The 71,494-nt window shown below is 42.1% G+C and overlaps 3 protein-coding genes across 9 annotated transcripts in view; 2 read left to right on the top strand and 1 right to left on the bottom strand.

Moving 5' to 3' along the window:
• The window catches only part of LOC140502748 (uncharacterized), a 13,157-nt gene extending 3,112 nt beyond the window's left edge, over positions 1 to 10,045 (top strand). Inside the window, exons 2-3 of one of the 2 annotated variants that reach the window (XM_072606720.1) lie at positions 3,105 to 3,184; positions 4,239 to 10,045. In XM_072606720.1, coding sequence (XP_072462821.1) covers positions 4,280 to 5,755 — 1,476 coding nt within the window. In that variant the 5' untranslated portion in view covers positions 3,105 to 3,184; positions 4,239 to 4,279 and the 3' untranslated portion in view covers positions 5,756 to 10,045. The remainder of the gene's footprint in view (positions 1 to 3,104; positions 3,185 to 4,238) is intronic. The other variant, XM_072606719.1, reaches the window with a different exon arrangement.
• A 16,937-nt stretch (positions 10,046 to 26,982) lies between these two features.
• On the bottom strand, positions 26,983 to 50,766 carry LOC140502737 (uncharacterized). Of its 5 annotated transcripts, none has more exons than XR_011966554.1 (6): positions 44,400 to 45,422; positions 42,986 to 43,537; positions 42,562 to 42,688; positions 42,332 to 42,427; positions 31,512 to 33,551; positions 26,983 to 30,822 (listed from the first exon to the last, which is right to left on the bottom strand). XR_011966554.1 is itself a non-coding variant. In XM_072606687.1 (6 exons), exons 3-6 carry the CDS (start codon positions 43,022 to 43,024, stop codon positions 31,723 to 31,725), a joined length of 2,091 nt encoding a protein of 696 aa, XP_072462788.1. In that variant the 5' UTR covers positions 43,025 to 43,537; positions 44,400 to 44,574; positions 46,971 to 50,766; the 3' UTR covers positions 26,983 to 31,722. The 5 variants fall into 5 exon arrangements, 4 of the variants coding, with proteins under 4 accessions (XP_072462788.1, XP_072462789.1, XP_072462790.1 ...); XM_072606687.1 differs by adding an exon at positions 46,971 to 50,766 and having other exon boundaries at positions 26,983 to 33,551; positions 44,400 to 44,574; XM_072606688.1 differs by lacking the exon at positions 44,400 to 45,422 and adding an exon at positions 46,971 to 50,766 and having other exon boundaries at positions 26,983 to 33,551.
• Positions 50,767 to 51,238: 472 nt separating this feature from the next.
• Positions 51,239 to 64,640, top strand: LOC140502741 (uncharacterized). 2 transcript variants are annotated; one of them, XM_072606707.1, is made up of 5 exons: positions 51,245 to 51,692; positions 52,187 to 52,294; positions 52,741 to 52,867; positions 53,306 to 53,401; positions 57,571 to 64,640. In XM_072606707.1, the coding sequence occupies exons 2-5, from the start codon at positions 52,277 to 52,279 to the stop codon at positions 59,133 to 59,135; spliced, it is 1,806 nt and encodes a 601-aa protein (XP_072462808.1). In that variant the 5' UTR covers positions 51,245 to 51,692; positions 52,187 to 52,276; the 3' UTR covers positions 59,136 to 64,640. The 2 variants fall into 2 exon arrangements, with proteins under 2 accessions (XP_072462809.1, XP_072462808.1); XM_072606708.1 differs by lacking the exon at positions 52,741 to 52,867 and having other exon boundaries at positions 51,239 to 51,692.
• Positions 64,641 to 71,494: the final 6,854 nt, after the last annotated feature.

Below are 71,494 nucleotides of genomic sequence, written 5' to 3'. Positions count from 1 at the left end.
TTTCCTTTGGGGCATTTAAAGAATTTCGTTCCTTAAACAGGAAATTTGATACATGCTTTCTGTCGTTCCATCACAGTCACTTCTACATCCTGCACTCCAGATCTGAACCTTCCTTTGTGACCAAGGAAACAAGCCCAAATAACCATTATCCTAGCTGTACATAGCAGTATCTACACTGAACCTCATTGTCTTCCTCTGCCCTGTGAGGGAGAAGATGGACTTCTTTTCATTTACTCTGTTGGAGTGCTCCTTATTCTCTTGGTTCTGCTTGTTTCAGTCTGCATCAGTTCATGAAGATCATCCCCTGCTTCTCTTAAATTCCTTCTTTTCCTCATTTCTAACAGCACTGTAATTTTCCACTCTATTTATTTACCATGGTTCTTTCAGCCCTTCTCCAGTGGATGAGCAGGCACCCACTTGTTTTCAGTTCTTTGCTGCCACAGAGATTGTAGCTATGAATGTTCTGGTCTCTGTAGACCTTTGTTTCCACGTGACTTGCTGGGGAGGGAGGGAGATTGCTGGGTCTTTGGGTATCCATGATCTGTCATTTTTCTGGCATAATTTGAAATTAAAATCCAAAACAAAAGAAGCTAGTTCACAGCTTTATTGGCAGTGCATCCCTTCCGGTTCCTGTCTTCCCACAAACCCTCCAACAGTGACTGTTCTGTCTTTGACCATCTTGATTGGTTTGCAGAATGGCAGGTAAAAACTCAGAGTTGTTTTAGCTTTCATTTCTCTTATTAGTGATTTAAAGCCTCTAGTCAAGTACAGTTTGCAATTCTTTGGAAAATTCCTCATGCTTTTTGGCCACATGCTTCTTGGGGGAAAGGATGGGGGAGGGGGTCTATTTATATCCTTAATTTTATTTTCCCTGATTTTACTCATGCAAACATGGATGTTGGAAGTAATCAAAATTGTCTTTGATTTTATGACCTCAGAATTCATTGTTAAAGGTTTCCCATCCATCCTGGACTGACTTCTCCTGTGGAATTTTGATCCATTCTTCCTCTGACCCCTTTGAGCTGCTTTCCTCAGAACTATGATTCATGTCAGTCTGTGCCTGGCCATCTCTCCTTCTACATCCCAAACTCTGGAATTCTGAGATTTTTTTCAGAATTCCAGGAATTCAGAGTCAGGCTCTGTAGATGAAAAATCTCTTTCTGCTCATTCCCCACTTCCCTCTCCTTCACCTCTAGCGAATACCTGAGGTTGAGTCCTACTTTGGGTCCTCACTAGTTATTAATTATTTAACAATTCTCAACTTCAGTTTCCACATCTGTAAAATGGGTATAATAATAGCACCTATCTCTCAGGGTTGTTGTGAGGATCAAATGAGATGTGAACACCATATATGTAAAGCATCTTGTAAACCTCAAGGTACTATATAAAGGCTAGCTATTATTATTGATGATCACTATGACCATCCCTGCTCCTTTCCCTGTCCCTCACTCTCCCCTGCCATCTGCCCTCTGAAGCCCCCAGACTAATCCTAAACTGCCCTTCTCCTTCCACCTCTGCCCACAGAAGATACAGCACCCTGAGCACCTTCTTCAATACTGGATGCAATTTCTTTCCTCCCCATCAGTCATGGTCCCTGGAGGGGAAGTAGACTTCTCCTGACCCACCCCTTTCTGCCGTTCCTCAGCAGCCTCAAGTCCTTCCAGATTCACTCCATTCACATGTAAAATTGTACCCAAATCCTGGTGGCAGTTCACTCTCCTTTTGTTTTCAAAAAGTTCAGTTCTTGGCTCATAGTTTTCAAGCCCCTGCTCTACACAGACACCAGTCTCCTCAGTTCTCACGACCTGCACCTTCCTTCTGCGGCAGTGCGTTGACTTTGTCATCACCCACAACCCCTTCCTCTTCCTTTTTACGCTATGACATTCCTTTGGCCCTGCTTTCTTTTTCCCACTTTAAAACCCTTAGAACAGAACCGGTCTATCCCTAGGGGCTTTCTTTGTCTTATTTGAAAGACATTTGTTCTGCCCTGATTAGAGTATTAGCACTACAGCATTATATGGTACCTCAAATACATTTGCTTCCATGTGCCAGGCACAGTGCTAAGCACTCTTCCAAATATTCTTTTCATTTGCTCCTCACCAAAACCCCAACTTTCTCTTGACTGCCCCTCAGCTCTGGGCTCCTCATCAGAAATGCTTGAAAATCCTTTATTCCATCAAAGCTGTATTTTTTTTCTATAGGATTATACTCAGCTTTGAAGGATAAATTATTCTTGGTCATAACCTGTCTCTTGCTTCTGGAATATTGTATTTCCTGCTCTCCTTTTTGTTATAGTGGATGCTGCCTAGTCTTATGTGAGGTGGACCCTTGGAACTGGAACTGCTTCTTTCTGGAAGCTTGCTTTATGGAGGGTCTTTTGCTTGTGGAGCTGTCAGAATGTGATAGGTGGGTTCTTTCCATTTTCACTTTTCCCTCATCTGGTTCTAATAGATCTGGGCAGTTTTCATTTATGATTTCTTGAAATATAGTGTTCAGGCTTTTTTGATTGATCGTGATTTCAGGAATTCTAATGCTTCTTAAATTATCTTTCTGACCTGTTTCCCAGGCCAATCATTTTTTAACTCATATATCCTATTTTTATAATTTTTTAATTTTATTCTAATATTTCTTCCTGCTATGTGGTTTCTGATTGGTTTGTTCTAGTTTTTATATTGGATTAGGTTGATCACTTTCTTTTCTGAGATAATTTATCTCTCCATATTTCTGTCCTCAGGAGTCTTAATCTTCACCCTCCTGCTTCATTTTTCTAAGTATTCAGGTTATCCAGGGATTTTTAATCTGGGATTCAGGAACATGTGTGTGTGTGTGTGTGTGTGTTTTTAATATGTTGACCACTGTCTCAACATGCTTAATTTCCTTTGTGATCTTATGTATTTAAAAACATTATTTGAGGAAGGATCTATATGTTTCACTCAATTGTCAAAGAGGTGCATGATACCCAAAAGTGAACACTTCCCAATGTAATACTTGTAGAAAATTCATTTTTTAAAAATTGAGTCTCTAACTATATTTGTTATAGAGTTTTATTTATAATAATTTTTTATACTGGTTGGGGTTTTCTTTGATTTTTTTCACCTTTCTAGGTTTAATTCCTGAACTGGGGCTTTGTGTCAGGGCCAGGCACAAAGGAGGTTGGAAGAACAAATTTCCCAGGAGTAAGGAGGTGATGATTTCTCTGTATTTTGCCCTGTAATTTAGGAAGGATGTTGCTAAATTGGAGAGGGTTCAAAGGATGGCAAGCAGTATAGTGAAAATCACTGAGCTGAAGAAACTAGGGACATTTAACTGTGGAGAGGAGATGACTCAGGAGCCAAGGTGGCTGGGCTCCATATTGCAAGGGAGGTATTTGTTGAGTGTGACACCAGAGAGCAGAGTGCGGACCAGTGACTAGACACTGTAGAGATGCACATTTAGGCTTGTGAGAGGTTGCCTTTAGTCTGGTTTCAGGGAGTGTCTATTCCGGGCTTGGTAGCTGCTTGTTTGGTGAATTGTCAGGAAGATCTTCCTTTTTGGCAAGGAGTTGGACTCAGTGGCTTCTGAGATTCTGTCCAATTCTGTGGTTCTATATTTCTGTTTCTGTAAGCCCTGGGAGTTCAGAAGTGAAGAGTTCATTCCCCCTAGTAATCTTCTGTGACTTCATCTCTGAAAGGAGGGAGTTAGACCAGGTGAGTTCCGAGGTCTTTTATATCCCTAACATTCTATGAAATGACCCATTTGATTTCTCTGGTCATAATCTTCATTTTTTAGGGTGAGCTGATAGTGTCCTCCATGTACTTTGCATCCATTTATTCTGGTTCAGTCCTTTAAAAGGGCCTGTTTCTAGAGGACTCTGGGGGATAGTGGAAAAAGCACCATAAATCAGAGTCAAAGACTTGATTCCCCCTCTAGCTTTGACACATCAATATCACCTTGAACGAGTCACTGAATCAAAGCAAGCTTCAGTTTCCTCTTTTGGAGAAATGTGAACACTGAAGGTCTAGTGAGTTTGGAGTGAAAGCTTCCTGTCAGCATCCAAGCATCTACAAGTACAAGTACAAGGTGGTGTCTGTACATAATGTGGTCCTGACTGCCATAACACTATTAATAATAATAATGTTTCCTTGTGATTTGTCCTTCCTGTAAAGTCTGACAATTGTTCTTCCTAAGGGAGGAGACAAGGTAGAATTGCACTCAATGGGGAGATGGGATGTTTATATTTTTAAAACTTTTTCTTTCAGGTTGGAAGCGTGGGTCTGACCCAGAAGAGTCAATTCCACACATGGAAACCTGGGAATGTAAAGCCAGGTTACAGAGGCAGGAGCACAATAAAGAGAAACATTTGAGACTAGATCTAAGAAAACATCATCGAATCAGCTCAAAGAAGGTATTTTCTAAAGCTAATAAATGTGGGAAACTCATCAGTTATAATTCAGACTTTACTAAGTATCAACAAGTTCACATTGCGAAGAAACCTTGTGAATGTAATAAATGTGGCAAGAGCTTCCAATGGAGTTCTCTTTGTACTAAACACCAGCGAATATATACTGGAGAAAAACCCTACGGATATAATAAATGTGAAAGGTCCTTCCACTCGAGCAGAAGACTTACTGAATGTCAGAGGATTCATAGTGGAGAAAAATATTATGAATGTCATGTATGTGGGAAAACTTTCTGCCAGTTCCCAGAATTTACTCAGCATCGAGCAGTTCATAGAGGAGAGAATCCCTTTGAATGCGCTGAATGTGGGAAGACCTTCAGCCGGAGTTCACAACTTATTGTACATCAGAGACTTCATGCTGGAGAGAAACTATATGAATGTAATGACTGTGGGAAGGCCTTCCATTGGTGTTCACGGCTTATTCAGCATCAGAGAATACACAATGGAGAGAAACCTTTTGAATGTAATGAATGTGGGAAGGCTTTTCGTCAGAGGACACAACTTACCGTACATCAGAGAATTCACACTGGAGAGAAGCCTTATGAATGTAAAGAATGTGGGAAGGCCTTCCACCGGAGCACAGGACTCACACAACACCAGAAAATTCATACAGGAGAGAAACCTTATGAATGCAATGAGTGTAGGAAGACCTTCTGCCGGAGCTCACAGCTTAATCAACACCAGAGAATTCACACTGGAGAGAAACTTCATGAATGTAGTGAATGTGGGAAAGCCTTCTGCCGCAGGTCACAACTTACACAACATCAGATAATTCACACTGGAGAGAAACCATATGAATGCAGTGAGTGTGGGAAGGCTTTCCACCAGATTTCACAACTTAATCGGCATAAAGTAATTCATACAGGAGAGAAGCCTTTTGAGTGTAATCAGTGTGGGAAGGCCTTCCACAGAAGCACAGGGCTTACACAACATCAAAGAATTCATACTGGATGGAAACCTTTTGAATGTAGTGACTGTGGGAAGGCCTTCCACAGAAGCACTGGACTAATACAACACCAGAGAATTCATACTGGAGAGAAACCGTACGAATGTAAGGTATGTGGGAAAACCTTCCGCAGGAGCTCGCAACTTACTCAGCACAAGGTAATTCATACTGGAGAGAAACCTTATGAATGTAATGACTGTGGGAAGGCCTTCTGCTGGAGCTCACAGCTTACTCGACACCAGAAAATTCATGCTGGAGAGAAACCTTCAGAACATAGCATGTGTGAGAAAGCCTGCCACAAAGAGAAAGTACTTACTCAACACCACAAGATGCATACTGGAGAGAAGCCTTGTAAAGTTAAGTCCTTATGAATATGATGGAAGTGAGAAGGGTTTCAGACAGTAACACTATTGAAAACTAGATAAGTCAAACTAAAGCAGAACCCTGTAGATGAAGTGGATCCATGCCTAGTTTCCCTCTGTGGCCACTCTAAACTTTTTGCACTCTCCTGAAGTCCCAAGCCACTTTCCTTGTCCTGTCTCACACTTTATAGCAGACACTGTTGTACATTCTTAAATAACTGAGAAAGTTGTAGAAATATGGAAGGAACTTCCTGTATTTACTCCATTCGTCACAAATGCCCAGAATTCTGAATACTTTCTCTTTCCTGTTACCGTGACAAGTGTAGCCTCCTCCCTCTTCTTTCCAAAGGCTGATTTCTTTGCCTGTGCCTTGATGCCACCAGTTCCATTTTTAGTCCAGGGCATTACTTTGGCAGTCATCCCTGTTTTGCTTTGCATTTCAAACTTCTCCCATTGGCTCTTTCTGAGCTTTATGTTCAGGTCTCCCAATTTCCCAAAACCAAAAAAACCTCTAACCATCCATTCACTAACCCATGTCTCTTTTTCATTGTCAGACCTCTTAAGAATTCTTCTGATTTCCAATAATAAAAACTGGCATTTACAAAGCACTTGAAATTTTACAACAACATTAACATATTTTAGTTGAGCCTCACAAAAATCCTATGAAGAAATGATGGGAGGCATTATGATCCCTTTTAGAAGCTATTTTAAATTTTTATTTATTTTTAGTTTTCAACATTCACTTCCATGAGATATTGAGTTCTAAAGTTTCTCCCCATCTCTCCCCTCCCCCACCCCAAGATGGCATGTCATTTGATATAGGCTCTACATATACATTCATATTGAACCTATTTTCACGAGTCATGTTGTAAAGAAGAATTAGAACCAATGGGAGAAAGCATTAGAAAGAAGAAACAAAAAGAAAAGGCAAACAATATGCTTCTGTCTTCATTCAGGCTCCGGAGTTCTTTTTCTGGATGGGGATGGCATTTTCCATCATGAGTCCTTTGGAGTTATCTTGGGTATGATCCCTTTTGTAGATGGAGAAAAGGGTGACTTGGGTTTAAGTGACTTATAAATAGGCACACAGGTACTCTCACTGCCCATCATTCTGCAGTCTGGTCTCTCTTCTATGTAGGATTTGATGCAGCTGATCTTCCTTTCCCTCTGATTACTTTGTGCCTTCCTTTTTTCCTAAATGCCCTACTCTTATGGCTAATAATTACAACTTGAATTTAAATGATGCCTTTAAGGTTTTCAGAATGCTTTCCACCCAATTCCCAATAATTCCAAGTAATAGTTGTCCCATTTTAGAGACCAGGAAACTGAGAGGGTTACTTGCCTTTTGAGCCAGTAGTTACTGAGAGTCTGATGTGGACTGCACATCCAGGGATCCTTACTTCAAAGCCAACAATCTTTCCCCTACACCATGTTGATTTTCTTCCTGTATCTGTACCTGCTGATTCATTTTCGCACCCCCTTAAATAGCATATTCCTCCACCAGTCCCCGATTAGAACCTAAGATTTTATGCTGCCCTGATGAATGGCTCTGTAGTCTTTCTTTCTTCATTTTCCATACCCAGAGGAGGTGGGTAGTATCCCTGTCAGCTAGGACTCATGGAATACCCTAGGCATGGTTATCCATGTTAGCAGCAAAGGTGAGGAACCTCTGGAAAGCCACGACACAGTAACACAGGCCATACCAAAATGGCTTCCTCTTGCCTCTAGCACAGTCTGCCCTCTTCTGGTCTTTTACAACTCTTTACAGCCTGGCTCCAAATGACCTTTCCCACTTCACATATTGTTCTCTCCACATTCTATGGTCATGTCAATAGGCATTCATTGAGCACTTACTCTGTGCCAGGCACTGGGCTAAGTGCTGGGGATACAAAGAGAGGCAAAAACATGATCTGTATCCTCAAAGAGCCTGCACTCTCCAAAGGGGGAGACATCATGCAAACAGCTACATGTATACAAGACCTAAAAAGCCTAAGGGGCACTGGGTCAGGTCTCTGACAGAATGTGAGATCTGAAGGAAGACAGGAAATCCAGGAGGTGGAGGTAAAGAAAAGCATTTCAGACAGGGGAGACAGCCACTGAACAGGCATTTTCTGATTCAAATCCTGTGGTCCAGCCAGACTGGTCTCTTTGCTGTCCTTTAGACACAACACTCCACTTTGTTTCTCATTACTTTGGCACTCACTGGCAATCATGCTTGTAATGCACTTACCTCAGAGTCCCTTCCTTTTGTGCAGACTCAGCTTCAGTGCCACATTCTATGTTGAGCCTTTCCTGGTCTTCCCAATTATTAGTGCCGCTGCTCCCAAAACTATATTATATTTGTGCTTATTCTGAATACTCTTCTGTCTCAATGGAGACAGAAAAGGAGCTTATGCTCCTTGAGGGAAAGGATTGATTAATTTTCATATCCCTAGAACCTAGCACAATGTTGGTCACATAAATGCTTGAATAATAACGATAGTTGGAATTACATAGTGCCTTAAGGCAGCCAGTGTGCTTTATGGACATGTTCTCAATAGACCACTTCCAATTATTCCTATTAAGGAAATCTTATCTGAATAAAATCATCGAAATGTTAACAGAGGGGCCAAGAGAACGAAGGAAACAAACAAACTCAGAGCCTGGATATGTGTATTACAATGGTCCAGAGAGATACTGAGGGCTAAGGGTGGTAGGATGGTCAGAGAAGTCAGGACAGATGTGAATAGGGAGGGCTTGGTAACTGGTCAGAGATGGGAAAGGTCAGATCCTAGATAGGGTGATATTCTGGCTTGTTTTAAGAAAGAAAAGAAAAGGAATCCATTAGGGGAAAAACAAGGAAGATGGCTGAATAATTTATTATTTTTTATAACTGGGATACATCAGAAGACATAGAAGTAGAATAAAGTACAGACATTAAAAAAGTAGACTCTAGAAAAACAGTAACATGAACAAGGAACTAGGGACCAGGAGAAGGAAAGGTGGAGGTGATTATTAAAGAAAACAGTAGAATTGGAGATGGAAATCACAAGCAGAGCAAACATAAAATTTCAAAGGGCTGATTAGAAAGTGGTGAGATTAAAAGGAGAAAGAAAAGCAAAATCCGGTGGTCTGGGGTGAGTGAAGAGAATGTAGAGGAGGAAGATCGGACAAATTCTAGATTTTTCTTGCCGATCTCATTCTCCCTAAAATTTCCCCCCAATGCCTGCCCACAAATGGTTGTTCCCCACTCTCCCTGGGAGAACAAAGAAGGTTTTATAATTGAATACGATCGCCAAGCATTTACTGTGTACTATGTGCTGAGCCTGGTGCTAGTGACTGAGGGTAAAAGACAAAAATCAAAGTCCCTTCAAGAGGAGGGAAGTCACCCCCCAAAATCATAACCAAATAGAATAAACAGCTATAAAATGGAGAAGAATAAGAGAAGAGATGAGCAGAATTCAACAATATGTTTGCAAGAAACATGTTTAAAACATTGACAGCAAGAATGAAGAGTGGAGTAGAATTCTTCAGGTATATTTTGAAAAGCAGAGGTGACAATCTTTTCAACCAAGGCAGGAGTAAAAATAGATATGGTTAAGAAGATAAAAGCAGGGGAAACTTCATTATGTTTAAAGGCAACATACCATCTTTGTACTTAAAGGAAAGCTAATTAAACTGCTGGGAGAAATAGTAAAACAGTAGTTGCTGAGAGACTTTAATGTGTCCATTTCAAATGTAGAGTAACCTAGCATAAAAAAAATTGAGGAGTTGAGAATTTTAGGAAAGTTTGTCATGATAAGCCAGCAATTATTGAAAGGAAATTTTAAGGAATATACATATTTCTTAGCTTTATATTAGCAGCTTTATAAAAACTCATCATGTAATGGGCACTAAAAATAATTACAGAAAAGCAGAAATAATAAATAATCATTAACTGACCACAACATAATCAAAAACATAATAATAAATCACACTTTAACAGACTAATTAAAACCCTAAAGAATAATTGGGTCAAAAAGCAAATCATAGGAACAACAAATAAATTTATCAAAATTAGACAATATTCCAAAACTTTTGATATGCAGGCAAAACATTCCTGAGGGAGGAAATGCATAGCTCTAAACGCTAATGAATTGTTCATCCAATTCACAGTAGAAAGGCAACAGATGAACACAAAAATAGAGTCTGAAAAATCAAAGAAAATAAAACAAAACAAAAAAAAAATTGATAAAAGTTGATAAAACTAGGAGTTGAATTTTAAAGAAAATAATAAAATAGACCATTAACAATTTAATTTAAAAAAAAAAGAATGGAAAACCAAATATGAAAAAGAAGCCCAACAGATCAAGAGGAATGTAAATGAAATGTAGGAATATTTGTAAACAAACCCTTCATAATTAACAGAACAAGAAATAGATAACAGCATATTCTCAGGAGCAAACAGAATTAGCCATTAATAAATTCCCAAAGAAAAACTCCAGCACCAGGTAAACTTACAAGGGAATCTGGTCAAATATTCAAAGAACAGTTAACTTTAATGTTACATAAATTAATTGCAAAAATAGAGAATGAAGGTACCCTGTTGAACTTTTATGAAACAAAATATGTTCCTCATATCCCAACCAGGAAAAAATGAAGAGGAGAAACAGTAAAAAATAATTAAAATGGCATAATTTTATCAGTGGATGCAGAAAAGCCCTTGACTTATTTGGCTGTACTCATTTTTGTGTGAAAAATAATTTTAAAGTACAGCAGTAAAAAACCCTTTCTGTACCATGGTAGACAGACTCTAAAACTAAGAACTAACATTTTAAATGAAAGAACACTGGAGGTCTTTTCAGTAATAAGTAAAACAGAGATGTCCATTGTCACCATTCATATGTAATATTCTAGAAATGGTAGTTATAGCAATACAACAAGAAAAAGAAATTTAAGGGAAAGTATGGAAGAGGTAAATTAACAGTGATCCCCTTTTGTAGATGATATGGTTTGTGTAGAAAATCTTTGAGATTCCATAAAAAAATTAATTGAATAACTTCAGTGAAGTAGCAGGATATATCACCAGCCTTTCTGTATATTAGTAACAAAACAGGAGAAGATGAGAAAAAATTTCATTTAAAATAATTGTGAGTACACACACACACACACACACACACAGACACACACAGACACACACCTCAAAAGTCCTGGTGCAGCTAGAAGCTATTAAAACATAAGCATCTGGGGGAAAGAGAAAAGGCTACACGTAGAAGGTGGTGTATGAGCTGACTTCGAAGGAAACCAGGGATTCCAAAGAGGCAGAAGTAAGGAGGGAGAACATTCTAAGCATGGGGAACAGATTTAGTGCTATAACAAATCAAACTACCACTTTATAGAATTAGACTAATAACATAATTCATCTGGAAGGACAAAGGGTTAAAAATCTTAAGGAATATGATGAAAAAAAGTAAAACTGAAAGGAGCCCAGCACTGCCAGATCTCAACCTGGCAATGTTGTATGACATTTATATATGTCTTATACGTACAAGACTATAACCAAATATTCACCAGGTTAGAAAATAGAAAGGTTGACAATGGAACAGAAAAATGACCTTAAAGCAATCCAATTTAGCACAAGGGTGACAACTACTGACAATTCCAGAGAAACCAGAGTGTACTTTACGAGTAAATGGGTTGAAAACATCTCATACCATGAATTAAGTAAAAAAGGTCACATTACCTCCTCTCCCCCCAAATTAGGACAGAGGAGATTCCTTTTACAACTATGACTAGTGGGAGAATCCTTAACTAAGCAAGGTGATCAAAGATGGTAAAATGTACATTTTTCATTACACAAAAATGGAAAAACATTTGCAAAACAAAATGAATGGATTTAGAATTTGAAGAAAAATAATTAGGAAAAAACCTCTATAAGGAATATCTGACAAAGGTTAGACATCAAAGATATTTAGGGAACTGTGTATAAGAACAAGAGCCACTCCCAAAGAAATGGTCAAAGGATATGAAGAGACAGTTTTCAAACAAAGAAATGAAAGCTATCAGCTATATGAAGAAATGTCACTGAACCAAGTCATTGAAGTAAAAGAAACACAAGTTAAAGTAGCTCAGATGTGTCCCATCCCCACATTGATCAGATTGGCAAAGATGAAAATGACAATTGTTGCAGGGGCTGTAGGAAAATGGGCATACTTAAGAACTAGTGCTGTAGTTATAAAATGATCCAACCGTTCTGGAAGACAGCTTCAAACTGAAACCAAAATGTCACTAAACTGGGCATGTCATTTGACCCAACATCAGCACCCTACCTGCATGTGCCCCCAAAGCAGTAAAAATCAAAGCACAAGAACATATATACAAGAATATTTTTAGCAACAGTTGTTGACATAACAAGGACTAGTAGCAAAGTACGTGACCATCTACTCTAGAACGACTAAACAAATTATATGTGAATGTAATGGAATTTCATTGAATCATAAAAGATGAATATGAAGAATTCAGAGAAGCTTCAGAAGATTTGTATTGACTGATCCAGTGAGATGAATAGAAAATAGAACAACGTGCACATCTTTGCATATCAGTCTCATCTCTTGGCAGAGAGATGACAAACTGGAAGTGCCAGTCAAACATCCATTTTCAGACATCACTAAGGCATTGGTGTGTTTTACTTTACTATGTTACAAAAGAGGGTGGCTTCTATTTAGGGTTGGATGAGGGTGGGGGGTGTTTATGGGTATTGATAGGGATGCAAAAAAGGATTAATGTGTTTTAAAATACTTAGGAGAAAACAAAAATGTTTGGAAGAGGAACCAATTTTATTACTACTTTGTCAAATACATACTTAAATCTTAAAGAGATCAAAGAAAGGGAAAAGACCTATAATGGACAAAAATATAGCTGAAAGTAAATATGTTTTTCATAGCAGTCCAAACTATAAAGTAAGGGAGTACTCACTAATTGGGGAATGGCTTAAAATTATGATATGTGAATATAGTAGAATATTATTATGGTGCAATAAGAAAAGTTGAAATAGTTTCAGAGGAAACTGGGAAGACCTCCCTGAGAGCTGCTTCAGAGTAAAGTGAGCACAACGAGGAGGACTCTACCTCTCAGTCTCTATTTCTCTTTGTCTCTCTCTCTCTCTCTCTCTCTCTCTCTCTCTCTCTCTCTCTCTCTCTCTCTCTCTCTCTCTCTCTCCATATATAATATAAAATTGTATCAATCAGACTTTCAAAGTTGCTTTGTCTGTAACATTATTTCATATATACATATGTATATGTACACACATATGTATATACAATGATAATATTATAGAGAAAAATGACTTTGAAAGACTGAGCAACGCAAAGATAAACCTCCCCCTTCCCCCCCTCAAACCTCCTGACTGATAAGGCCATGAATTTAAAAACATTTGGGGACATAACCAATGTGGGAATTTGTTTTGTGGACTATACATATTTTTATGTGGGTTTTATTTACAATTTTTTATTGTCCAATGGGGACAATAGGAGGGAGAGATAATAGATGATAGATAAAATAGAAACAATTATTTAAAGATAGATTAAAATTTCAAAAATAAATGTCCACATAAAACTTCATAACAGATCTTACAAGCAATTCTTTTTGGTTCTTTGCATATTGAATTGACTGTGTGTGTGTGTGGATTATGAAGTTCATCATAAAAACTCCCAAGATTTTGAAGTTGATCACTGGAACAGGCTAGGTTAGATAAACATGGTGCAGTGGATAGATAAGAATGCTGGATCTAGGGTCAGGAAGACCTGGGTTCAAATCCAATCTCAAATCCTAGCTGTGTGGCCCTGGGCAAGTCACTTAACCTCTGTTTGTCTCAGTTTCCTTGTCTGTAAAGTTGGGAAAATAATAGCGCCCACCTTCCAGGGTTTTTGTGAGGGTCAAATGAGGTAATAGTTGTAAAGTGCTTAGCAGAGCGCTTGGCGTATAATAAGCGCCATATAAGTGTTATTATTATTGTTAAACCTGACCCAGAAGCAATAAAAGCCTGTAAGCCTAGCATTCGAGAAACTCAAGGACCACAACCTCGAGGGCAAGGATTTTCTATTCAATAATGGCTCATGGCAAATTTGGACAGCAATCTAGCAGAATCTAGGCTTATCCCAACAACTTACTCCATGAAGCTAAGTGGCATATGGAGAGAGTGCTGCCTCTGGATCAGGAAGATGCACTCTTCTTAGCTGTGGGACCTTGGACAAGTCATTTAACCCTGCTTGTCTCAGTTTCCTCATCTGTAAAATGAACTGGAGAAGGAAATGGCAAACCACTCTAGTATCTCTGCCAAGAAAACCCCAAATGGGGTCAGAGAGTCAGACAGGACTGAAATGACCGAAGAACAACCCCCACAATCCATACAAGTGCCAAATGAATGCATATTCAAAGTATGAAAGATGACACCATCATTTTAAAGAAAAAATTGAAGGGGGCTGGTACCTTTGGGTGAGTAGGGTTGGGGGAGGGGAGATGGTGAGGGTGGGGGAAGAATTCTTAGCTAAACAAGGGAAATAGGTCATTTAAAAAGATAAAATGAACAACTGTGATTGCATCAAATTGAAAATCTCTTGCACAAAAAAAAAGTGAATTTAGACTTGGAAGAAAAGCAGTTAATTAGAGAAAATCTTTCTCACAGTGTCTGTGATGAAGGTGTGATATTCAAGTTATGTAGGGAATTGATATAGATGTTTAAGAAAGGGTCCAGTTCCCCAACTGGTAAAAAAGATATGAACAGGCATGATTTTAAATTTAGATTTTCATTGCTATCTTTTATTTTATATTACGTGAATTTCCTCCTATAGCTCCCCACCACTCTCTCCATTCCCTTCCAAATAAAGGGGAAAAATAGTTCTACAAAGCTAACCACAACATAATTGTCTAACATATATAGTATTCCACACCCTAGTCCACCACTTCTGCAAAGAAGGGGAGGAAATGACATTGTCACATTTCTTCTTTTTAAAGTCAAGTTGAATCATAATTTTACAAAATCACAGATTATTAAAGTTGGAAAACACTTCAGAAGCCAATGTGTACAAGGAAGGCACCCCCACTGGACATCTCTGATAAGTGGCCATTCTCTCCTACTGAGAGACCTCCGAGGAGGGAGAGATCCTACCAGCTCTGGGAGGGAGCGTCTCGCAGTTTCACTTGCCTCTGTTGTGCTTAGCACACGAGAGCCCGTATATTGAGCGCTCAAAAAATGTTTTAATGATCGACTAGGTCCAAAAGAACTGAGCCTGCTTTGGCCCGTGCTGTTCATGAAAGCACCTTGACTGTAATCATTGCTTCCCAGTTTGGATGTTTGCCAACTAAATCATTCTCACAATTTTATTTTAAAGGTAATCTCTTTTATAATGCATTCTAGAATTGTTCCAGGAATCCAAGCAGAACTCACTGACCTATCATTAGCAGACGTTTATCTTCTCTTAAAAGAATCAGTGCATTTACCCTCCTCTAATCTTACTTCTCTGTCTCTCTCCCTTTCCCTCCCTCCCTCTCCCAGTCTCCTCCTCTCTGTCTCTCTCTGCTGTCTCTTTCCCTTTCTCTCCCCCGCTCCCTCTCCCTCTCCCTTTCCCTCTTCCTGTCCCCCACCTCCTATTTTCCATTATCTTCCAGAGCTTACTGAACGTGGCTCAGCAGTTCCACCTGCTGGGTGCCTCAGGACCTGAGGATGTCTGGTCTGGTCTCTGAGCTGAACCAAGTGGCTTGAGGCAAAATACAGTCCCTGTCCAGGAGGAGTGTACAACCTCTCATCCTTTCTCTCTCTCAATACGCTGAAGGAAAGTCCCAAGGCTTTGTTTGCCTTTGACCTTTAACACGTGTACTGCTTTTCACAGCCTGGGGTCACAGTTTTGCTCTATCTCCTGTACCATTCTTCTTACAGCCTTGGTTAGGGTTATGCATCAAGACTGGTCACTTCCAACAAATCTTATTTTTCCTTCTTTTTGTAACTGTTTCTCTTTTTATTTTCAGAAATTCACCCTTAAGCATCTCCCAGCCCTTCTGAACAAACCTTCCCAGTGGCTTTAGTCTGTGAAATCTTGTGTATCTTCAAGTGACACTTTCTGCAGGAGGCTTTGTCTGGTGTCCCCAGCTGCTAATGCCTACCCCCACCCTCGGGCCACAGTTATCCTGTACACCTTTCATACACATTTCAATATGTGTAGATATCGTCTCTCCTGCGAGAATATAAGATTCTCCAGGATGGGGAGTGTCTGCGTGTCTCATGTCTGCATGTGCCCAGTGCCCAGCATGGCCAAGTCCACAAGTGCTTATTGCAAAGGGTGGCATCTGCTTGGACAATGGTTCACATGCCCATCTCTCTCCTTTGACCTCATGATACTTCCTTTCTTGGCTTCTACATCATGACTCCAACCATCTTCACAACAGGTCGCTTTTACTCCATTGACTCTCTCCTCTAAGTTACCTCACTCTTCTGTGTCTCAAATCCACTGCAAAGCTTTATCCTTCTCTGATAAGAATGAAAACGTCCAGGTTTACCAATGGTTTCTCATTTCGCCAAGTAAGATGCTTTCTTCTGCCCTTTTTACATGAGAGTTTGCAAATGCATAGTCTGTTTTAATTTTTTCTAGGTAACTTTGCTTCTAACTTACTGAGGCAATTAAATTTTGCTAAATCATTCACAGAAGACCGCAGTGACAAGGTAAACTATTTCCCTCAACAGAAAGGTTGTTATTCCCAAATTATTTGCTTTTTGATTCAAACCAGCTTTTTTCTTTCCAAGTTGGAGAGAGAATGAACAGCTAGAACTTCAAAATGCAAAATCTCATGTTTATTTTTTTCTTCTCTACTGTTCGAGTCCTTGGAGACAAAGACTTTAGCCTGCTTCGGTTCTAAGGAATAAGCATTTATGAAGTGCCTGCTATGTGCCAGACACTGTGCTAAGCACTTTATTTTATTTGAAAATTGTATTTTATTTTTTCTAATTACATGTAAAGGTAGTTTTCAATATTTTTTCTAAGAGTTTCATCTCCATATTTTTCTATCTCCCTTCCCCCCTCCTCAGGATGGCAAATAATCTGATAAAGGTTATACAAGTGCAATCATATTAAACATATTTCCACATTAGTCATGTTGTGAAAGAAGAACCAGAACAAAAGGGAAAAACTATGAAAAAAGAGTCCAACCAGCCTGTTTCGCTCTTCATTCAGACTCCAAGGTTCTTTCTCTGGATGTGGATGACATTTTCCATCATGAGTCTTTTGGATTGTCTTGGGTCACTGTATTGCTGAGAAAGAGCTAAAAAAAGAGCTATAAATAGCTGATCATCGCACACTGTGGCTGTTACTGTGTATAATGTTCTGGTTCTGCTCACTTCACTCAGGATCAGTTCCTGTAAGACAAGACTTCCCAGGTTTTTCTGAAATCCACCTGCTCATCATTTTTTAAAGTTAATTTATTTATTTTTAGTTTTAAACATTCACTTCCATAATTTTTAAATTTTCTCCCCCACCCTCCCCTTCCATCCTCCCCAAAACAGCTTGCAATATGATATAGATTCTACATGTACATTCCTATTCAATATATTTCTTTTTTTTTGTTTATTTATTTTTAGTTTTCTCACCATCCCTCCCCACTCTCTTCCCAAGATGGCCTTCAATCCAATGTAGGCTCTACATATACATTCCTATTAAACATATTTTCACATCAGTCATGCTGTATAGAAGAATTTATAATGATTGGGAGAAACCATGAGAAAGAAAAAAACAAAACAAAAAAGAAAATAGTCTGCTTCCAGCTACACTCAGACTCCATAGTTGTTTTAGGTCCTTGCATTGCTGAGAAGGGCTTAAGTCTATCAAGATCAGTCCTCACATACTGTGGCTGTTACTGTGTACAAAGTTCTCCTGGTTCTGCTCACTTCACTCAGCATCAGTTCATGTAAGTCCTTCCAGGCCTCTCTGAAGTCTTCCTGTTCATCATTTCTTATGGCACAATAGTATTCCATTACATTCATATACCACAATTTATTTAACCATTCCCCAATTGATGGGCATCCCTTCAATTTCCAGTTATTGGACACCACAAAAGGAGCTGCTATAAATATTTTTGTACATGTGGGACCCTTTCCCATTTCTATGATCTCTTTGGGATACAGTCCTAGAAGCGGTATTGCTGGGTCAAAGGGTATGCACATTTTTATAGCCCATTGGGGATAGTTCTAAATTGCTCTCCAGAATGGCTGGATCAACTCACAGCTCCACCAACAATGAATCAGTGTTCCAACTCTCCCACATCTTCTCCACCATTTATCATCTTCCTGTTTTGTTGTATTAGCCATTCTGATAGGTGTGATGTGGTATCTCAGAGTTGTTTTGATTTGCATTTCTCTAATCAATAGTGATCTAGAGCATTTTTTCATATGACTATAGATAGCTTTAATTTCTTCCTCTGAAAACTGCCTGTTCATATCCTTTGACCATTTCACAATTGGGGAATGACTTGTATTCTTGTACATTTGGCTCAGTTCTCTATATATTTTAGAAATGAGTCCTTTATCACGGACACTGGTTGTAAAAAATCTTTCCCAGTTTTCTGCTTCCCTCCTAATCTTGGTTGCATTGGCTTTGTTTATGCACAACCTTTTCAAATTTAATAAAATCAGAATTATCCATTTTGCATTTCATAATATTCTCTATCTCTTGTTTGGTCATAAATACCTTCATCCTCCATAAATCTGACAAATAAGCTATTTCTTGCTACCCTAATTGGTTTATAGTATCAGGTTTTACATCTAAATTGTGCACCCATTTGGACTTTATTTTGGTTCACGGTGTTAGATGTTGGTCTATGTTCAGTTTCTGCCATCTTATTTTCCAGTTTTCCCACAATTTTTGTCAAATAGTGAGTTCTTATCCCAGAACCTGGGCTCTTTGGGTTTATCAAACAGTAGATTACTATAATCATTGCCTACTATGTCTTGTATACTTAACCTATTCCACTGATCTACCCCTCTGTTTCTTAGCCAGTACCAAGTAGTTTTGGTGATTGCTGCTTTATGATACAACATGCTCATCATTCCTTGTAGCACAATAATATTCCATTACATTCATATACCAGAACTTGTTCAGGCATTCCTCAATTAATGGGCATCCCCTCAATTTTGTATTCTTGGCCCCCACAAAAAGAGCTGCTATAAATATTTTAGGGTTACAGACCTACTAGTGGTATTGCTGAATGAAAGAGTACGCACAGTTTGATCGCTGTTTGTGCATAGTTCCTAATTGACTAAGTACTTTATAATTATTTTCTCATTTGACACTCAACAACAGCCTTGAGGCAGATGCTATTATCATCCCCATTTTAGAGTTGAGGAAACTGAGATAGATGGAAGTTGTAACTTGACCAGAGTTACACAGCTGGGTAGTTGGTGTCTGAGGCTGGATTTGAACTCAGGTCTTCCTGACAACAAGCCCGGCACTCTACCCACTGTTTCATCAGCGTCCTCTAAAGCAATTTAATCTTTCATTCTCCAGGGAAGGGAGTTATAGATGGGTCAGTCTCTACTTTTTAATGATTAAAAGAATCCTACTCAGATATTTCAGGATATATAAAAACATTCAAACCACATTCCCATCATAATTTAGAAATGCACATTAACTAGATTACACTCCATTACACATTAATCTCCTTTAGTTTGTGATACCATAAATTCCTGAAAATGGGGAAAGTGTCTCCTTCCCTGTGATGTTTCTCCTCTCTGTCTCTTTCCCACCTCCTCTCCCCTTTCTCTCTCTCTGCAAAATGCAAAATTTCCAACTTGGTCAGAATTAGGAAGACAGAGATGGAACTTACGTACATCCTCTGAAAGTTTGGAAACTTTCAGCAGGAAAGTTCTTATTCTTTTCACCCTTTTTCCTTCCGCTGAACAGACCACAGGAGTAAGGTCAGCTAAAGTGACCAGGACATGGTGTATAGATAATGCTGACTCTGCTATAGTAAGGGCTGTTCATTATGCTTCATATTCACTGATGCTTATGTGTAGGTCTCTTGATAATGTTATGATTGCGGTGATTCAGCTTTGTTTTGTTGCCTGTGTTCCGTCCTCTGCGTAGCTAGGCATGTTGTTGATGCAGTGTCCTCTCAGCTGATGCTCTATATAGTGCCCTGTTGACTGTATGCATGATTAATGAGCATCTGTTTTGCTTAGGTTTCAACAGTTCTATGGGATGATTACCTGGGGACACCCGGAGATCACCCCTGTTGTTCTACAGAGCAGATGTTCATGTTTATGCTGTGCAATTGCAGATTTCAAATTCACCCCCACAGATTATTGCAAGGGATTACAAAATGTTTTGGGCTGTAGAATCGATGTAATCCTTGGCTCAAAGCCAAGCAAGGGAGTCTCCTTATTGGTGGAGATTGAGTACTCTGTGCTCTGCATCTGCATGAAGAATGACATTGTTGAGAGCTTGAGAGAGGAGAGACAACCCTGTCTTTTGGTTTTCAGCTTCAAGAGAGAAGAAACCCAGTTGCAAACTCTCTTCAGATCCTGAAAGGATAGAGTGTGGAAAGAAGCCAACATGAAGGGGGCTGGCCTCTCAATCATATTCTTGTCCCCACTTTACTAGAGACCTCCTTGGCTGACACCCAGAACTCTCTTGTGGTTGAACTGAAATACCTCATTACTAATAGGAGAGCTTATTCACTCTCTATTACTTAGTATCATCTCAAATGTATACTTTTTCTGATTTCTGTATTGATTTTGACTTGGATAAATGGATTTATTTGATATTTGCTACATGCATTGATTGCAGAACTATTATTTCATGGGAAAGGAGTCAAACCTTGGATATATAACTTAAAGTATTTCTTTTTCATTAAGGGATGATGATCAGGAACTCATCTTGAACCTAAAAATGATTTCCCTTAGACTCACAACATTTAGGGGGGCATATCAGAATACTTTTAATGTAGTCCCTCCTCTCTCTGAGAACAGAGTAGCCAGCCACTGCTCCTAACCTTCCCCTTCCCCTCCTGGCTAGAATTAGAATCTACCCTGGAGGAAGCTAAGCAGAGGAGACTGTAAAGATATCTACTCATGCCACATATAGATGGACCCATGTGGATACACATAACATAGATGGCCAACACTATTGTGGAGTTGTGAACTGATCCAACCATTCTGGAGAGCAATTTGGAACTATGCCTAAAGGGCTATAAAATGTGCATACCCTTTGATTCAGCAATAGCCCTACGAGATCTATATCCCAAAGATACCCCAAAAAGGGGAAATGACCTATTTGTACAAAAATATTTATAGCCGCTCTTTTTGTGGTGGTTAAGAATCGGAAATCAAAGGGATGCCCATCAATTGGGGAATGACTAAACTAGCTGTGGTACATGATTGTAATGAAATATTACTGTGAAAAAAGAAATGACTAACAGGATGATTTCCAAAAAACCTGGGGAGATTTACATGAACTGATGCAAAGTGAAGTTAGCCAAACCATGAGCGCATTGTACACAGTATCAGCAACATTGTTTGATGAAGAACTGTGAATGACTTGACTGTTCTCAGTAGTACAATGATCCAAGACAATCCCACAGCATATTATCCACCTCCAGAGAAAGAACCGATATTGTTTACAGACTATTTTGCAGGCTATTTTGCACTTTCTTTTATTCCAGTCTTTTTTGTACAAAATGACTAACATGGAAATGTTTTACGTGACTGCATATGTATAACCTACGTCTGATTGCTTACCAACTGAGGGAGGGAGGGGGGAAAGAAAGGAGGAAGGGATAGAATTTGAAACTCAAAACAAATGAAATATTGAATATTTTTTAAATGAATCAGTTTGAATTTCTAACATTATAAATATCAACAGGGAAAGCCCACAAAAGAAAACCTTTTAGGCTCTTCAATAACTTTTTTTTGCTTTTTTTTTTATTAAATCATTTTATTTGGTTTCAGTGTTCTACAATCACTTCCATATACTTTAGATTTTTTTTCTTCCTCCCTCCTCCTTCTTCCCCCCACTCCCTGAGACAGCATACAATTTTATATAGGTTCTACACATACATTCCCCTTAAATACATTTTCATCTTAGTCATGTTGTACAGAAGAATTAAAATGAATGGGAGAAATCATAAAACAAATCAAAACATAATATAAAAGAAAATGATCTGCTGCATTCTGCAATAGAATTCCAGTGTTCTCTGGATGTGGAAGGCACTTTGCTTTAAGAAACCACTGGGAATTTTTTAAGTCCTTGCATTGCAATGATGTTCTAAGTCTACCAGAAAAAATCTTCACACACTGTGGTTGTTGCTATGTATAAAGTTCTCCTGGTTCTGCTCCTTTCGCTCAGCATCAGTTAATACAAGTCTTTCCAGGCTTCTCTGAAGTCTCCTTGTTCATCATTTCTTATAGCATAATAGTATTCCATTACATTCATATACCACAATTTATTTAGCCATTCTCCAATTGATGGGCATCTCCTTGGTTTCCAGTTTTGGGCCACCACAAAGAGAGCTGCTATAAATATTTTTGTACATGTGGGACCCTTTCCCATTTTTATGATCTCTTGGAGATACAGTCCTAGAAACGGTAATGCTAGGTCAAAGGTTATGCACATTTTTGTAGCCCTTTGGGCACAGTCCCAAATTACTCTCCAGAATGGTTGGATCAGTTCACAGCTTCACCAACAATGAATTAGTGTTCCAACTCTCCCACATCTTCTCCAATATTTATCATCATCCTGTTTTGTCACGTTAGCCAATCTGATAGGTGTGATGTGGCATCTCAGAGTTGTTTTGATTTGCATCTCTCTAATCAATAGTGATCTAGAGCATTTTTTCATATGACCATAGATAGCTTTAATTTCTTCCTCTGAAAACTGCCTGTTCATATCCTTGTCCCCACTTTACTACACTGGAGACCTCCTTGGCTGACACCCAGAACTCTCTTGTGGTTGAACTGAAATACCTCATTACTAATAGGAGAGCTCATTCACTCTCTATTACTTAGTATCATGTCAAATGTATACATTTTCTGATTTCTGTATTGATCTTGACTTGGATAAATGGATTTATTTGATATTTGCTACATGCATTGATTGCAGAACTATTATTTCATGGGAAAGGAGCCAAACCTTGGATATATAACTTAAAGTATTCCTTTTTCATTAAGGGATGATGATCAGGAACTCAGCTTGAACCTAAAAGTATCAATTGGGGAATGACTTGCATTCTTGTACATTTGACTCAGTTCTCTACATATTTTAGAAACGAGGCCTTTATCACAGATACTAGTTGCAAAAATAACTTTTAAGATTATTATTATATATTATATAGTAAGGGTCTAAAGATCAAAAAGTTTGAGAACCAGAGGTATAGAGGGAAGATCCAGCAAGAGAGACTGAGAAGGAATAACCAGAGAGGTTTGAGGAGAACCGGGAAAGAGCAAGGCCATGAAAATCTAGAGATGAGAGAGTATCAAGGAGAAAGCTTGTGATCCACAGAGTCAAAGGCTGCAGAGAAGTCAAGAATAAGGAAGATTGAGAAGAGGCCATGAGAGCTGACCAGGGAAAGATCGCTGGTGACTTTGCAGAGCAATTTCAGTTGAATGTCAGGAGTCAGATTGTTGAGAGTTGAGAAGAGAGCTGAAGGAAAGGAAGTGGAGGAACCCATTGTAGATGGAGTTTAAACTTGAGAGAAATGATTATTTCTTTCCTATATTAATAACCAATCATTGAATTAGGATCAAAGGAATTTCCACTTCCTTACCCAGAAATCAACCACTGTAGGAAATCTTAGGGAAAACTTACCCAACCAGGCTGAAAGATCTGGTAAACTCTTGTTCCTTGTGTTTGGTCAGACAGGTCTGAGGTAGAAGTGGATTCCCCCTTTGATATGTATGTTGATAAGTCTCTTTGATTAGAATTTGGGTGATCCAAGTCATGTACCCACAAGACCCTCATTGGAATGAGCCCACATCTCATTACAACATTCATTTTCTCATTAATTGTTAACCAATTAGAGTTGATTGTCACCCTCAGGAACACTCACTTTTACAAGGGCATATAAGATGTGAGACTGCCACCATGAGGGTCTTTGGCATTTGAGAACCACTGACCTCTTTTATTAATAAAATGCTAGCGTTATTATAAAATGACCCATTACCCAGAAACTGTATCTCTAACTTTTTTTTAACATCACAAACTCCTCACTCATGGAATTTATCCACAAAAGGGAGGAGAGATAAAGTACAACTGCTGGCAAAGCATGGATGGAAAATCCACTGTGAAAGACAAGTAAGGAGCTTTTAAATTTTTTATTTTCATTTTCAGTTCCCAAAACTCATATTAAAACAATCCAATCTTGTGTCCAAATTGCCCACCCTTAAAAGTCCATTCAAAAGCTTGATGTTTCTGGGTAGGTATTTTCGTTTGAAGACTGTTCTCTAAGGCCATGCTTCAGGAATTTCCTAAATTTGACTTTTGCTATGCCCTTAAGCCCATGTTTACAGTGAAGCTTAGAGAAGTTTGATGGTAGGAAACATTTCCTGCATACTGTTGAGGAATATGTTTGAAGAGACTATTCCTTTGGCCCAGTATGTATCTCCTGCCCCTTGCTTAGGGAGAGTGAACCTGTCTTCAGAGTGGAAATTGTCCAAAGTTCAGACCTTTAGGCCACAGGTTCCTCACCTCTGATCCAAATCAATTTGATTCCCTTGTTGATCTTGGAGGCAAGTCTCCCCTCTGAAGGCCATTGGGGCTTTTTCTTCCTGTGCTATCCTTTTTCTCCTGAAATGTTCTCCCCCTCAACAGGGCTCCAAGCAGCATAGATGGGGTATGTCACAGGAAGTCAACGAGGCAATGGGTTCAAGATGAAGGAGGCTGGGAAATGTGGATCCTGCTGTCCTGAGCTGCTTTGCTCCTCTGGACTTGGAGCTGGCCCTGCTTACTTTTTCTTCTTCGGGCTCACTTTCTTACCCCTCCAGCCCACTCCATGAACCTTTGTATGGTCTCTTCATCCTGTCCGCCTACCCTAGGGAATTAATGTCAATAAATGCAGACTTTGAACAAAAATAAAAGTGATTGTCTAAAAGAAAAAAAGGCAGTGTTATAACAGATGTAGAAAATGAGTGGGTTTAATAATTTTCAAAAACACAGAATTTGAGTTGGAAGGACTTATCCTTCCTTGTCCAACCTCTCCCTACAACAGATGTCCTCACATAAGCTACCTGACAATTATTCCTGCAGCCTTTTTCTGAAGGTCTCTAAAGAAGGGAAAGCCACTATCTCTTTAATATTCATATGACAGGAACTCAGGAGCTCCCAGTCACCCTCTTTCAAAAGCTCTCTGCTTACCAATTTCCTGCCTAAAGTATGATGCCCAAAACTGAACTCAAGACTTAATGCGAGGTCTGACAAGGGTGGAATACCTAGGGACTACCACCACCATATCCCTGGACACTATGATTACATTTAGTTTAAATTCTAATTCTGATAGAAATCCTTCCTGGTTTGCTTTATGCACAGCTTCTTTTAAAAAATTCTTTTATTTCAACTTTTTTTTTCCACCAAGCACTTTTTTCTCTCCTTCCTCTTCCTTCCCCTCAATGAGGGTAGAAGACCTTGATAACTATATATGTAATCATGCAAAGTAAGTTCCCACAATGGCTAAAGTCCAGAAGTGTATGTTTCACTCTTCATCTTTAGTTTATCACCTCTGTCCAGGAGTGAGCAGTACAATTCATCATCAGTCCTCTGGAACTGATGGGATACTTGAGTGCCTGTGCTTGGACTCCAGTTCTAAAATCACATTTCTTCTCTAAAAATCACATTTCCTCCTAACCTCAAAACACTATCCCAGGGAGTTTCTCCCCAGCCCAAGAACTGCCTGCCCTAGATCTCTTTCCCTGATACAGTAGCCAGCTGAGCCTATAGAATTTATTAGTTTGAACCAGCTGTGTACTGGCTGAACTGGCTGTGTACTGGGTCATAAAGATATTTACTACTCACTGGCCAATCATATGAATTCTAGGCTTGGATGTATGTACTCCTCTCCTTTATCTTGTCTAAGACATTGAGAAGAGCAGCCTGAGTGTTTCTCAGTCAGTCCTGATCGTTAGTTGACTTAGTGATATTTCATGTCTAAAACCACACTTTCATGTAGCCCCCCCTTGGGCTATTTCCTGATGAACTCTGGGTAAAATGCTTGCACAGCAGATACTAAAAGTGCATATTCCTTTAAGAACTAAGGACTCCTTAACCACTCCCTAATCCCACCCTGAATAACTTAGTTAGCATATTCGGCACGTGTTTTACTATAGACTATCCTATATAAACTTTAACTTTATCCCTTTAAGGTTGCAGGTTCTCTAAGAACTCCTGCCCGCTGAAACGCGTAATAAGTCTTTACCACTGACTTCAAGAATGCTTGAGTCTGCGCATTCTTTCTGGATGGCCCCCCTTGGGAACTCATCTTGGGGTTCCTGTATTTTTCCAACCCTTATCAGAATCATGAGGTCATTACATAGATCATTGCATTGCATAGATCAGTTATCAAGTCTTTCAAAGTTCTCATGTGAATATTCTGGTTTTGCTTACTCTAGGTTGAATAATTTTTCGTGCCTTCCCATGTTTCTCTAAAACTATTCCTTTCAACACTTCTTAAGGCACAATTTGAACTGTCTAAGGAAGATTCTGAGGATCACATGGTGGGATAAGGTACGAAGGACGGAAATCCTTGCTCGAGCTGAACTGCCAAGCATTCAAACCATGCTTCAGAGAGCACAACTCTGATGGACTGGCCATGTTGTTCGAATGCAAAATGTACACTTGCCAAAAAGACTATATTATGGAGAACTTACATGGGGCAGGTGATCACATGGTGGCCAGAAGAAAGAACACAAGGACACTCTCAAGGTCTCTCTCAAGAACTTTGAATTTGACTGTGCAACATGGGAGACACTGGCACAGGACTGCTCAGCATGGTGTACCCACATAAGAAAAGGTGCTGTGCTCTTCGAGCAAAGCAGAATCGAAAAGAAAGAAAATGCAGGATGCACAAATTTGGAGTATCCACCCCAAATATTCACACGGACTATCTGTGCCCAACCTGTGGTAGAATATTCTGAGCTCGTATTGGTCTGATCAGACACCATTGGACACACTGAAACTTCACTTCATCATGGTGAGGTCACTGTGCTCCTCTTTGAAAATGAAGGACAACAAACAAGGCACAATAGCATTCCATTATATTCATATATCATAATTTATTCAATCATTCCCCATATAATGGACACTTAGTTTTCAGTTCTCATGACAGTGTCCCAAGACAGACACTTCTCACTTTATGTAAATTTAAGTAAATTTGAATTAAATTCAACTTTATGCAAAGAATTCTGAAAGAAATTTCAGCTAAGCAGCAGTGATAAAAGCTAGGTGCAGTGGGTGAAGGGGCAACAGGTTGCACATCTATGTGAATTTTATAGTGTTGTGCATTATCTTTCATTTCATAATTGTTTATTATCATGGCACCATATTTAATGTCTGCATTTTAGTACATTTTATGACCCATGTAAAGGAATTAAGATATCTTAAATATCTTAAGAACTGTGGAACTGTGACATGAGAGACACAGGCACAGGACTGCTCAGCATGGCGTGTCCACATCGGAGAAGGTGCTGTGCTCTATGAGCCAAGCAGAATCGAAAAGAAAGAAAATGCAGGATGCACAAATTTAGAGAATCCACCCCAAATGTTCACACAGACTATTTGTGTCTGACCTGTGGTAGAGCATTACAAGCTCATATTGGTCTGATCAGCCACTGTCAGACACATTGAAACTCGACTCTAGCACAGTGATGTCATTTTGGTCCTTTCAGAGAATACAGGATAACCAACCAAAGGCATTATGTTGTGTATATGCCTTTGTTATGTAGGCTAAGTGAAGTGGGTAGATGGGGGCAAGCTCTAACCCTCGGCCCCTAACTCTAAATTCACCTTATTTGCATCACGTAAAAATCGCTTTACGTAGAATGGTTCACTCAGGTACAGTGAGAACGGTCTGGATGTCACCAGTCTAGAGACTAGGTGCTCTGCCTTACATTCACAGACCTCCCACCTCAGCAAAGGGAGCATTTTGCACCTCTTCTTTGGAGCCATGCTTCTTGTCATTCTGACCCATTCTTTTCCTTTTTGGAGGGGGGGGAGAGGGTGTTCTTCCTCACTGTAATCATTATGTACAGTGTTCTTGACTCTGCTGAATTTAACTCTCAATCACTTCATTTACATAATTCCAGGCTCTTCTGTATTCTCTGCATTCATCATTTCTTACAGCACAGTAATATTTCATTACATTTGTGTACTAGTCTGTTTAGCCACTCCCTAATTGATACATAGGCAGCTGGATTTTACAGTGGATAGAGCACTAGGTTTGGAATCAGGAAGATCTTAGTTCAAATCCAGCCTCAGACACTTACTAGTTATATGACTCTGGGTGAATTAACTGTTTGCCTCAGTTTCCTCATTTGCAAAATAATCTGGAGAAGGGAATGGCAAGCCACTTCAGTATCTCAGCCAAGGAAACTCCAAATGGGTTACATAATCAGAAATGACTGAAATGACCGAACAACAATTGATAAACATCTACTTTGTTTGCAGTTCTTTACTAATACAAATACCATCGCTAAAATTTAGTGTATGTGGGGACTTTCTTCTAATCAATATCGTCTTTTGGGTATAACCCCAGTAATGGAGTCTCTGGGTCAAAGGGTAAAGACATTCTAGTCATTTTATTTGCATAATTCTAAAGTGCTCCCCAAATGGATTGTACTGTGTTGGCTCTACCAACCCTGCCCTAGAGCGCCTAATTTCCCATAACTATTCCAATATTAACTATTACCATCTTTTGGCATTTATAACAATTTGTAGGCATTAGCTGAAACTTCAGGGTTACTCTGACTTGCATCTCTTAGTGATCTGGAGCACTTTCATATGACTGCTGGTAGTTTGCAATTCTTTTAAGAACTGTTCATATCCTTTGACAACTTATCTAGTGGGGAATGGCTTTGGGTTATGTACACACACATATATGAATATGTGGTTTTGTTCATACATCTTAGATACCAAACCCCTATCAGAGAAATCGGATACAAAGATTATTCCCACTGAACTGTTTGCCTTGTTATCCTGGATGCATTTTGTTTGTGCCAAAACTTTTAAGTTCCATATAAAAGTTGAGCATTTTAGCTTCTGTAATTGCCTCCGTCCCTTATTTGGACAATACATGTCCTACCCATATCTAGGAGAGGCATACGATCCATTTCTCTTCTGATTGATTTTTAACATTAAGATCAGATATCCATTTAGAATTTATTATGGAATATGGTGTAAGGCAGTGGTCTAAATCTAATTTCTGCCAGATTGCTTTCCAGTTTTCCTCATTTTAATCAAATAAGGGTTCTTTCTTAAGTACATAATTTGCTTTAAAGCTTATCAAACATGGGGTTACTATATTCAGTTGTTTATGACTCTCCCTTGTTTAACTGGTTTCAATGATCTATTTAAAAATTTAAAAATTTTTTCCAATTATATGTAAAAACAATTTTAACATCCATTTTTTAAAAATTTTGAGATTCACATTTTTCTGTCCCTCCACTCCCCCTTCCTTGAGAAGACAAGCAATTTGATATAGATTATACATGTGCAGTCATGCAAAATATATTTCCATAATAGCTATGTTGCAAAAGAAAACAAGATAGTTTTTAAAAAAATTCAAACTCCACCAGTTTTGTCTAGAGGTGGACAGCATTTTACATCATAAGTCCTTCAGAATTGTCTTTGATCATCGCATTGCTGAAAATAACTAAGTCATTCACAGTTCTTCATTCCACAATGCTGCTGTTACTATGTACAATGTTCTCCTGATTCTGCTCATTTCACTTTACATTAGTTCGTATAAGTCTTTCCATGTTTTTCTGAAAGCCTCCTGTTCATTTCTTACATCACAACCATATTACAAATTGTCCAGCCATTTCCCAATTGATGAGCATCCTCTCCATTTCCAATTCTTTGCCACCACCAAAAGAGTTGCTATATATAGTTTTGTACATATAAGTCCTTTTCCTTTGATCTCTTTGGGATACAGACCTAGTAGTGGTATTGCTAGATCAAAGGGCATGCACAGTTTAATAGCCCATTGGGCATAGTTCCAAATACTCTCCAGAATGACTGGATCAGTTCACAACTCTAACAATGCATTAGTGTCCCCATTTTTACCACATCCCCTCTAGCATGTCATTTTCCTGTCATGGCCAATTTGATATATGTGAGGTGGTAACTCAGAGTTGCTTTAATTTGCATTTTCTAACCAAAACGATTTAGAGCATTTTTTCATGTGACTATAGATAGCTTTGATTTCTTCTTCTGAAAACTGCCTGTTCATATCTTTTGACCATTTCTCAATTGGAGCAAATGAACTGACACCTGGACAGACCTTACTTTAAAAAGGCCAAGGTCACCCACTGCATCCTGGGCCCTCACCACTTATATCAACCCTGTCTTTTCACTAGATGAAAGTGAGGCTGATGACTTTGTGCAGCTGTTTCACTTAAATCCAATTCACAAACAAGTCAAGACATCACCCTCATGATGTCCTCAGTCCTCTTCAAGAATCAAGGACAAACAACAGCAATGAATAGGGGAATGACCTGTAGTCTTATAGATTTCGCTGAGTTCTCAATATAGTTGAGAAAGGTGGCCTTTACCAGAGAAACTTGCTATAAAAAATATTTTCCCAGTTCTGTGCTTTCCTTCTAAAATCATGGCTGTGTTGGATTTGTTTGTGCAAAACCTTTTTAATTTAATGTAATCAAAATTATCCATTTTACTTCCTATAATGTTTTTCCATCATAAATTCTTCCCTTATCCATGGATCTTTTCTCTTCGTTTAGCCATTACAGGACAGTTTTGATGACTGGTACTTCTATAATACAGTGTGAAGTGTGAGGTGCTATATTCTTTCTTGTTCCTATCTCTTCTCATGAATTCTCTTGAGATTCTTGATCTTGCCTCTTTTTCCTGGTTCTGCACCTTTGGAGATAAAAAGAGCAAATATAATCCCTCTGCCACATAGCTAACATGCCACAAGTCTTCTCTTCTCCATGCTAACCATTCTCAGCCCCTTCTACTGAGCCTCATTCAAGTGTTGGCTGCTGTATTTCAAATGCTTCCCACCTTTTCAATGTTCTTTTTAAACTGTAATGACACAAGCAGAACCCAATACTTCAGATAGGGTCCAACCAGGGCACAACGTAAAGGGACTATTGACTTCTCATTCTTGGAAGCTGAAAGATTACATAATTGCTCATATCCTAAGGTGGCATTCTGGTTGAAAGACTTTTTAATGTTTATTATTCATGTGGTTTTTCTCATAAGTATGAAGAACCTGATAAGGTGGATGCTCCGAAAGATCTTTCCCTCAATTATTACCAATTGCTATACTATTTCTTCGATTATTAAAGTATGTGTTCCAAAGGAGGATATAATCCCACATACGTCACGCTTATAAGGTTTATCTCCAGGATAAATTATCTGATGTCCAATAAACATCATGCTCCAAAAAAAAAAAAGATGTATATTTACTGCTTTTCTAAGATGAAATATGGTTCTCTGATGACCAATAAGTCAACTTTTTAGATGGAAAGGTTTCCTACATTTATTACATTTGTATGTATCATGTGATGCTGAGTATAAAGTTTGTGCTCTGACAAAAGCCTTACATTTCATTTTTACGGTTTTTTCATTATAAACTCTTTGATGTAGAATAAGATGGGATCTTCGGTAGAAGAACTTTTCACAATAATTATAATCGTAAGGTTTCTCTCCAGTATGAATTATCTGATGATCACAATGCCCAGAGCTCATACAAAAGCCCTTACAGTCATAAGTTTTCTTTCCAATATGGATTCTCTGATCTGATCAGCTATAGTCCTAGACTACATTGAAAGGCCTTTTCCATCCATCACATTCATAAAGTTTCTCTCTACTATGATATCGCTTATGTCCAATAAGATGGGATCTCCTGCAAAAGGTCTTCCCACATTCATCACATTCATAAGGATTCTTTCCAGTATGAACTTTCTGGTGTGATGTAAGCTGGCCACTGAGGCGGAAGGCTTTCCCACATTCATTACATTTAAAAGGTTTCTCTCCAGTATGAATTCTCTGATGGACTGCAAGCAGAGACCTCCACTGAAAGTCCTTCCCACATTCATTACATTCATATGGTTTCTCTCCAGTATGGATTCTCTGGTGTGATGTAAGCTGTGACTGCAGGCGGAAGGCTTTCCCACATTCATTACATTCAAAAGGTTTCTCTCCAGTATGAATTCTCTGATGTACTATAATTAGAGACCTCCACTGAAAGGACTTCCCACATTCATTACATTCAAAAGGTTTCTCCCCAGTATGGATTCTCTGGTGTACAGTAAGCTGTGACTGCAAGCGGAAGGCCTTCCCACACTCTTTACATTCACATGGTTTCTCACCAGTATGAATTCTCTGATGTAAAGTAAGTTGTCCACTCTGGTAAAAGGCCTTCCCACATTCATTACACTCATAACGTTTCTCTCCTGTATGAATTCTCTGGTGTACAGTAAGTTTTGTTCTATGACCAAAGGCCTTCCCACATTCATCACATTTATAAGGTTTTTCTCCAGTATGAAGTATCTGGTGTAAAGTAAGTTCTAAGTTCCGGCGGAAAGCCCTCCCACATTCATTACATTCATAAGGTTTCTCCCCAGTATGGATTCTCTGGTGTACAGTAAGCTGTGACTGAAGGCGGAAGGATTTCCCACATTCTTTACATTCACAAGGTTTCTCTCCAGTATGAATTCTCTGGTGTACTGTAAGTTGTCCACTCAGGCGGAAGACCTTCCCACATTCATTACATTCGTAAGGTTTCTCTCCAGTGTGAATTCTCTGGTGTGCAATAAGCTGTGATCTCATGAGGAAGGCCTTTCCACAATCATTACATCCATAAGGTTTCTCTCCAGTATGAATTCTCTGGTGTACAGTAAGCCGTCCACTTAGGTGAAAAGCCTTCCCACATTCTTTACATTTAAAAGGCTTTTCCCCAGTATGAACTCTCTGGTGTAGAGTAAGTTGTGAGCTCAGCCTGTAAGCTTTCCCACATTTGTTGCAAACAAAAGGTTTCTCTCCTGTATGGATTCGCTGGTGTAAAGTAAGCTGTGATCTCAGACGGAAGGCCTTTCCACATTCTTCACATTCAAAAGGTTTCTCTCCACTGTGGATTCCCTCATGTAGAATAAGCTGTGAATTCCAGCGGAAGGCCTTCCCACAACCTTTACATTCAAAAGGTTTCTCTTCAGTATGAATTCTCTGGTGGTGGGTAAGTTCTGTTGACCAAAGAAAAGTTTTCCCACATTCATTACATTCATAAGGTTTCTGATCAGTGTGTAATCTATGATTTTCAATAAGGTCTGAATGATTACTAAATGATTTCCCATTCTCATCTTTCGGAATGATCAATTCTGAAAAGACTGATTCGGCATTTCTGCCATTCTTATTATATTCATGGTTTTTTACTTTACTGCGCCGTTTCCTCTGGGTGATTTTTACTTTGCTAGAATGTTTCTGCTCACGATCCTGGAGACTCTTTAAGTTGGTATCACATTCCCAGGCTTCTCTCAACTTTACGACATGAGGACTGTCCATTCTGAGTTTTTCCCTGGAAGATTCTTCTATAAATATGCCTAGTGTTGGACTCAACTCTTTGTTTTCAAGTCTAGTTTCCCAATCTGAAAGAAATAAGACAAGTAAATATTCCATGATACCTCTGATATATGGCCTGTCTCCTGTGTCTTCTATTGAGAAACAAGACTGTAATGCTGTAAAAAGCAGAACAAATTAGACTACAATCTTAAGTTGGGAACCTTGAGAGAAATGTCCTTTGGAAACTATGAACTTGGACGGGAAAAAATGAATCATTATTTCAATATAATTGGTTTCCCTTGTAATCTTATATAGTTTTATTTCATACCTTTAAAAACATGACTCTGAGAAAAGGTCTATTGGCTTTACCACTTGGCCAAAGATATTAATTATCAAAGGAGAAGAAGCCACGTGGTAAAAGGATTATGTTAATGATTATTCTAATTAGAGTCTGGTACACCACACGGAATCTTTCCCACAGATAAAAGACCCTGGGGAGGTTGGTAGAGCAGCTATTACATGTTAGAAAACAGGAACCTGAGGCTGATACGGATTTGTGTGACTCCCCTGGAGCACACTGCTAAGAAGTCACAGAATTCCAGAATTGGAGGGGGAAGAAGGACCTTAGGAGCCATCTGGTGTGAACTCTACATGAAAGGAATCTCAACAGAATACGTTGCTCTTGCTTGTCCTTCAATCTGGAAGAAGACCAATGACATCATGACGGTGATGTCATGACTTGCTCCTGAACTGGATTTAAGTGAGACGGAGCTACACAAAGTCATCAGCCCCGCTCATCCAGAGTCATAAGAGTCCAGTGGCAAGACAAGAATCAAGATGAATGGCAATAGCCCAGAATGCAGTAGATGACCCTGGCCTTTCTAATTAAGGTTTTTATTAGGTCTCAATCTGTTTGAGGCAACATCCATTTAATGACTTAGGGTTAGGTTAGAGCTGAGACACAAGATGATCCAGTTTACCATCATAAAAGTATCAGTCTAGGAGGGGAAAACCCTCAGAGTTTCTGGCCAGAATAGAAAACAGTTGCTATTTACACTCACTCTTAAGCTATCAAAATTCAAATAATGAGCAACAGAGGCTTGGTCAGGGGCCTAGCATTGGCTATTCAATGAAAGTCACAATGCACTGAAAGCACAGGCAAGAAGCTTCATTTGAATCACAATGGGCTTTTTAAAAGTCTGTTTTTCTAGAGTTATATTTCAAGAACTCATAAAAGAAACCTTGCAGGACAAAGAATAAATTGTCCAACTTTTTTGGGGGAAAAAGTAAGTAAATAAATTGGGGAAAAAAAACTAGCCCTCAAACCACAAGACACCTCACAAAATATAAGCAACCAAAAGTTATATTCCTTTGGAGAAAGGGACCACATGTAGTGAGGGAAGGAAGGAAAAAGGAGGAAAGAGGAAAGTGGAAGGGGAGATGAGGAGTAGATGGGGAGAGGAGAGAGGGTGAAAAGAACAGCAGCATTCTCCGACTCCAACTGGAAGGCTGGGTCCTTAAGTGAGGCAGAGATGAACAAAGTCATCAGCCTCGCTGTGTCATCCACAGCTATCAGAATCCAGTGGCAAGGCAAGAATCAGGACTGGCAATAGCCTCTACTGACCATCTCCTGAAGCGGAACATTCCACTTCTGGACAACTCGAATTGTTAAGAGATTTTTCCAGAGAACGATCCTCAATTTGCCTCACTGTAACTTTCACCCAATGCTCGTGATTCTGGTCTCTTGGGCCAAACCAGAACACATCTGATTCTTGTTCCATATGACAACTCTTCAAATACTTGAAGACAGCTAGCCCATCCCCCACCAACCTTCCCTTCTCCAGGCTAAGCCCAGGTCCAGTAACTGCTCCTATCACCCAAGCACCTAAGTCCTCTTCTCTTCTCCCTTTTTATCATTCTGGCTAGTGATCTCATCAGCTCCCATGGATCCAGTTATCATCTCTAGGCACATGAATCTCCAGTGTTCCATCTCCAAAGGCCAAATGAACATGTCAAGGTGGTTTTACCATAGATATGGTAAACTCAGTGTGTTCAAAACTCAACTATCTTTCCTCCTAAACCCTCTTCCAATCCCACTTTCCCTATTATTGGAAAAGGCAACATTACCCTCCCAGCCCTCCAGGCTTACCACCTAGATATCTTACTCAAGTCCTCACATTTTTCACTCTCCATGCCTAATCTGTTGCTAAAGTCTGTCATCTAGACCTCTGTGACATCTTCTTCTTTTGTGAGACATGGCCAACACCCTGGTGGAGGCCCTTGTGGCCTCATGCCAGCACTAATGCAATAATGGCTTAATGGGAGGCTGGCCTCCTACCAGTCTCTCCTCCTTCCACTCTAACCTTCATTCCGGAAGCAAAGTTATTTTCCTAAAGTGCAGATCTGACCACATGGTCAATTAATTCCAGTGGCTCTATGATCTCTATAATCAAATATCAAGTACTCTATTTGGCTATAAGGGAGCTCTCATGGCACAATGGACAGAGTACTGTGCCTGAAGTCAAGAAGATTCATCTTCCTCAGTTCAAATCTGACCTCAGACACCTACTAGCTATGTCACGTCACTCTGATGGCCTCAGTTTCCTCATCTGTAAAATGAGCTGAAGAAGGAAACGGTCAACCAGTCCAGCATCTCTGCCAGGAACACCCCAAGGGGTCACAGAGAGTCAGACACGACTGAAATGACTGAACTACCACCACCTTTGGCTCTGGAGCCTTCATTTCTTTCCAGCCTTCTCACACCTGACTCCATTCAGTGACCCCAGTCCCTATCAAACACCTCTTGGGCTAGAAATTCTCGATCTCCCCTTTCAAACTTCCCAGGTTTCCTTCAAGTCTCAGCTGAAGTTGCTCCTTTTCCTCCCTCTCCCTGATGTCAGTGCCTTTCCTCTGAGCTAATATTCCTTCTCATAGCTAATGTGTCCTGAACATATGGCTTATGTATAGTTCCCCTGTTGGGCCATAAGCTCCTTGATAACAAGGACCATTTTTTGCCTTCCTTTGTAACTCTGCTGCTAAGCAGTGCCTGGCACACAGCAGGTGCTTAATAAATGCTTATTCACTAGACATTTTTTTTAAAAATAAGAACAGGGAAGCAGAGCTAAGATAGCAGAGTAAAGGCAAGGACTCGCCTGAGCTCTTCCCCAAACCCCTCCAAATGCCTTTAGAAAAGACTCTAAATAAATCCTAGAGCAACAGAACCTGCAAAAAGACAGAGTGAAACAAATTTCCCACACAAGACAGCTTAGAAGTTCTGTTGCATCAAGGTGAGAGAGAAGCACAGTCAGCCCAGGCTGCCCCAGCACAGACCAAGCCTCAGCAAACCAGGAGCAGGCCCTGCAACTGACTGAATCAGCAAGGGCAGTGGCTGCTTCCAGAACTCTCAGTCCACAGATGGTAAGGGGGTTGAACTACTGGTCAGAAGGAGATTACAGGCATCACTTTGCTAACAGTGAGGCAGGATTCTGTTCCTTAGCCTGTACTTGGATCTGGGTAGCATCAGGATCTTGGGATCCTGAGTGGCAGTCGTACAATCAGGTGAACACTAGCATAATAGACCTTGTGGCAGCAGTAGAGGGGGAAAACCCTCCTCACAGTTCCAGGGCAGAACAGAGTGCCTGTGGTCACTCAGAGTCCAGAGCACAGGCCAGGAGGGGAGTAAACACTTCTCCTAGATCATATCACCGTAGAAAAACCGAAAACTTACAGGTCCCTGAAAGTATCTCTAAAAGCAGCTGTATAAAGCTCCCGAAGTTTGAGACTTCACCTTGGAAGGAGAGCCCTACTTTAACAAACAGTAAAAATCAAGAAATAAGCTGGGAAAATGGGCAAACCACAGCAAAAAATTCTGATTATAGAAAGTTATTATGGTGACAAGGAAGATCAAAACACATTCAGAAGGAGACAACAAAGTCAAAGCCTCTATATCCAAAGCCTCCAAGAAAAATATGAATTGGTCTCAGACCATGGAAGAGCTGAAAAAGGACTTTGAAAATCAAGTAAGGGAGGTAAAGGAAAAATTGGAAAGAGAACTGAGTATGATGCAAGAAGATCATGAAAAGCCAATCAACAGTTTGGTAGAGGAGACACCCAAAAAAAATGCTGAAGAAAATAACACCTTAAAAACCAGACTAGGCCAAATGGCAAAAGAGGTTCAAAAGCTCACTGGAGAAAATAATTTCTTAAAAATTAGAATGGAGCAAATGGAAGCCAATGACTTTATGAGCAATCAAGAAATTATAAAAGAAAACCAAAAGAAGGAACAAACAGAAGACAATGTGAAATATTTCACTGAAAAAACAACTGACCTGGAAAGTAGATCCAAGAGAGATAATTTAAAATTTATTGGGCTACCTGAAAGCCATGATCAAAAAAACAGCCTAGACATGATTTTTCAAGAAATTTATCAAGGAAAACTGCCCTGATCTTCTAGAACCAGAGGGCAAAACAGAAATGGAAACAATCCACCCATCACCTCCTGAAAGAGTTCCCAAAAGGAAAACTCCTAGGAATACTGTAGCCAAATTCTAGAGTTTCTAGGTCAAGAGAAAATACTGCAAGCAGCCAGAATGAAACAATACAAATATTATGGAGCCACAGACAGAGTAACACAATATTTAGCAATTTCTACATGAAAGGACTGGAGGACTTAGAATATGATATTCTGGAGGGCAAAGGAGCTAGGATTAAAACCAAGAATCACCTACCCAGCAAAACTTAGTATAATCCTTCTGGCGAAAAAAATGGACATTCAATGAGATGGAGGACTTTCAAGCATTTTTGATGAAATGACCAGAGCTGAATTGAAAATCTCACTTTCAAATAAAAGACTCAAGAGACGCATAAAAATGTAAATAGGAAAGGGAAATCATAAGGGACTGAATAAATTTAAACTGTTTACATTCCTATATGGAAAAACAATATTTGTAACTCCTAAGACCTTTCTCTTTATTAAGGTTGTGAGATGGAGTATATATAGACAGAGGGCACGGATGTGAGTTGAATATAAAGGGATGATATCTGAAAAATAAAATTAGGGGGTGAGAGGAATGTACTGGGAGAAGGAGAAAGGGAGAGGTAGAATAGGATAAATTATCTCACATAAAAGAGGCAAGAAAAATTTTACAGTGGAGGGGAAGGGGGCAGGTGAAAGGGAATGAGTGAACCTTACTCTCATCAGATTTGGCTTAAGAAGGGAACAACAAACACACTCAAATGAGTTCAGAAATCTATCTTACTATATAGAAGAGTAGGAGAGGAAGGGCATAAGACAAGTGGGGGATAACAGAAGGGAGGGAAGATTGGGAGAGGAGGGTAGTCAGAAGTAAAACACTTTTGAGGAGGGACAGGGTAAAAGGAAAGATAAAACAGAAGAAAGAGAGGTGGGGAGTAATAGGATGGAGGGAAATAGTAATAGTGACTGAAAAAAATTTTGAAGCAAGTTGCTCTGATAAAGGCCTCATTTCTCAAACATACAAAGAACTGAGTCAAATTTATAAAAATAAGAGCCATTCTCCAACTGATAAATGATCAAAAGAAAGGATCAGTTTTCAGACGAAGTAATCAAAGCTATCTACAGCCATAGGAAAAAATACTCTAACTCACTACTGATTGAAGAAATGCAAATTAAAACAGTTCTGAGGCACTACTTCAAACCTCTCAGATTGGCTAATACGACAGAAAAGGTAAATGACAAATATTGGAGGGGATGTGGAGAAAATGAGACACTAATGCATTGTTGGTGGAATTGTGAACTGATTGAACCATTCTGTAGAACAGTTTGGAACTATGCCCAAAGGGCTACAAAACCAGGCATATCCTTTGACCTAGCAATATCATTACTAGGTCTGTATCCCAAAAGAGATAAAAAACAAAAAGGAGAAGGACCTATATGCACAAAAATATTTATACTACCTCTCTTCTGGGGGTAGAGAATTGGAAATTGATTCACATCAATTGGGGAATGGCTGAACAAATTGTGGCATATGATTGTGATGGAATATTACGTGAGCAAGATGCTCTCAGAAAAACCTGGAATGATTTGCATGGGCTGATGCAAAGTGAAATGCACTGTGTACAAACAGCAATACTGTAGTAAGATGACAGCTGTGAAAGACTTATCTATTCTCAGCAACTCCAAGATCCCAGACAACTCTGAAGGACTTATGAAAAATGCCACCCACATCCAGAAAAGGAATTGACGGTGTCTGAAGAGAGACAGAAGCATCCTTTTTTCACTTTGCTTTTCTTGATGTTTTTTGTCTGTGCTTTATTTCATAACATGACTATTATGGAAGTGCTTTGCTATATGCAATTGCTTGCCACCTTCTCAATGGGGGAGTGAAGGAGGAAGGGAAAGAATCTGGAACTCAAAGTTTTAAAAATTAATGTTAAAAAGGGCTTTTACATATTAACTGGGAGAAATAAAATACTAAAAATAAAAAATTAAAATGAGAACAGGAATTCAGCGTTACAAAATATACAGAAGACAAAGGTTCCAAGGGGATAAGAAAGCAGACGGGAATCAAGTAAAAAACTACCTGAAATAATAAACAACTTTGCAAAGTCGTAGGTTAAAAAATAAACTCAGGTAAATCATCTGCATTTCTATATATTACTAACAAAGTCCAACAATAAGAGATAGGAAGAGAAATCCCATTTATAGCTACAGTAGACACTATAAAATATCCGGGAGCCTAACTGCCAAAACAAACCCAGGGACTATATGAACACAATTACAAAACACTTTTCAAACAAATAAAGTCAGATCTAAACACTGGAAAAATATCAGCTGCTCATGGGTAGGCCGAGCCAATATAATAAAAATGACAATCTACCTAAATTAATTTACTTATTCAGTGCTATACCAAACCACCAGATAATTATTTTCTAGAGCTAGAAAAAATATCAAAATTCATGTAGAAGAACAAAAGGTCCAGAATATCAAGGGAACTAATGAAAGAAATGCTAGGGAAGGTGGCCTAGACCTACCAGATCTCAAATTGTATTATAAAGCAGCAATCATCAAAACCACTTGGTACTGGCTAACAAACAGAGCGGTAGACCAGTCTGATAAGTTAGGTACTCAAGACACAGTAGTCAATGAATATAGCAATCTGATGTTTGATAAACCCAAGGACCCCAGCTTCTGGGATAAGAACCCACTGTTCGAAAAAAAATGCAGGGAAAACTGGCTAACAGTATGGCAGAAACTAGCCACAGACCAAAGCCTGACACCGTACACAAGAATAAAGTCCAAATGGGTACATGAGCTAGGTATAAAGATTGATACTATAAACAAATCAGGGGAGCAAGGAATAGTATATTTGTCAGATTTATGGAGAATGGAGAAATTTTTGACCAAACAAGAGACAGAAAACGTTATGAAGTGCAAAATGGATAATTTTGATTACATTAAATGGAAAAGTTTTTGCACAGTCAAACCCAGTGCAACCACGATTAGGAGGGAAGCAGAAAACTGGAGAAGAATTTTTGCAAGTAGTATCTGTGATAGAGGCCTCATTTCTAAAATATATAGAGAACTGAGTCAAATGTACAAGAATGCAAGTCATTCCCCAATTGTGAAATGGTCAACGGATGTGAACAGGCAGTTTTCAGAGGAAGAAATTAAAACTATCTATGGTCATATGAAAAAATGCTCTAAATCATTATTGATTAGAGAGATGCGAATCAAAACAACTCTGAGGTACCTCAACCCACCTATCAGATTGGCAAACATGACAGAACAGGAAAATGATAAATGTTGGAGAAGATGTGGGAGAGTTGGAACACTAATTCATTGTTGGTGGACCTGTGAGCTGATCCAACCATTCTGGAGAGCAATTTGGAACTATGCCCAAAGGGCTACAAAAATGTGCATACCCTTTGACCCAGCAATATCGCTACTAGGACTGTATCCCCAAGAGATCATAAAAATGGGAAAGGGTCCCACATGTACAAAATATCTGTAGCAGCTCTTTTTGTGGTAGCCAAGAACTGGAAATCAAGGAGACGCCCATCAACTGGGAATGGCTGAAGAAGTTGTAGTATATGAATGTAATGGAATACTATTGAGCTATAAGAAATAATGAACAGGAAGACTTCAGAGAGGCCTGGAAGGACTTATATGAACTGATGGTGAGTGAAAGGAGCAGAGCCAGGAGAACTTTGTGCACAGCAACGACTACACTGTGCGAGAGTTTTTTCTGGTAGACTTAGTACTTCATCGCAATGCAAGGACCTAAAAAATTCCCAGTGGACCCTTGAGGCAAAACGCCTTCCACACGCAGAGAAAGAACCACGGAACTGGACCACAGAATGAAGCGGACCATTTTCTTTTGTGTTCTGTCCTGTTTTGTTTTGTGGTTTCTCCCATTCATTTTAATTCCTCTATTCAGCATGACTATGGAGAAATTGTATTTAATAGGAATGTATGCGTAGAGCCCATAGAGGACTGCATGCCATCTGGGGAGGGAGGGGGGAGGAGAGAGGAGGAGGGGGAAAATCTAAGATGTGTGGAAATGATTGCTGAACACTGAAAACAGACAAAAAACACCCAACCAAAAAAAAAGAGAGAAAGAAAGCAGATGGGACAAGTCGGGCTTTCTTCTGGGGCAAGTGACGAGCACCTTGGAGAGGGCGAGAGAATCTGGAAGATGACAGGTGAGCCCCGGGCAGTGCGGAGAGGGAGGGGAGGAGCCCTGGCCCCTCCTGGCGCTCCTCCCCGGCCTGCGGGGGTTACGGACGCGGGAGAACGGGAAGGACGTGGGCGGAGCAGAGACGCAGCTCCGGCTCAGGCCCGCAGTCCGGGTCCAGCCCCACCCGAGGGCCCGGGGCCAGCACTCACCTGGCCAGCCGCTCCCGGAGCAGCCTTCCCGCGGCCTCCAGGGCGCCTCCCCTTGCTCCAGCCGGAGGATCACGTCCGGTTTGTTTCCGGCAAACCCTGCTGGGGAAACGGGAGCGAGCTGAGGGGACCCCCGCCCCCGGCCTCGGCCCGCCTCCAGGGCCCCCCCCCGCCCCCGGCCCGCCTCCAGGGCCCCCGCCCCCCCCCCCCCCCGCGCGGCCCCGCGCCCTCACCCGCGCACACCAGGTGCCCGTAGTTCTCCAGCATCACCTCCCGGTACAGCTCCTTCTGGGCGGGGCCCAGCTGCCCCCACTCCTCCCACGAGAAGTCCACGGCCACGTCCTGAAAGGTCACGGACCCCTGAAAGACCAGGCCACACGTGGCAGGCGGGCGGGCGGCGCCATGGGCCCGGGGTCTGGGGGGGGCCCGGAGGCTGGGGGGGGCTGAAGGCTGGGGGGGGCCGGAGGCTGGAGGGCCGGAGGCTGGGGGGGGCCGAGGGCAAACCTGGCCGGAAGCAGGAGCTGCGCACACCGTAGGCCCCGCGTAAATGCAGGCAGGGACCTACGGTGTGCCGGGCCTCAGCCCGCAGGGGAAAGAATGGGCCGAGGGACCCCCTCCCCACAATCAGGGCGCAGGCAGCTGGGCGGGGCTCCTCACCTGCCGGGTCTTGGCTCTCAGGTGGGAGGTGGGAGCCATGCCTTCCTCCTCCTCCTCCGCTGATTGGCTCCTGCGCCTGGCCCTGTTAGGGTGACCAATGGAAGGGCGGGCCCGCGGAGGGGGCGTGGCGCGGCTAGGCCCAGCACTCAAACGCTAGTGCGCAGGCGCGGCCCGCTCCGAGGTGGCGGTCTCCGGCTCCACCTGGCTGTGGCTTCCCGATGTCCCCTTCCCCTTCTGCGCCCCCTCGGCCGGTCGCGCCCCCACCCTCAGTCACGGCAGTCCGGGACACAGGGACCCCGAGTTGAGTTCCGTCGACGGAGGGAGGAGCTGGGACAGCGGAAGTGACGAAAGAAGGCAGCGGCTCCGCCCTCCCCTACCCTGAAGGGGTCGCTGAGCCTCCGTTTAGGTGAGCTAAGCCTTCTGGGAGTTGTAGGACGGCGTCCAGGGTGGGAGGGGAAGGCAGCATTCTGCGCCTGCGCCTTCTGCCCACCGCCCTTCCCGTCTCTTAGGTAGAAAGTGCGCAAGTCCTTCTGGGAATCGTAGTTCTCCTACCTGCGCTCAAGGGAGAAGGCAAGGAGGTCTAGGCCAGGCGCATCTTTTTCCTTTCTCCCCACCCCTTTTCTCCTCCCTGGTCATCTTCTTTTTGTCCCCTCTCCTTCTCTCTGCGCTCCTCCCCTCCTCTCTTTCCCCATCCCTTCCCCCCTCCCCCGCTTCTCTCTGGTCCTCCTCGCCCCCTCCCGCTTCGCTGCCCGAACCCCCAGAACAGGAAGGTCGGAGGCTTCTCGCACCTGGGGCCAGAGGGCCGGAGCAGGGACTAGGGTGGGGGCGGGGCTGGCGGGCATCCCTGCAGCCCTTCCCCCCTCTGCCCCTCCCTCCTTCCCTGAGCGGGAAGATCCGAGTTCACATCCAGCCTCAGGCACTTACTTGCCTCAGTTTCCCTCATCCGTAAAATGGGGATAATAGCGCCCCCCACCTGCCAGGGCTCTTGTAATGATCAAATCGCTGCCTGGCACGTAGTGCGATCTCCCGGAACGTTACCTGTACTGTCATTAACACCTCGGTTCCTTTGTTCAAACTTACACTTCATTCTGAAACATTCTTGTCTTTTTATGTCTCTCCCGCCCCCCTCCCCTAACCCTCTGAAAAGGCCAACAGCGTGAGGTCATTTATACGTTTCACAAGCTCTTAACCTGAGGTGCATGACTTTATGAAGTTTAAAAATATTTTACTTTTGTCCAAATATATGTAAAAACAATTTTAACATTAACTTTCCAAATTCTCTCCATCTTTTACTCCCTTCCCCTCTCATTAAGAAGGCAAGTAAATTGATATACGTGCAGTCATGCAAAACATATTTCTGTAGCAGTCATGTTGAAAAAGAAAATGAAAAAGAGTTTTTTAAAGAAAAGCATACTTCAGTCTGCACTCAGACTCAGTCAGTGCTTTCTGTGGAGGTGGACAGCATGGTAAGTTCTTCAGTACTGTGGACAGCTCCGTCATTCAGCCTCAATCATCTTGACTGCACAACGTCCTCCTGGTTCTGCTTCCTTCACTTCACATCAGCTCATGCAAGTCTTTCCGGACCCTTTCTGAAAGCATCCGGATGATCATTCCTTATAGCATAGTATACTATAATATAATATATATAATATATACTATACTATAATACTTAAATAGTATTCCATCCTAATCACACACCGCAACTTATTTATCCATCCCCTCATTGAAGGGCATCCCCTCGTGTTCCAATTCTTTACCGCCACCAAAAAAAGAGCTGCTATAAATATTTTTGTATAAATAGGTTCTTCTTCTTCTTCTTCTTCTTCTTCTTCTTCTTCTTCTTCTTCTTCTTTCTCTCTCTCTCTCTCTCTTTGGGATACAGACCTAGTAGTGGTATTGCTGGGTCAAAAGTCAAGCAGAGTTTTATAGTCATTTGGACATAGTTCCAAACTGCTCTCCAGAATAATGGAGCAGTTCACAACTCCGCCAACAATGCATTAGTATCTCTATTTTTCCACATTCTCTCTGGCATTTGTCATTTTTCTTTTCTGTCACGTTAGCCAAACTGTGAAGTGATACTTCAGAGTTGTTTTAATTTGCATTTCTCTAAAAACTAGTGATTTAGAACATTTTTTCATGTGATTATAGATAAGCTTTGATTTATTCTTCTGAAAACTGTTCATATCTGTTGACCACTTTAAATTAAGGAATGACTTGTGTTCTTATAAATTTGACTCAGTTCTCTATGTATTTGAGAAATGAAGCCTTTATCAGAGAAACTTGTAAATTTTTCACAATTAGGATTACTATCTCCCTCCACCTTATATTTTGCCATATTTGTCCTCTCTCCTTTTATCCTATCTCTTCTCAAAAATGTTTTGCTTTGGACACCAGCTGTCCCCAATCAGCACCCCCTCCCCCATCACACTTCTCTTATCCCCGCCCTCCTACTTTCCTGTAGGGTAAGATAGATTTCTATAGCCCCCTAAGTGTATATATTATTCCCTCTTTGAGCCAATTTCAACGAGAATAAAGTTCACTGGCTTCCCCTCCACTCATCTTTCCTGCCACCGTAAAAGTTCTTTTGTGTCTCTTTTATGTATGATACTTTACCCCATTCTTCCTCTCCCTTTCCCCTTTTTCCCAGTCCGTGTATTGCTCTTCCTCACCCCTTCATTTTATTTTTTTTTAGATAATCATCACATCTCTTTGACTTGGGAGTTCTGAAATTTAGCTACAATATTCATTTTTGGATCTTTTTCAGGAGGTGATTGGTGGATTCATTTTATTTTGCCCTCTTGTTCTAGGATAGCAGGGCAGTTTTCCTTAATAATTTCTTGAAAGTTGATGTCTAGGTGTTTTTTTATCATGACTTTCAGGTTGTACAATAATTCTTAAATTAACTCTTCTTAGTGTATTTTCCAGGTCAGTTGTTTTTCCAGTGAGATATTTCACATTTTCTTATTTTTTCATTCTTTTGATTTTGTTTGTTTGTTGATGCCTTCAAACAAAAGAAAAAATCGTGCACCAACTCCACTTCAATCTTAGCTTGTAGCCTTTAACAGTTAAATAATTTGCCATACTAAAAACTGGAAATTGAGAGAATGCCTATCAATTAAGGAATGGCTAAACAAACTGTGGTATACGATTATAATGGAATACTATTGTGCCATAAGAAATGACAAGCAGGATACTTTTAACCTGGAAAGACTTCCTTGAACAGATGCAGAGTAAAGTGAGCAGTACGCGACTCTATCCTACTGAGCCTCAGGAGCAGCAAAAGTGGTATGTGAGGTACATGACCTCTACAACAGCAGGGACGTGACTGTGAGATCAACCATGCCTCCTTAGGAATCCAGCTGGGCAGAAAATCCCCTAAATAAATTGTATAGAATTCTATATCATGAAGACAGACAATTACAATCGTAAATGTTGTACATTGTATATCTGTACGATCTATATGTGCTCTTTCAGGGAATGCATGTTTGCCTCTCCTTATCTTGGAATGTAACCATGACATCAATTCCTAAGTAAAAGTTGACTCCTGAAGGCAGTCAAGGCAGTCCCTTGCTCCCGATCCTGCACACGCTATGCCTTGAACAGTTTGGTGTCTGTGGGCTTTCTTCTGTCCCCACATGCACTCTGGTCCCCTTACAAGTGACCCCTGTTCAAACACTGCAGTGCGGGATGCAGCAGAGCACAACATTGTACACAGTAACAGCAATAGTACGAGGAAGGAGAATGACATAGATGACGATCTAAGACAATCCAGAAGGGCTCACAATGAAGCATGCTGTCTGCCTCTGGGGAGAGTGGACAGACTGAAGCAGGCTGTTCTGTACTGTGCCTCTTCTATTTTAGTCTTCTTGTATAAAATGACTAATATGGAAAACACAAGTTTTCACTAGCACCACACCATTCATATGCTGAACCATCAGTTACAGCAAATGGAGAAATTCTGAATGCTGTGGATAAGTTCACTTACCTTGGCAGCATGCTTTCTAGGGATGTACACATTGACAATGAAGTTGACGCACACATTGCCAGAGCTAGCTCAGTGTTTGGGAGGCTCTGAAAGAAAGTATGGGAGACTGATTACCGAAGTGAAGGTCTACAGAGCCATTATGCTAACCTCATGTATGAATGCCTGTGAAACACAGACAGTCCACCATGCCAGCGCCATGCCAGGAAACTGAATCGCTTCCATTTTAACTATCTTAGGAAGATTCTGAGGATCACCTGGCAGGATAAGATGCCAGATACTGAGGTCCTTTCTTGAACTAAACTGCCAAACATTCAGACTCTACTGCAGAGAGCCCGACTCCAATGAGCTGGCCATATTGTTCAAATGCCAAAAGTATGATTGCCAAAAAGCACTTTTCAAATATGATCTCAGCTGCTCCCCACAAAAAATCCTAGAATGTACTCCATAATGGAGAACTATTAGAAGATTTTCAGATGGGATAGTAGTAAGAAGGCAAAGCTGTTCACTCCAACCACTACTATTCAGCATGGTTTGAAAAAAGTTAAACTACATTTCTAGAGCAAGAAGAGAAAACTTAAGGTATTAAGGACAGGTAAGGAAAAAGTAAACAGATCTCAATTTGTAAATGTTCGGATGCCATGAGTCAGAAATCCCAAGAGATTCAACAGAAACCCGAAAGGAGGCAGAAAGTGTCCACTGCACCATGGCCACCAATGTTATGAGCCTTTCCACTGGCCAACAGAAGACACAGACAAGAAAAAAAGACCTGTTGTGGTCATCACAAAACATATTGAGCACTTGAAGAGACGGAGGAAACCACTATAGTGTTCTACAAAACTACTTAAACAGAAATAAAGGTAGGAATTGGTTGCAGAAATGCCCGCTGTCTGGGGCTGGGGGGCCCAACACAGGACTGGTAGCAATATCACCCCAAATTCTCCGAAGAAACTTCATCACAGAACTGCACACAGTGATAGCTAAATGTAGGCATGGACACACAGGTGGCAATAGGGAGGAGAAGCATGGTAGGTTTGGGGCAGGGGAGGGAGAACAGCCACAGGAATAACAAAAAACAAATTAACGCAGTTTGAGTCCCTAGTGCTGGACAGCAGTCAGGGAAGGCATCAGGAAGCACCACAAAAGAGGGGAGTGAGCATCTCGCTGTCCTCTGTCATGGGCAGGCCACATTGGGAGGATCTAATAATGGATTATTAATACGGAAAACACTGGTTTTCCACCAGCACCACACCATCCGCACGTCGAACCATCGGTTACAGCCAATGGAGAAGCTGAATGCTGTAGATAAGTTCACTTACTAGTAATAAAAATCAGAAAAAAGGGAAAGAAACAGATGTGGCCCCGCAAATTTTTGGTATACATAATTTGCTAAAAGTCTGACATCCTAAGTAATCCAAATGTATAAGAATAAAAACCATTCCCCAAAGAATATGGGATCAAAAGCAAACCAAACCTATGAACAAATAGTTCTTGAAAAATGAACCAAAACCCCAGGTTACCAACAGCCCCAGGGAAATCTACTCAAAAGTCCAGAAGTTCATTCTAGGAAGACAGCAGAAGCTTTGGCTGCAGGGAACCCCTTTCCTGCCTCTTAAGGCAGACTGTGCCCCTCTGGCAGAGCTCTTCTTGATGGGAAAATCCCCAACACGGAGCTTCCACTGGCCTCTCTGGCCCCAGATGGGAGAGACCCCATTACTGCTCCAGGTCCTTTCTTCGGGGAAGTGCACTCCTCCATCCAGTAACTTCTAGGAGACAGGAAGGCAGCTCTCAGGTCCTGCCAGCATCTAGTGCATCCTCTGCACCATGACTCTGACTGATTTATCCTGACTATACTTTGTCCCCAATTGTTTGAACATTGACTATGACTATGAGCTCGTTGAGGGCAGGTATCCTCAGAAGTTAGTCTGGTGCCTGCACATAGTAGGTACTTAGTAAAGACTCGTTGCCCTGATTTAACTTTAACCCACTGTCCTGTGGCAGGGACTTGCAGCCCCAGGCCCTCTGGCTGGCTCCTACGAGAGCCCAAGCAGGTGTTGATAGGTTTCCCCAAATGTGGCACCCTCTTGGTCCTCCCGATGTGGCTTTCCCAGGACAGAGGACAGCAACATGCTCAGTCCCCTCTCTCCTGGTGCTGCCTGAGGCCTTGTGGCCTCCCCTGACTGCCATCCAACATTGGGGACTCCAACTAAGTTAGTTTGTGGTGACCAAGACCCTTTGCAAGTCTTCAGACCAGTAGATAGTTCACTGGGCCTCCCAGCTACGGAGAGGAACTCGTGCACCCAGACACTGAACATTCGACATGTACTCGGCTTACATTTCATACTGCTATGTAATGAAGAGATTCTAGGGCTTGGAGATCCAAGGATCCGAATTCAAATCCTGTCTCTGATATTTCTGGAATGTTGGGGAACCACAAGCAAGTCACTTCACCACGGCCTGCCTCAGTTTCCTCATCTGTCAAATTGGGATGGAATGCCTAGAAGAGCAACCTCATAGGGCTATGGGAGGCCCCAGTGAGATCATGGAAATACATATATATATATCCAAACACATTTTGAAAGGGTTAAAGCACTGAACAAATGTTACAAAGATTAAGACAAAGGTAGGAAAAGAATAACCACATGTGTCTAGTGCCATGTTGATGCTTGGCAGACACCATCTCATCTGAGCCTCACAACAGCCCTGGAAGGGAGGAGCCGTTATTACCCCCACTTTACAGATGAGGAAACTGAGGCAGGCAGTGATGATGTGCCTTGCCTAGGGCTGCTCAGCTTATCAGGGTCCGAGGCTGGATTTGAACTTGGCTCTTCCTGACTCTAGCCTAGCGCGCTGTATGCTGGCACAGCCCAGCTGCCGCATCATTAGGCTGAGTCCTGCCTCACCTTCAGGGTGAGCTGTCACTCACTCGTGCTTTTATGGGAGTCAAGTGGCACAGACTGGGCACAGATTCCCTGGGCACTCCCCTAAGGACCTTTTGTCGCCCTGATTCCCATTTGTGGGCTGGGCCACACATCCTGTTTTGGACCCATCAAACTGTCCTCTGGTCCAGCCCCTCTCTTCTCAATAGGGGACACCCTTCTGAGAGGGTCAGTCACTACTCTCCCCAGTCCTTAGGGAATCACTACCTAGCAAGTCTGACTGAGAAGTTGGCACCTGGGCAGGGGGCACAGATGCCTGAGGCTGTGAGTCTGAAGGGCCTGGCACATTCAATGGGTTGTCTCCTGGGAATGAAGGGGGAGCAGATGGGGGAAGGGTCTTCCTCATTCTCTCTATGATCTCTGGCTGGGTGGAGGTCCAGGGGCAAGCCTCTCCCTCCAGGAGGGACAGCAGTGCCCTGGCTCCAGCTTGTCAGGAATCTAGGAACGTAAGGTATTGAGCGCAATGCTGAGAAGAGGGAACAGAAGGACAGAGATCTCCTAAAGGTGAGGCCAAGGAAGTGGGGACAGGAGAGTCCCTTGGGAATAACAGGGGGAGGGTCACCTGCAGAGTTCAAAGGGCCTACATCGGCCAAGAGCCCAAGACGGCTGACCAGGTCAAGGCCGAGGGCTCCCTGGCCTTTACAGGTCAGAATTGTGGCCCAACAGAAGAGAGCCAGGGGCCGGTCTCCACCAGGGGCTGCGCCTACATCCAACAGATCCAACAGAAAACCAGGGGCTTTGCCCACCTGTTCCAGGGGACTTGCTTTACCTTTTATCTCATTCCAGCTGGAAACTGCTTGAATCTGAGAGCTGCTGGACTGGCAGGAGAAACTGCCCAGGCCAGCCCGTGCCCACTGAGTCCTTGTCCAGCCCAGCCCATGCCATCAGAACCCCAGCCCACCGAGCCCCTGCCCAACCCAGCCCATGCCATCAGAACCCCAGCCCACCAAGCCCCTGCCCAACCCAGCCCATGCCATCAGAACCCCGGTCCACCGAGTCCCTGACAGCTCAGCCTGTGCCCACCTAGCCCCTACCCAACCCAGCCTGTGCCCACCGAGCCCCTGCCCAGCCTAGCCCGTGCCCACCAAGTCCCTGACAACCCAGCCTATGCCCACCGAGCCCCTGCCCAGCCTAGCCTGTGCCCACCGAGCCCCTTCTCAGCCTAGCCTGTGCCCACCGAGCCCCTGTCCGGTTCAGCCTGTGCCACCAGAGCCCGGCTCGGGCCCTTCCTCCCCAGTGTCTCCTGTCCAGCCCCTTCCTGCTCTGGACACGAGGCTCTGCCGCTCTACCCAGGACCCCCCCCCCCCCCCCCCCACGCTTCCTGGGGAGGGGGGAAGGCGAGGCCGGGCAGCGGGAGGGAGAGGGTCAGGCCCCTCAGGCCAGGGATCCTCCCCCCCGCGAGCACGTGACTCGGGCTTGGTAGCCGAACACCACAACAGCGGACCCCCACTGTGGACAGAGGGGAGCTCTGGGGATGTGGCCAGGGCTCTGCACGAGCGACAGGTGGCAGGGCCCCCCGAAGCCCCTCGGGGTGCCTCCAGCACGCAAGCGCAGCCGCCCGAGCCCTGCGGGGTGGGCAGGGCAATACCCGCGCGCAAAGGGCCCCGCGAACTACATTTCCCAGAAGGCAGTACAGGCCGCGTACGGGGCGGGGCTCCGACGTCGAGGTGACGTCACCCGTGGCCGCGGTCGCTGCAGCCTGGGATCCAGCTCGCCGCGGCCGCCTCGGCTGTGCTCCGCCCCGTCCTGAGCCGCTGCCGGCTCCGACCCCGGGTCTCGGGCCGGGGTGAGTGGGACCCCGGGGCCTGGGGCCGGGCAGTGGTGGGTGGGGGATGGAGCTGGACGCCAGGCTTCGCTGCTCCTGGTCGGGGGAGGGGGTGGCTTACCTGCCGGGGACACTGAGCATGCGCCTTGTGCATCAATTACCTGCTGTCGCTCCTACCCCGCCTCCCGCGCATGCGCCCTGGGCTCCTGAGGCGCCTGGGTGCTCCGGCCCTGCGCTGGAGACTGCTGTGGCTCCCCACCCCTCTCCCAGTCCAGTTCACACCCTCCCGAGGCCCCAGGACACATGGCAGCTCCCCTCCCTTCCATGGCTCCCTGTGCAGCCCCCTCCTGGGGCCCTGGAAGGGTCCTCCCCATCCCCTTCTCCAGGACGCCCTGGCTCCAGGGGGGCCTCAGTTTCCTCGCCTGTAAACCGGGAGCATGATAGAGCCCGCTGCTAGGAGGCCCCTCAGCCTCCTCCTGGACCAGCCTCAGACGCCCATTTCCCTGCCCCTACAGCCAAGGCCTGGTGGCCCAGACGGGCCTGACCAGGAGAGCTCCTGCCCAGCCCGACGTCCTGCTGCCGGCCAGGGGCCAGAGGAGGCAGAGATGGCCCCCGTGTACCAGGTGAGGGGGCTCTCGAGGGAAGTGGAGACGCTGGGGAGGAGGGTGTGGCCCCGGGAAACTCCCTCTCTCTGACTCTCCCCCCCAGTCCTCCCCTTCAGAGGGAGCCTTTCAGTGAGTGTGGAACTCAACCCAGGGCCCCCACCCCCCACCCCACGCAGGATACCTCCACAGGACTTTGGCAAATCTCATAGGGCTGTGGTTCTCCCCTTTTACAGAGGAGGAAACTGAGGTACGGTCCTTCAGAGGAGGGGGAGGAGGACCCCAGGGCAAGAGCAGGAGCCACCCCTGCAAATGCCCTCCCTTTGGTTCTGGCCATCTGCCCTTGTCCTTCTGGGCTGGGAGCAGAGGGTTCCAGTGGGTCAGAGGCTTCCTGGAATCCGGTCCAGCAGCTGAGTGGGGGTTCCTGGGATCCTTCCCTGAGCAGCCATGTGTCCTGGGTCTTGCAGGGCTCTGTGACCTTTGGGGATGTGGCTGTGGACTTCTCCCAGGATGAATGGGGGCACCTGGATCCTGCTCAGAAGGAGCTGTACCGGGAGGTGATGCTAGAGAACTACGGGCACCTGGTGTGCCTGGGTAAGGCCGCTCCCCCAAGCCGTGGGGGAGAGGGCAGAGGAGCCCAGATGCCCTTCATCCCTGGGGTGTCTCAGGGTCTTGGACAGCTGGGCACTCTGGGCTTGGGTCTCCCTCCCTGCTCAGTCCCCACAGACTCGAGTCTTCCTTCACTTCCAGGGCAGTTGGATCCTCTGAAGCTGTGAGACTCCCAGGCTTTGAGTGGGGCCCAGGCCCAGAGAATGAGATTTCTCTCTGAGCCCAAGGCTAGCCCAAGAACCTGGTGCAGACGCCCTGGACCAGGTCTGTCCTGCCAGGTTCTGGGCCTGCCCCACTATCAGGCCTTGGCACAGACTAGCTCTGCTGAAGCATTAAAGCCGGCAGTGCCTACCTGTCCTGGAGGGGGGCCTAGGGATGGGAGGTCTTCTCTGACCCCAGCCCTTTCCTATTTCCCCTGAGCAGGACTGGCAGTTTCTAAACCTCATGTGATCAAGCAGTTGGAGCGCCGGGAAGCGCCATGGATGCCAGGGGGAGATGTCCCAAGTAGCTGTGGTCCAGGTGAGTGAGTGCCCCCAGGCAGTGGCTGGGCAGCTGGCTCTTCTTAGTCCTAATGGCTGACCTCATTGGGTCTCCCATCTACCCTGTGAGGTCAGTGTTATAGATGTTATTAGCTCCATATCACAGATGAGAAAACTGAGGCTGAGAGGTTCAGGGACATTGGCAGGTTGAGAGCTAGAAAGTGTATGAGGTACGCTGTGAGTGCAGGACCTTTTGATTGTCCTGCAGTGGGGTATGATGGAGAGAGCACAGGACAGTACTTGTCCTTGGGGAAGTACTTTAAATATGTGGGAGGGGCTCCGTGTGCTTGACCCCCAGGAATATAGTAACTAATGAAGAGTATGTGGACTGAGCTCCAGCATAGACCCTCATTTGATTCTGAGAAAGCCCAAATATTGATGAATGTGTCCTTGTGTCTCCTAGTGGGCTCAGAGAAAGACCCTTAGAGGGGATTGGTCTTTTCACCCACCTTCACTTGGGGTTCCCATATTCTTGGCACCCTTTTCTGATTTCATTTGTCCTCTCTCAATGTGTATATTCCCTTGAATAGTGAGGTGCTGTGTACTTGGGGGGAACAAAGCCCTTCTGTCAGTGTTTGCACTGGGGAAGGGCTAGGCTAACAGGGGCTCAGTGGCAGGGGCTTGACTAGCAGAGTTTCTCCTGCCAGTCTGAGAGCTTTCAGACTGTTTCTAGCTAGAAGGAAACAAAAAGCAAAGAAATTGCATAGAAACAGATGGAGCAAAGATTTCTGTTAGGAATAGGCATCCTCCCTGGGGGAAGCTGGTTCTCCCTCTCTTCTGGGCTGTAGTTCGGAATTGCAGAGACCAGTGAGCACCCAACCTTGATCTGCTCAGCAATTTAAGGGAGACCCAGGACCTTTCTACAAAAACTGACTTCTTACTTTGCTGAGCAAATATATTAAGCCTATTCCCGTTGCCATTTCTTTCTCCTCTTCTTTTTATCCCAAATCTTTTAGCATCAGATTCTCTTCTCTCTCCTCCTTTTATCCTTTCTCTAATGAAGCATCTCTGGTCCATTTCACCTCTGCACCATCTCTGATCCACTTCACCTCTGCTACCTTTCTGGTCCATTTCACCTCTGCTACATCTCTGGTGCATTTCACCTCTGCAGCATGTGTGGTTCATCTCACCTCTGCAGCATCTCTACATTTCCTCTCTTCTCCTCTGATGTTGTCCCCACCCTGGTGCAGGCCCTCATCACCTCACACCTGGACTATTACAATGGCTGCTCGTGGGTCTGCCTCAAGTCTCCTCCCACTCCAGCTCATCCTCCTTTCAGCCACTAAAGTGATTTTCCTAAAGCCCAGGTCTGATCATGACCCCCTTGACCCCCAATTCCCATCCCTCTAACTGCAGTGGCTCTCTATCACCTCCAGGATCAAATAAGGAATCTTCTGTTTGCCCTTCAAAGCCCCTCATAACCTTGTCCCCCCTATCTTTCCTTCACCTTATACCCCAACTCATACTCACTATCCTCTTGGCTATTCAATAAACAAGACCCTCCTCTCAATTCCAGGCATTTGCTGTCACTGCCTCCCATGCCTGGAATATTCTGCCTCCTCATCTCCTCTTACTGACTTCTCTGGCTTCCTACAAGGCTCAGCTAAAGCCCACCTTCTACAAAGAACCTTTCTCAATCCCTCATGATTCTAGTGCCTTCTCTGTCTTTATTACCTCTGATTTATTCTGCCTATAGCTTGTTTGTACATAGTTTATATATTGTGCCCCCCAGTAAACTGTGAGCTTCTTGAGAGCTGGGGATGGTTTTTGCTTCTTATATCCAGTGGTTAGCACAGTGCCTGGCACATCATGAGCCTTAATTCTTCTTGACTTTACTTGGGTCAGGGGAATTGGGTTTATCAAAGGTAGCTTATTGATCTCTTACTATCCTTTTGTTTATGTTGTGCGTTAACTCTGTGTTAGCCATATTTCTTCTGCCCTTCCCAGTCCATAAACACAGTAGCCACTGAGTAACTTTCTCAGTTGTTGGTGTCTTCATCCTATATCCCTGAAATGATGACCTTACCCTCTTTGGAGCCTTCTTTTTCATGTAATTAAAACCTAACATGACCCAAATGTTCCTCATCTTTGCCTTTCTTCACCTAACCTCCCTCATTCTCAGCATTGTCCCACTTGGCAATGAACCTGCAGCTCTGTATTCTTTCTGTATTAGCTCTCTTAGCTTTGTCTAATTGGAACTGGACTGTCGCTGGAAACTCCCCTCTCTCTGTTGCCTAACAGGGATGGCCCTTTTTCAGTTCTCTTACTGTTTGACCTCTCAGCAGTCTTTGACCCTGGTGACCACCTCCTCTCTCTCTCTCTGGACCCTGTCTTCTCTCTGGTTTTTGTGATGGTGCTCTCCCTTGGTTCCCTAGACATGTGTGCTTGGTCCCTTGCCAGTGAGCTACACAGAGGCATTCATGGGAGACTCATCAGGTTTGCAGATGACATCAGGGAGCTGGAAGGGAAGGCCAATACAGTGGATGACAGAGTCAGGATCCCAAAGGGTCTTGCTAGGCTAGAGCAGTGTGGGGAACCTGTGGTTTCAAGGCCACATGTATTCTTCTAGGTCTTTGGGTGCAGCCTTTTGACTGAGTCCAAGTTTTACAGAATAAATCCTTTTATTAAGTGGATTTGTTCTGTGAAGTTTGGATTCAAAGAGATGCACTTGAGGACCTAGAGGGCCACATGCAGCCTTGAGAACGCAAGTTCTGCAACCTTGAGTGTTGGGCAGAATCTAATGAGATGGGATTGAATAGAAATATTGTAAAGTCTTGCACACGGTTACAGAATATCTATGTCAGAAGTATATGTTGCAGGAGGCCTATGTGGGCAGTAGCTCTTCTGAAAGGGATTTGGGCATTTGAATGGGCTTCGAGTCTCAGAATGTCAGGTAGCAAACAAAAGCTAAGTTATTAGTGGGAAGCATAAAGAGGGGTAGAGCTTCCAGGGACAACTCAACAAGCATTTATTACAGGCCTAGTTACAGGCCAGGTACTGTGCCAAGTGCTGGAAGTTGGCTGTATTTAGAATTCATCCAAGTTTTGAATGGCATGGTTCAAAAATTACGCTGATGAGCTGAAGTGTCCAGGAGATAGCAAGTAGGATGGTGAAGGGCCTTAAATCTGAGACAGGGGAATCTGTCAAAGGCCTGAGTTGAAGAAGAATCGCTGCCTTTGAACTCGTTACCAGGCTGATTTTGTTTGGCTCAAGAGGGCAGAACCAGGAGCAGTGGGTGGAAGAACAAACATCCTCAACGTTAGAGCTATCTGGAAGTGGACTGAGCCCCTGAAAGGTGTTCGGGTCTTCCCGGGAGGCCTTCATGCAGAGACTCTTTTCAGGTCTATTGTGGGAGAGGCCCTTCCATGTCTGGACTGGACAGAAAGCTGCCGAGGTCCCTTCCTTCCACCAAGCTCCACAGATCCTGCTTCCCCTCTCTTGGCCAAGACATGACATGTGAAACATGTATTTTCAGTCATGGCCAGTGTTGGATTTGTTTTTATGACTGCAGATATTTGTTACAAAGAAGGGTTTGTTTTTTTTTTAAACTGGAGTTGAAAGCTGTGTGAAAAGTAGAGGGATGATAGTGATGGTAAAAACTAGAAGAGAACACCAGTGAAAAATGTAAAAATATAAGTGAGCAAAGGGAAGTCCAGAAGCAGACACAGACAAGCTAGACGTTGTTGGTACTAATGTGGTAGGAGAGTGGCTAGAGGGCCGGGCTCATAGTCAAGAAAATGGATCATCTCCTGCCCCTCATCCTTATTGGCCACATGACCCTGGATAATTTGCTTTGCCTCTTAGTTCCTCAGGCAGCTCTCTAAGATCATAGGTCACAAAGATGGTGCTAGCTTGATTTAGGAGGAGTTTCCTCACCTGGGGCTTCCTTCTGCCATTGAAATAATAGGTACAGACCCTAGCACCCTAGTCCCTACTTGAAGAAACCATAAGGTGCACATAATAGACATTCACAATTTCTTTTTGCTGTCTTCTATACATATGGAAATATAAGGTTTATTGATGGTTATCAAGTTGTTAATCATTTTTTAAAGATCAAAAGGCATAAAGAACTGGAAATTATATGCATATGTATACGTGTGTGTGTACATATATATATATATATTTTGTTACTGTTTGTTTGTTTTTCAGATTGGGAGGCTAGACTTGAAACCATGGCTTCATCTCTAAAGCTCGAGTTCTCCAGGAAAAATTCCTTCCAGGAAAGGCTCCGGAGGGATGATGTTACTGCCTTCCAATTGAGAAAGGCCTTCACTTTTGATGCCGTGTCAGAAAGGCATAAGAGAAATGAGGGGAAATCTCTTCAGCAAACAAAATTCATCCAGAACAAACTTCCCCATGAAGTACAGAGGCGTGAATACAATAAATATGGCAAACACTTCAGTCTAGGACCAATCATTTTTCCACATCAGAGTGTAAGTATAGGAAGCAATCTACATCAATGTGACATGGCTCAGAAGAGCTTTAGCCTGTATTCAGACATCAGGAATTATAACCAAATCTGTGTTAAACAGGTATTTTCTAAGTATAATGAATTTAAAGATTCTTTTAGTTATGATTCAGACCTTACTGAGAATTGTGTAATACATTCTGCAGGGAAAACTCATGAACTCAATGAATGTAGCACTTTATTCCTGAGCTCTCAGCTTACACAGCTCCAAAGAATTCACACTGGATGGCAACCTTATAAATCTAACGCGTGTGGGAAGACGTTCGGTAAGAGTTCAGAGCTTATTGAACGTCAGTCAGTTCAGACTGCAGAGCAACCTTTTGAAGTTAATGAATATGAAAAGGTACTCTTGCCAAGCACAAATCATCCTGAACATCAGTTAGTTCATGCTACAGAGATACCTTGCAAATGTAAGCAGTGTAGTAAAGCATTTTTCCTGAACTCACAACTTGATGTACATCAGAGAATGCACACTGGAGAAAAGCGTTATAAATGCAATGAATGCGGGAAAGTCTTCCGCCAGAAAGCAAAACTTAATATACACATAAGAATTCATACTGGAGAAAAACCTTTTGAATGTAATGAATGTGGAAAGGCTTTCCGTGAGAGCTCAGACCTTACTCTACATCAGAGAGTTCACACTGGAGAGAAGCCTTATAAATGTAGTGAATGTGGGAGGGCCTTCAGGCGGAGCAAAAACCTTACTCTCCATTGGAGAATTCACACTGGAGAGAGACCTTTTGAATGTAATCAATGTGGGAAAGCTTTCCGCCAGAGCTCAGACCTCTCTCAACATCAGAGGATTCATACTGGAGAAAAACCTTATGAATGTAAGGAATGTGGAAATGTCTTCCGCCAGAGCTCACATCTTATTCTACATCAGAGAATTCATACTGGAGAGAAACCATATGAATGTAATGAGTGTGGGAAGGCATTTCGCCTGGGTTCACAACGTAATGTACATCAGAGAATTCATACTGGAGAGAAACCATATGAATGTCATGAATGTGGGAAGGCCTTCCGAAAGAGTTCATACCTTACTCAGCATCAGAGAATTCATACTGGAGAAAAACCATATAAATGTAATGAATGTGGGAAGTCCTTCAATCGGCGTAGAAATCTTACCTTCCACCAGAGAATTCACACTGGTGAGAAACCATATGAATGTATTGAATGTGGAAAGACCTTTAGCTCAAACAGAAACCTTACTCTCCATCAGAAAATTCATACTGGGAAGACAACATAGAAATGTCACGATTGGGAGAAATACCTCCATTATGGATCAGACTTTACTGAAGATCAGAGAACTCGTAGTGGGGAACAGCCTTATAAGTGGAAAGAAGGTTGGCACATTCTCCACTGAAGCACAAAGTTTATTAAAAACCTCAATCAGTTCATGCTGGAGTGAAACCATTGAAATCTCATAGATATGAGACATTCCCTTGCTCGCAAGTTAGTGTGCAGCAGGGAATTGATAATGGAATTCCTTATGAAAGGAATGACTGGGAGGTTCTTCCAGAACTATCCCCATTGCCCATCCCCTTCCCCCAATTCATATCCTAGAGGATCCTTATGAATATTAAAAGACTTTTAGCTGAAGCAGAACCCTCAGCCCTCTTTAGGGAGTTCACACTGGAAAGCAACTATACGAACGTACTCAATTAGTAAGGATTTATTAAGAATTTTCAATATGCCAGATACTGTGCTGGTACTAGAGATAAAAAAGCATAAAGTTCCTCCATTTTATTTGGGGAGACATCACATAGATGAATAGCTGTATATCTGATAGAAAGTAGTTGGAAGGTAACTTTAGAGAGAAAGGTATGAGCAGCTGGGGTGGGGCGAGGTCAAGAGATAGGGGTGAATGAGGAATAGTGAAGGCCTCTTGAACAAGGTAGTATTTTGAGCTGAGTCCTGAAGGAAGACACAGATTCTGAGATAAGGGGGAGGCATGGGTGATGGGCATTCTGGGCATGTGGGACAACCACTGCATGACATTCAAATGGGAGGTTGAGTTTTATGTGTGAGGAACAGCAGTTAGTGTGCCTGGGCTGTAGGATACATAAAGGATAACAATGGGTAAGAAGGCTGGAAGGATGAGAAGCAGGTTGTAAGGAGTTTTGTATTCCAGAGGAGTTGATATCTTAGATAAGAACAATCCATCAGAGTGCTTTAAGGAAATCATTTTGGTAACAGTTTGGACTGGACTGGGAAGGGACTTGAGATAGAGACACCAGGCATGAGGCTATGGCAGTAGTCTAGGTGAGAGGTTAGGAGTGCCTGAACTTGGAATGAACTCCTTATGAGTAGAGAGGATGAATGAGATGATGTGGAGACAGAAAAGAGGATTTGGCAGCTCATTAAATACATGGAGGGAGAGTGAAAATTTAAAAATGACATCTAGGTTTGAATTTTAATACCTGAAAAAAATGGTGCCCTCAGCAGCAATGGGGAGGTTTGGAAGAGGAAGAGGTGTGGCATATAGAGAGTAACTCCAGTCTGAATGTCAAATAGGCCATTAGTGCATGTGTTCCTGGCATTTAAGACAAAAGGAGGCCTGATGATAAAAACCTGAGATTGGTTTGCATAGATAATCTAACCCAGAGGAACTGATGAGATCATCAAGTAAGAATATACATAGAGAAGAGCCTCAGACCCCTTACCTAGGGTTAAACCCACAGTTAATAGGCTTGAAATGGGTGACAATACAACGAAGGAAACTGAGAAGGACCAGTCAGATAGGATAAGCCATGGAGGTATTATCATGAAAATCTAGAGAGAAGTAAATTTCAAGGAGTTATTTCAAAAATGGCTAATACTACACAGACGTCTAAAGGGTTGAGGACTCAGAAATGGCCTTAAGATTTGACAAAATCACTGGTAACTTTGGAGAGAGGAGTTTTGTTTAAATAATAAAGATACATTGTAGGAAGTTTAAAGGGGAGTAAAAATAGACACTGAGGGTAGACAGCTTTATTAAGGACTTTAGCCCCAAAGAGGAGGAGCTAATCTAGATGATAACAGGGATAGTAGGATCTGGTGAGAGTTTTTTAAGGCTGAGAGACTTTGGTGTGTTCATAAGCTGCAGGGAAAGAGCCAGTAGGAAGGGAGAAATTGGAGTAAAAGGTCAATCTAGGAACAAGTGAGAGAGAAAGGACTCCAGGGTGCAAACAGGAGTTTGTCTTGGTGAAGAAAATGGTCACTTCATCCAAGACTAGAGTAAAGGAGGAGATAGAATATCAAAGAAATGTGATAAGACTCATTTGGTGAATAACCTCTTTTTTTTAAAGGATGAGATGAAGTCGTGAGCTGAGAGGGTGGGACCTGGGGTGCCATGGGAGATTTGAGTGGAGAAAGTTTGGAATAGCCACTGTCATGAATAGGATAGGCAGTAGATTAGAGAGGACTAGAAAGATTGCCTTGCTGCAGTGAGAGCCCAGTTAAGGTTCGATAACAATTTAGCAGTGGGCTTAGTCAAGGTGGTTTCATGATGCCCTTAAGGTCTGTTCAGCTACACATGTGTATGACCAGGGGAAGTGGATGTTTGGAGTAATCTGGGGTTGTTATTGATAGATATTTTCAGCAACAGGATACAGACATGGGGTTCAAGAGTAGTGGATTATATATGACTCGCTGAAAGGTTGAGATTTGGAAGGGAGGAACAGGGGTTATGACCTGGGAAACTGCAGAGGGATGGGAAGGATAGGAAGTCACAATAAGGACAAAGAACAGGTTCAGATAGTAAGGTATATAGAGAGATGATATCCTAAAGGAAAATCAGTTCTAGGACATGCCAGTCCGACACTTATCCAGCAACATTGAAGCCACAACTGTCTCCATTTGTGGCTAAGATGGAGTGGAGGAGTGACAAGACCGAGGGACTGGGCAATTGGGGGTATTTGAAGGGACATCAGCATGTATTTTAAAGACCCCAGTAGACAGGCAGGTGTTGGAGTCGAGAGGTGACTGATATGAGCACTGACTTCCTTGAGAAGATGTTCTAAGATCAGTAGGCAAAAAATCCCCCAGGATATGACCTGAACGATAATTGTGGACAGAGTAAATGCCAAGAGAGGAGGGATTGAGTGATTGTGGTAAAAGCAAAATTTAAAAGTATCAGTGGGGAGACAGGCATAGCCAATGCAACCAGGGACCAATGAGGCTGGGTGGGGCAGGGCATGGCAGCTATAAGAGAAAATGCCCTGGGTGCTGGCACAGATGACGAGCAGGGACGAGTCGTCAAACCTGAGTGGTGGAAGATGGAAGAAGCAAAAAAAAAAAAAAAAAAAAGACCTGAAATAAAAATGTTTGCTGATCCCGGAGCAGGGTCTAAGATGACATAGTAGAAGGGGCTGGGCACATTGAGCGGGGAGGACACGACATAGAACACTGAGCCTGCAGTCAGGAGGACCTGACACCATGTGACCCTAAACAAGTCATTGGTGCTTCAGTTTTCTCACCTGTAACATGTGAGTAATTGGACTCCCTGGCTGCTCTGCATTTTGCAAACCTTAAAGCAAAGGAAACACTTGCTGTTCCTAGGTTCAGGTGGATGTACTTAAAGGAGGGCACCATTGGGGATCAGTGGGGAGGTCATTCTTTGGCTGTCAGAGGTTCACTATCGATAGCTGTTGGGGAATCAGTCTAGGCAAAAGGTATGCCAGGAGGGCCAATGCCGTTAAGTAGAAAGTCCACAGTCTCCCCACAACCCGAGACTTCAGCTGTCTGATAGCATGTCTAAGCAGATGCCAGGCATTGTGCTAAGGGCTGGGGATGCAAAGAACGGCAAAAGACTGTATGGAGGAGGTACCGGGGGTCCCAAAAGTCTTAGTGCAGGTCTGTGGAAAGCCTAAGATCTTTGAAGCATATAGAGAATAAATTGGACAGCACGGGCATTAAGGAGGAGTAGAAGCTTTCTGCTGAAGGTAGCTCAGGAAGCAGAAGCGAGGAGGGAGGGCATTCCAAAAATGGGCAACAGTGCAAAGTCAGAGTGGAGAGAAATTGTTCAAGGAACAAGAAGGGCAGGTGCTGGATCATAGAGTGAGTCAAGTTGGCTGGCACAATGTGCCAAGCAGTGTAAGCTCTGGAGATGCAGAGAGGCCGAAACATGATGGACCCTGCTTTCAAGGAGTTCCCATGATGGGGGAGAACACATGCAAATAACGAGGTACGTGAAAGATCTATACAGTGCCATGAAAGGGAGATTGGAGCCGAGAATTCAAGGACGCTAAGAGTGAGGAGAGAACATTCAAGGTGTGGGTGAAATGACACATCCAGGGAGGGAATGCTAAGGTCAAGGCCAGTGTAGCTACTGCAGGATGGGGAGTGATGTACATGAAGACTGGCGAGAGGAAGGGTTTTGTATGTGATCCAGGAGCCAGTAGACCTTACTGGGTGGAGATCGTTGGTGACTTTGGAGATCAGTTTCGGTGGAATGATGAGACTGAAAACCAGATTGTAAGGGGTTAAGAAGAGAGTGAGAGGAAAGGAAGTGAAGGTACAAATTACTGACCTTGAGTTTATCAACAACAGATAGGGATCCACAGCTGTTGGCCACAGAGAGATACAGATCAGTAATGGAGATGCTTGAAGGATAACATAAGGATTTTGGGGGACTGAGGAGACATCGGATTATATGATTACAGGCGGTAGGGAAAGAGCCAGTGGACAGGGAGAGACAAAGTGAGTGAGGAGATGACAAGAGGGGAGCTCTGTTGGAGGACAAGGGATGGAACACCATCCAGGGTGTGTGCTAGTTAATAACTGTCTATTAAGTGACTGTTGTGTGCCAGGCACTATAGAGGAGATACAAAGAAAGGCAAAAGGCAGACTGCCTTCAGTGGATTGATGTTCTACTGAGGGAAGACACCAAAAGAATCTGGAAAGGGGGAGGGGGAGAGGGAAGCCACCCAGTGGCAGGTAGAGGGAATATGATGAAAGTCTGAAGAGTGCAGCTAGTGGGAAATGAAGACAGAGCCGGCCTGAGTGGCCCTCCTTCAGTGAAGATTCTGGGAGGAACACTTAGTCAGAGCAAGGGGCTGCAAGGGCAGAGGCTACTGACATGATGTAAAGTGACCTGGGATGTGATGGAGAAGACTGGAGCCAGGTGAAAAGTGAAGAGATAGCCAGCCTCAGTGCTCTCCTAGAAAATGGAAGGCCTCAGAATGTTCCCTCATCTTAACAGCCATCCCCAACTTTCAGTGAATGGAGGCTCTCAATCAATCATCTCATCATCATCCGTTAAGGTCAATGGAAACTGACAAGGAATCAAAATCAAAGTTACCTTGCAAGTTTATACCAAAGTATTCCAGATCTAGGCACTGTCATTCCTTGCATTTGTATCACAACTTCCTTAATACACACACGTACAAATATAGGCTTCCACTGGCCAACAGAAGACAATAAAGATTCCTTACAGATGTCTGAGAGCGATCTTGACTACAGCAACAATCACTGTAACAGACACTGATGATCGGGGAGAGGGCTAACCCACTGAGCTACTTTGGGATGTCCAACCTCTGTCTCTTCTGCTCTGCCTCTACTACTGCGCCCTGCAAATCAAACATCCATAATAACAGCTAGTAGTTATAGAGTGCTTTAAGGTTTTGTACATTTTTTATACATTTTGAACATAAATACAAAAAAGAAAAAACCATTTCCACGTACACAGCACGATAGAAAAAGAGGATTCCATATAAAACCATGAATTTCCATTTCACACTGTTTACTTTTTAAAAATTGTAATAAATACCACACATTTTCATTTTCAAAGCTACCTTGCTTTTCTCTACCTCTAAATTTTGTTCTCAGCTGTTCTTTTCTCTCTCCCTCCCTCCCCACCTTGGAGAAGGCTACCAATAGACACAAATATTTGTGTGTGTATACACACACACACACACACACACACACACACACACATATATATATATATATGTGTGTATAACCATACTATGCATGCTTCTGTTCATCAGTTCTTTTTCTAGTTGTGAATAGGGTGCAAAGACCTTGGCCTAAAGGGCCCAAGGTCTCCCAGTGCATCCTGGGTCATCTCCAGTCATCCTGATGAATATCTGGTCACTGGATTCAGATGGCTCTGGAGGAGAGGTGAGGCTGGTGACATGCACAGCCCTCCCTCACTCAAAACAAAGTCAAGTGCAAGTCACGTCATCATTGCTCTGATGGTGCGGTCTTCTTTGGCAACGAAGGACGAACACAAGTTGTGAATAGCATCTTCCTTGAAAGGTCCTTTGTAGTTCATTTGAGAATAATACTCAAAGTGGCTTAGTTCTTCAAAGCTGTTCGTGGAACAATATTACTTTTACTCCGTACAATATTTTCTTCACTTCCCTATTCATTATTTCATGCAAATCTTTCCACGTTTTTCTAGACTCCTTTCTTATAGCACAATAACATTTCCTCACAATCATACATCACAACTTGTTTGCCCAATGGATGGGCATCCTCTCAGCTGCTGCAAACCTTTTAGAACATGGAAGTTCTTTCCCTTTTTCTCTAATCACCTTGGGAAACACCTAATAATGTTAGTGCTGAACCAAAGGGCACATACACAGTTTAATAACTTTTGGGACATAATTCCAGCTGCTCTCAAAAATGGTTGGATCAGTTCACAGTACTACCAACAATGAACTGGTATCCCAATTTTTCCACATTCCCTCCAACATTTGTCACTTTCCCCTTCCATCATTCTAGCCATTCTGATAGGTGTATGATGGGATCTCCAGGTTTTAATCTACATTTCTCTGATTAATAATGATTCAGAGTATTTTAAATAACTATATATAGTTTTGATGTCTTCATCGAAAAACTGCCAGTTCAGATACTTTGTCACTTGGGAAATGACTCGTAATCTTATAAATTTGACAAAATTCTTTATATATTTGAGGTATGAGACCTTTATCCTAAACTATAAAACTTTTCTCCCAGTTTTCTGTTTTCTTTCTAATTTTGGCCACATTCATTTTATTTGTACAAGACCTTTTTTAGTGTAATGTACTCAGAACTATCCATTCTACATCTCACAGTGCTCTCAATTCATAAACTGTTCTGTCTAGGAATCTGCTAGGCAATATGTTCCATGTTCTTCTACTTTTCTTGTATTTCTCCTTCTAGGTCACATACGCATTTTGACCTTACCTTGGTAAATGGTGTGAGATATTGGCCTATGCCCAGTTTCTGACAGACTTTTTTAAAAAATTAATTATTAATTTATAGTTTTCAACATTTACTTCTAGAAGATTTTGAGTTCCAATTTTCTTCCCCTTCCTCCCCTTACCCCTCCCCAAGACGGCATGAAATCTGATATAAGCTGTACATATACATTCATATTAAACATATTTTCACATTAGTCATGTTGTAAAGAAGTAAACCACAAGAAAGCAGAAACAAACAAAAAAAAGGGCAAACAGTCTGCTCCCACCTGCATTCAGGCTCCGTAGTTCTTTGTCTGTATGTGGATGGCATTTACTATTGTGAGTTTTTGGAGCTGTCTTATATCCTTGCATTGCTTAGAACAGCTAATTCTACCAAAGTCGGCCATGGCACAATGTTGCTATTGACGTGTACAATGTTCTCCTGGTTCTACTCACTTCACTCAGCATCAGTTCATGTAGTCTTTCCAGGCTTTTCTGAATTCCATTTGGCAGACTTCTTTCTAGCTTTACCAACAATTTTTTAAACCAAATAATGAATTCTTATCCCCAAAACTTAAGTTTTTACACTTGTGAAACACACAGTTACTATAATAATTTGCTTCTGTGTATTTTAGGTGTATTCTGTTCTACTGATCTACCTTTCTATTTCTTTGCCATTGCCAGATAGTTCTGGAAATTACTGCCTTATAATAGAGCTGAAGATCTTGTCCTGCTAAACCTGCTACATTTACATTCTCTCCCATTAATTCATTTGGTATCCTTGACCTTTTCTTCTTCCATATGAGTTTTGTTTTTTTTTCTAGGTCAGTAAAATAGGTTTTTGATAATTTGACTGGGATGGCATTGAATAAATAAATTAGCAATAATAAAATTGTCATTTTTATTATCAACTGCCTATCCATGAACAATGAATTCATTTAAATTTTACTTTACTTGTATAAAATATAAAATATTATATAAAATAAAATTATATATAATTATAAATTATATAGAAAATATAAATACTTTACTTGTATAAGAATTGTTTTGGGGTTTGTTTTGGTAGGCATACTCCCAGGTATTTTATGCTGTCTACAGTTATTTTAAATGGGGTATGTCTTACAATCTCTTCTTGCAAGATTTTGATGATTATGTGATGATTTTATAGATATATAAACATTGATGGTTTATTTTATATCCTGCTACTTTGCTAAAATTGTTTCCACTAACGCTTTAATTGAATCTTTAGGATTTCCCAAGTATATCATCATATCTTCTATGAGAAGAGATGTTTTGTTACCTCAGTGTTCATTCTGATTCCTTAAATTTCTTTCTTCTTCTATTCCTAGTATTTCTATGCACTAAGGAATAGTGTTGGTGATAATGGGCATCCTTGTTTCATTCCTGATCTTACTGGGAAGGGTCCTGGCTTATTCCCCATTACAAATAATGCCTGATGAAGGTTTTAGGTAGATATTTCTTATGATTTTAAGGAAAAATCCATTTATACCTATCCTTTCAAGTGTTTTTAATAGGAATGAGGGCTATATTTTATCAAAAGCTTTTTCTGCATTTATTGCTGTAATAATATCATTTTTGTTACTTTTTTATTGATATAATTGATCTCTTAATAGTTTTCCTTATGTTAAACCATCCCTGCATTCCTAGTATAAATCTCACTTGATCACAATGTATAATCTTTGTAATATTTGTTGTAGTCTCCTAGCTAGTATTTTATTTAGAATTTCTGTGTCAATATTCATTAATGAAATTGGCCTATAATTTTCTTTCTGTGTATGCACTCTTCCTAGTTTAGGCATCAGTAACATATTTGTTTTATAAAAGGAGTTTGGTAGGACTCCTTCTTTGTTATTATTCCAAGTAATTTATTTAATATTGGAATTAGTTGATCTTTAAATGTTTGGTTGTGAATTCACTTGTAAATCCATCAGGTATTGATGGTATATTTTTTCCTTAGGAGGCTCATTTATGGTCTATTCAAATTCTTTTTCTGAAATAGGCTAATTTATATTTTATTTCTTCTTCTTTTCATCTAGGCAGTTTATATTTTTTGTAAATAATCTTCCATTTCACTTAAACGATTACATTTATTGGCATATGATGAAATTCAGTTTTATGCCGATAGTTAATGATCCAAAGTGCTTTTATGATGCGCTGAAGGCTATTTATGGGCCAAAGACCTATGGTGCATCTCAGTCACTCATTGCTGATAGAGCCATATTGATTAGTGATAAAGATGTGATCTTGGAGACTGAACGTAGTGTTTTCAACAGACCATCGCCAATTGATGCTGAAGCCATTGCTTGTACCTGAGGTAAAAGTCAATCCCTCTCTAGTCAAACTTCCAACTAAAGAAGAGGTTTTCAATGCCATTACATTCCTGTCATGTGGTAAAGAGCTTGGTGCTGATTCCATTCCAGCTGAGATTTATAAGGCAGGAGGTCCACCACTCATATAAAAGTTGACATAAAATTTCTAAGTTATATGACAAAAGAAGATATCCCCTAGAGTTTCAAAGATGCCTCCATTGTCTATCTCTATAAAGGTCAAGGAAATAGATTGTCCTGTGACAACCACAGGGTGTGTGTGAAGGGTCTCTCTCTTAGTCATTGCCAGCAAGATTCTTGCCTGAGTCCTCCTAAATAGGCTGATGCTTCACCTGGAAAATGGACATCTACCTTAAAGCCAGTATGGCTTCAGAAGAGACTGAGGAAATGTCAATATGCTGTTTGTGGCCCAACAACTCTGGGGAAAATGCCAGGAGCAGAACAGGAGTCTGTATGCAGCATTCACTGATCTAATGAAGGCCTCTGACACTGCCAGTCATGAGGGCTTGTAGAAAATTATGGCCAAATTTAGTTGCCTGGAGAAGTTCGTCATTATTGTATGTCAGTTTCAGGATGGCATGCTTGTCCAGCTGATGGACAATACTGTCATGATTTCCTAGTCACCAGTGAAGTAAAGCAAGGCTGTGTACTTGTTCCTGTGCTTTTAATGTTATTTTTAATAGTATTTTATTTTTTCCAATTACATAAAGATAATTGTAGCATCAATTTTCACAAAAAAAATTTGAGTTCAAAATTTGCTCCTTCCCACACTCCCCCTGCCTTAAAAAAATACAAGTTTTAAATAGGTTATCTATGTGCAATCATGTAAAACATTTCCACATGAGTCATGTTGTGAAAGAAGAAACAGATCAAAAGGGAAAAAAACCACAAAAAAGACAAAGAAAATGAAAATAGTCTGCTTCGATCTGCATTCAGACTCCACAGGTTCTTTCTCTGGATGTGGAGACCATTTTCCATCATGAGTCCTTTGGACTTTTCTTGGATGATTGAGTGGCTGAGAAGAGTTATGTTATTCATAACTGATCATCACATAAAGTTGCTGTTACTGTGTACAATGTTCTGGTTCTGCTCACTTACTTCATTCAGCATCGGTTCATGTAAGTCTTTCCAGGCCTGCTCATCATTTCTTATGGCACAATAGTATTCCATTACATTTGTATACCACAACTTGTTCAGCCGTTCCTCAATCGATGGGCAGCTCAATTTCCAATTCTTTGCTGCTTCTAAAAGAGCTGTTATAGAGAAGATGTCCACACGAAAAAAATCAAATAAAAATTAAGGGGTGAGGGAGGAAAATACCAGGAGAAGAAAGGGAGAAATGGAATGGGGCAGGCTATAACTCATAAAAGAGATAAGAAAAATCTTGTTCAGTGGAGGAGAAAAGGGAGAAGGGGAGAGGGAAAAAGTGAAGCTACTCTCTCCACATATGGCTGAAGGAGGGAATAATATGCTCACTAAATTTGGTATGAAAATCTATCTTACACTACAGGAAAGCAGGGGAGGAGGCGACAAGTGGGGTGAGGGGAATGATAGAAGGGAGGGCAAATGGGAGAAGGGAGTAACTAGAAATAAACACTTTTGGGAAGGGACAAGATCAAATGAGGGAATAAAAAAATAAAAGAAATAAGGCTGGATAGAGTAGGACAGAGGGGAGAACAGTCAGTATTACACAATATGATTATTATGGAAGTCTTTTGCAAAACGACACATATTTAGTTGGTATTGAATTGCTTGCCTTCTCAGTGGAGATGGGTGGGGAGGGAGGAAGGGAGAGAAGTTAGAATTCAAAGTATTAGAAACGAATGTTGAGAATTTTTATTGCACATAACCAGGAAATAAGAAATACAGGTAATGGGGTATAGAAATTTATCTTGCCCTACAAGAAAAGAGAGAAGATGGGGATAAGGGAAGGGTGGGATGTGATAGAAGGGAGGGTACACTGAGGGAAGGGGTAATCAGAATGCAAAGTATTAGGAAGTGGGGGGAGGGGAGTGATGGGCAGAAAAATTGGACATGTTACAAAGCGATGTAAAAGCAATTAGTATTAAAACAATTGACTGAATTAATTACTGAGACTAAATCAGAGACATCTTTAGTTTGGGGAAATGAATTTTAGTCCAAATTTCCTAGAGGCAGGTAACCTCCGGTAAAATTTGGCATTGATGGAAAAGTTAAGGTTTCAATGGTAAATTTGATTTTATGACTGCTAATTAATCAGGAACTAGAACATGTATAGAAAGGCATGTAAGCCACTTAAGACTTGCCTCAAAAGATGTTCCTTAGCTAATGTGAAATTATAGTCATATCTGAAACCTGGTTATTGGAACTTGCTATTTTAAGATTCTGTGGGACTATAAACTGACTGTTCTTCTGAGTCTAACTCTAGGTATGGATAGCAAGAAAGGCAATCTGAGCCTCCAGTCCATGATGCCAGTAAGCCTGTGAGATGCTGGTATGAACTGAAAAAGGTGATCTCATGGGAAGGGTGGGAGAGCGACTGTTCAGCCTGGGCTGAGGTGGGATTCTCCTGATTCAATTTCCCCACTGACACCTGGCAGACTTTAAGCCTGACTGAATGCAAGTTGACAATCTACTACTACCTGGAACTGAAATGAAGTTGGGGAGATGTTGGTTCCCTGCAATGTCCCTACTCTTAGTGGCAATTTCCTGTAGTCAAAAGATTTGTAAACTTAATACTAGATCTATTAAATTATAGATTGTTGGTAGGGGAACATCCGAGGTTAAGTCTAAAATTAAGCTATTAGGCTTAGGACTTAAGACCAGCAACTTATGGCTGCACCGATAGTGTGTCAGAATGCCTATCTTTCCATAGCCACTCCAACATTAGTGTCATTAGTGTTCATCTTTACCAATCTCAGGTCTGAAATACAACTTCAGAGCTGTTTTATTTTTCTCCTGGACACCCATGATCTATCATTGGAGTGATCTCCTCCTTTCTTCTCTTCTCCTTGCTTAGACCCAATCACAGTTTTTTATGTTTTCTTTTTAATCGCCTTTCACAATCCACCCTCCACAGTATAAGTTTATCTTAGTTATAACTTATCTCTCCATAATTCTGCCTTTCC

This window comes from Notamacropus eugenii, chromosome 4 (genome assembly GCF_028372415.1).
Source record: "Notamacropus eugenii isolate mMacEug1 chromosome 4, mMacEug1.pri_v2, whole genome shotgun sequence".
Taxonomy (NCBI): Eukaryota; Metazoa; Chordata; class Mammalia; order Diprotodontia; family Macropodidae; genus Notamacropus; species Notamacropus eugenii.
This window is presented reverse-complemented; position numbering and strand designations above follow the sequence as displayed.

Bases quoted from the DNA above. Each gene is read 5' to 3' on its own strand.
- LOC140502737 (XM_072606687.1), bottom strand. From the start codon at position 43,024: ATGGCTCCCACCTCCCACCTGAGAGCCAAGACCCGGCAG. The intron at 42,689-42,985 runs GTGAGGAGCCCC...CTGGTCTTTCAG, and splicing joins TGAGAGCCAAGACCCGGCAG to GGGTCCGTGACCTTTCAGGA. The intron at 33,552-42,331 runs GTGAGTGCTGGC...TATTTCTTTCAG, and splicing joins CTCCGGGAGCGGCTGGCCAG to ATTGGGAAACTAGACTTGAA.
- LOC140502741 (XM_072606707.1), top strand. The intron at 52,868-53,305 runs GTAAGGCCGCTC...TCCCCTGAGCAG, and splicing joins CGGGCACCTGGTGTGCCTGG to GACTGGCAGTTTCTAAACCT. The intron at 53,402-57,570 runs GTGAGTGAGTGC...TTTGTTTTTCAG, and splicing joins CCCAAGTAGCTGTGGTCCAG to ATTGGGAGGCTAGACTTGAA.